Below are 53,713 nucleotides of genomic sequence, written 5' to 3'. Positions count from 1 at the left end.
CTGTGATAGGAGCGAGGCTTGAGTCCGCCGGGGAGCGGACCCGGGTGGGCGGGAGTACTGCCGGTCTGGGAGCACTCCCCGCCCTCCTTTGTGGGGATGACCCCGGGGGGGGAGGGCCCCGAGCACCGTCCGGCAGTGCGCAGGTGCGGCCGCCACACACCTGGAACTTGAAGGCGTCCTGGGCACCAGGTCCGGCTGCCCCGCGTACGCAGGCGCAGCCTGGTCACCTAGACCCCAGTCCACCGCCTCGCTGGCCGGTTCTGGGACCACTACCGCCGCGTCCTCCAGACCCCTTACACTCGGCCCCACTGCTCCTCACGCCGGGCTGCCGCCGTTGGTCACCGGGGCAGGCGGACCATCACACGGTTTAGGGATGGAGAGAGGGAGGACCCCGCAGGGGTTGAAGATGGAGGACCTAGAGCTCTGGATCCCCCGGAGGCTCCCTCTCCCTCAGGTCCCAGAAACAGTTTGCCCCTTCCCAGACGTTGTCCAGAACGCATGCCTCCCGGGTGAGCCGGGTGAACCCCCCTCTGCGGGGCCCCGACGGCTGCCGAGCTAGCTGGCTGCGGGGCTCGGGCGCCGGTTGGGGGCTTCCTGGCGAGGCCGAGGCTCGCGTGGGGTGGCGGGCTGGAGGTGGGTAAACGGGCGGGAGGCCCGATGGCTGTCAGCGCTTCTCGTTTCCGGACGGCTCCCAGGGCTCCTGGGCTCTGGGCCCTAACAGGTAACCTGTGGCCTGGCGGCCCGGGAGCTGAGGGGTGGGACCACAGGGTCTCAGCCCCCCGGTCGCGGAAGTGGGGGCGGGCACTCGCGGAGGAGGGCGGGCTGGGGGCGTGGCCAAGGCGGTGCGCGGGCTGGACAGCCAGCACCCACCAGCCCCGCGGAACCTGCCGTGCAGGCTAAGGGTGTGAGGAAGTGGCTCGGGTAAGAGGCAAGGGGGAAGGCTCTCTGAGTGGCGCCAGGAGCTACCCAGCAGCCAAGGCCTGGAAGGAGGGAGGGAAGGAGTGCTGTGTCCAGTAACTGCGTGGAGGACGGGCACCAAGAGGAGGGGAGACCAGGGCAGGGGCTGCACCAGACCCAGTGAGCAGAGGAAAGGGACGCAAGTCCCAGTGCCAGCCCTTCGGGAATGGTGGTTTGCAGCCCACCTGAGCTCCCCACAACAGCTCCAAGAGTTTGGGGAATTCCTCTTTGGCATCAGGGTTGGAGGAAGAACATCCGTAAGATGTAGCATTCAAAAGACAGGTATCTGATGAAATGTATCCTTCCACTGTCCATTCCACTCTCCAGCATCTCTCTGTTTCCAGTTTATTATATATTATATACATTTCCACAGTTATTCTGTAACATACAAGCATACTGAAATACCTCTGTACATATCCTTTCTAAATGTTTTCTCTACACCAAGGTAGCATGGATTACTTACTGTTCCGCACCTCGCTTTATTTCCCCAATCTGTTTTCAAGATTTTCGTGAATCCGTGTATGGAGGTTTTATTCTTTTTCACCAATCTATAGTACTCTATGATATGGCTGAACCACCCACTCATTCAACAGTCCACTAGTGATGGACATGTAGGTCCTTTCCAAGGTGGTCAGATGCATTAAAATGAACTGCTCCAAGTGGAATCGTCAGATCAAAGGCTCTGGGCATTTGCAATTTTGAGAAGTGTTGCCAAATTGCCCTCTGTAGGGAATACCTTAATTTACACTTTTGCCAGCGACAGATAAGAAAATATTTATAACATTTGTACAAATGCTCTGAAGACACCCTTTGTGGCTGAACAATGTTCCTTCATGTGGCTGAGGGAGCTTAAACTAGCACATTTGTCTTTGAGGGTGTGGAGGTTGTTGCTAATCTTCTGATGAGAGAAAACTCTCGGGTCTAAGGGCCCACCTTCCAGCCCTCCACTGACTCTGGCCCAGTCTTCACCCCAGGTGTCTCCTGACTTCCTGGTCCATCTGCCTTATTCCAGTCCATTACCAGTCCTAGTTGCTGGTATGGTGACAAAACACCCTGTGATGAAAATCTCTCAACCAACTCCTCTTTGGGCCCGTAACATACCTCTGTGCTATACCCCTGCCCAGAACTCAGCACTCACATCAGACTGGACTGGCCCATTCTGAATTCCGTGGAATTTGCCATCTCACCTCCTTGCCTTTGCTTGGACATTAATTCTGCCTGGATGCCCTTCTTCCCTCTGGTGAACTCCTCAGGGCCTCTCTGTCCTCAGTCCTTGCCACCTCCTAGGAAAGTCCTTCTGAACTTCCTTCCCTCTGTGAAGACTGGAATTAGGACTGGTTACCCCACAACCTGGGAACAGGTCAGTGTAGCAAGATAGGGGCTGAAGAAGTCAGTAGGCAACTGGAGCTGACCACAGAGACAGAGAACCCAGAAGGTTCTGAGAACACAGGGTTCAGACACGGTTTGTGTAGACCAAATCGGGCTGGGGGAGGCTGGGCTGCAGTAGCCAGAGCAAGTCAGGAATGAGGCTAGGGTGCGAGGTTTGGCCCAGGTTCCCCAACCTAGGGATCCTCCAACTTCTGCTTCCATATGGTTGAATCACTGTGCAGCTGTGGGCACAGCTGTCCTCAGCTTTGGTGTCGGCTGTGCTGTATCCACCCCCCCCCCCAATATTTCCTGGGAATCAGTTAAACTCAGGTCTCAGGATCTGAAAATCTATTTAAATCTGGCAGGGAAGAGGGCTCTACTGTCTCAGCCGCTGCCCTCAGAATCCCAAAGCTCCCAGAGGCCCTGCTGGCCTTCATACTGGCCTCCAGGGGGCGCCAGTGTCAATCCCAATGTTAAGCGTTGAGCCTGTGTCACGTTCATCATCGCACACACCCTGCCATCCAGGCCCTAGGCTGAGGGGGAATGGGGAACAGGGGGAACTGACAGAAGGGGGCAGAAGAAAGGAGAACAGAGACAGGCTTGAGCAGGGATCTCTCCCTCTCTCTGTTACACACGCACACACACACACACACACACACCTGTGTCTCAAACCTTGGCGACCCCCTTCCTTGCCTTTGGGGTGTCTGTTGGGTCTAGGGGTCTCTCAGCCACCCCAGGTCACTTCACTACATCTCAACCTGGGGCTCGATTTCCCTCTTCACTATCAGCCCTGTGGGTATTCTCCAGATCAGATGTTTTTGTCTTGTCAGAATCATCCTTGGGGCAAGATCAGGACCTCAGACTGTCCAAGGCTCAGAGGCCTCCTGAATCTCCGTAAGTCCTCTTGTTCATATGCATCATCCCCAAATTTGAGGGCCTCTATGAGGCAGCACTCCTTTTTTTTTCTTTAATTTTTAAAATCTTTTTTTAACTTTTAAGAAAAGTTATTTATTTGAGAGAGAGAGAGAGAGCGCACAAGCAGGGGGAACAGCAGGCAGAGGGAGAAGCAGGCTCCCTGCTGAGCAAGGAGTCCCATGCAGGACTCAATCCCAGGACCCTAGGATCATGACCTGAGCTGAAGGCAGCCACTTAACCCGCTGAGCCACCCAGGGGTCCCCAAGGCAGCACTCCTCGCCTACCTTAGGTATTAGCATTTGCTCCCTGATGATCTTGCAGTTTCTGCCCCACCACAGGGCAGCTAGAGTCTTGAGCCCAATCTCTCAGGCCAAGTGTGCCACAGTGGGCTTGCCCCATGTCAGGGCAGCACTCGCCTCATGTCAGGGCATATCCCCAGCTTGTTGGCTTTTGCACAGCCTCCACATTGACCTGTTCCCCAATCTCATCTCTGGCACCCCACACTTAGCGGCCCCTACCCCATATCCTGAGCGCCCTCTATTTCCTATGGTTCTGCATGGTGACCTGGCAACCTCCTCGGGATGACACTGTAGTCACCCCCATATTTTCTGGGGAACCTGGGCACAGGGGTTCACTGATGCAGATGGGTCCCTGAGCAGGACTTGAACTCTGCCCTGGAGACTATGGGGCCTTGGCCAGGCCCGGCAGGCCTCTCCCCTCCCACTGCTACCCCTCCACAGGTAAGCCCAGCATAGCCTAGACAGCCTGTCAGGATTCAAGTCTCTGTTTTGCCACTCACCAGCTGGTAGCCTCTCAAAACCTCAGTTTTCCCAACTGTCAAATGGAGACAATGCACAGAGAAACTTCCTCCTCAAGCAGTTGTGAAGAAAAGAAATAAATGTGTGTGAAGCCAGAGCCATGGCACTATCTGCCTGGCTAGGGGGGCTGGAGCTGCAAGGTCAGCAAGTGTGTGGAATGGGGCCTGGTTTTGGAGGCCAAGGGCATCAGGCCCCATACACCATCTGCCCACTGATGGGGCCTCTCCTGTGGCAGTGACCACAGTCACACTGTGGAAACCACACATGTGGCCACAGAGGGATGGTCTGAGCAGAACCACTCGTCCCCTTCAAAGTCTGGGCCCCACACCCGCCAGCAGAGGAGTGACCCATGCAGACCCTGGTCCTGCCCCTGGGTGAGACTCTGCCTTCTGAAGTTGTACACCTGTAAGATGAGGGGGAGTTGTGCTTGTCCCTCTGGGCAGGGTGGGTCATAAGATCCACCAGGCTGGATCTGCCTGGTGCAGGTGACTGTCACTGCTGTCTTTTTTGTCATTCTTACAGGAGAGCAAGGCCCAGAAAGGGGAGAAGTGGCCAAAAACAGAAGCCAACAGGAGCCACCAAAGGAGCACTAATAGGACAGAGTTGGTGGGCCCTGATGTGTTTGTTTAATGATAGATGTGACACGGCTTCCCTGGAAAGTGTCTTTCATTCATTTCCTACGTAGTCACTGAGTCCTGGTTTGCCGCAGGTACAAGCTCTACCTGAACACAGCACAAAGATCAGGACAATCAGGACAGTGATACTAGAGGTAACTAGGATCCAGAATTTCTCTGCCTGATCACCTCTGAGTCAAGGAAGACTGGTCAGGGAGGGCTTCCTGGAGGAGGGGACACAACACCAGGGTGCATCATGATTTAGAGGAACCCAGGAAGTTCTCCTGATATAATGACAGGTGGGAAAAAGAAAATATCATAAAATATAATTTAAGATACATCTTATGAAGTGTGGGGAGAGGGGAGGGAGATAGGAGACAGAGGAGACTGAGCCCCCCAAAGGCAGTCAAGCTACCTATGGGGCAGTCGCGAGTGATTGGGATTCTCCTTCTTGGGGAGGTTACTCTGGGTGATTCAATTCCCACCCCAAAAGTCACTCCGCCGCCCAGGATTCGAAGACTTAGGAAAGAAAAAAACAGAAACAAGAATCAGACCCGGTGCGCAGCCCAACTTGGCACCCCTCTAGGGTCCAGAGAATCCCCGGGAACCCAGACCCCGCTGGGGGCGTCCACGGCCAGAAGGGCCACCCAATACCTCCCCACACCCCACGAACCGCATGCGGATTCCGAGGCCACCGGCCGGACCCCTGACCCGGGACCGACCCCTTTCTACCAGCAGGGACCTGGCGGGGCGGTGCTGGGCGCCGCGGGCTCCATGGCCGCAGTGTCGCCGCAGCGCCGGCCCCGCCCCCGCCCGCTCCACCCCCCCCCCCCCCGCGGCCGCGGCCCCGAGCGGCTCCACAGCGGAGGCCCACGCCGAGCCCAGGTGAGCGCCCGCCCCAGGGACCCCAGCCCCCAGGATCACGGACCCCGACCCCGCCACCCCGGCTCGGCTGCCGGATCCCGGCCCCGCTGCCTCCGCGCGGGCGCGCTCGCAGGTCTCGGACCCCGGGCCGGCGCGGTGGGGACTGGGGCAGACAGCGGGAGAGGGAGAGAGACAAGCTGGGGCCGTAGCGCCTCTCTTCCTTCTCTCCTCCCCGGCCCGGGGCCCTTCCCCGCTACCCCCGGCGTCCCACTGTGTGCCCGTCCCCCTTCCGGGGGCCCCCGGTGTGGTGAGGACATCTGGACGGGCTGGAAGGCGACTAGAAAGGTCTTCCCAGATAGAGGGGACTGCACGTGCAAAGGCAGGGAGAGTTCGCGGGAGGCTTGCGTCCGGGCCCTGCCGGGGAGCAGGTGAGGGCCGGTACCCCTCAAACTTGATTGCTATCCTGAAGAAGGCTGAAAGCCACTGAGGGTCCCAACTTACCCCCCTCCCTTTTCTGCCCAGCCTGAACTGGCCTGGGGGGACTGTGTCCCGGTGAATGAGGACACATGCTCCTGGTGGGAAAGTTAGAACTTTTCAGCACTGGGTTAATTTGTGGGAAAGGGACAGCACTCCACAAAATCTTGGGGATGCCTCCTGCTGCTCCACAAGCAAGAACCTTTGCCTTTGAGGTAGCAAGGCTCCCAGCCTGCCTGCACACAGTAGGCCTGGAGAAGGTTCGATCCCCAGCAAATCTCTTTCCAGGCCTAAGGCCCTGGAGGGTCTAGGACCCCCAGGCACCCCAGGGAGGGAGAAACCGCCCAGACAGGGACTGGACAGCAAGTGGAGGTCCCACCTTCTCAGACATCTGTGGCCCAGCAGGTGAAGCCTGAGGCCAGGCAGGAAGGAGGTGGGCCCGGCTGAGCCCGAGGAGAAGCCAGGATCTGGGGAGGCCCCCCTTGTGCCCAGGGAGGGGCCAGGCAGGGCAGGTGGTAGCCCAGTCTTACTGATCTGCCTTGGTGATGAGTGGGGGACCAAGTACCAGTATGCCCCATGTGGCCAGTGACCTTTGGCTGCCACCGCCTCCCGAACTATAAGTTCTCGCCTCTAGGGCTGGTAAGATCAGATGCGAGGCCGTAGATGGCCCTTCCCAACTTTTCCTCCTTGGCCCCCTTGCTCTCAGGCACCCACTCAAAGCCTTTGCTGGGATCTGGGCAAGACCAGGTAGGCCTCAGCCCCACCTCAAGTTAGACTTCAGGAAGAACTTCCAGGGGAAACAGGGGGGATGACAGTGGGATGGACTGGGGGGAGGTCATTTGTAAACAGGGCTGCTACACCTTTGTCCCAGGGCTTCCAAAGTCCGGTCTGTAAGCTGCATCTTCCAGGAGGCCGACCCTGTGGCCTTGAGGACTCTGATCTGGTGACCTCTCGCCCCGCCCTGAGGCTTGCAGGGAGATATGGGGGCTTCCTGGGTCCCCGCCCATCTTGAAACTAACCAAGGCAGGGGGGAGGTGGGAGGTCACCTGGATGCCCCTTCCTGCTGCTTGACCTTGGCAAGCCCTTGGCCTCTCAGTTTCTCCAACTGCTGTTGGATGTCATCTCAGCACCACAGGCCTGGAGAGCATTTGCGAAGTGGAGGGCCTGTGTACAGGGTGGGAGCTCATGGCTGCTGGGCATGGGCTGTGTGCCTGGGCTCCCTTTCCCCCAACCCCATCAGGCCTGGGCTAGCCGCCTACTTCTGTTCACCATGGAGCTGGGTTTCCCTGGGGACCAGCAGACTGGCCCAGCCCAACCCGCCCCCCATACCCTCCAGTGTCTCCTGGCCTCACTCCCCCTGGGAGGAGCGGTAGAGGCTGGAGGCTGGGCCACCTCTTGGACCCCTGCCCCCTTTGCCCTGCCTTCCAGGCCTGGAAAGCCTCCATCCACTGCTGGGCCAGGAGGAAGAACCAGGGGTTGCCTGGAGGAGGTGGGTATCCATGACCTGCCAGCCAGAGTGGGGGCCAGGGCCCAGGAGAACGAAATGTCACCACCGTTGTAGGAAGGAGAAACTACAGAATCAGGAGGGCTCTGATCTGCCTGAGAGGACCTGGGTTTGGACCCCAGGCATGGTGGGAGCTCCCTGAAGAATGGAGGGTCCCAGGGCTCCCAGGCTGCTGGCTTTCCAGTGGGCTGCAGAAATCAGGTTTTACCAGACAAGGCAGCTGTGGGGCTGGACCAAAAAGGCTGAGATCAGAGCAGAGGGCCCCCTAGGCTGTAGGCACAGCCCACAGGCAAAAATGGGAGGGGAGAGTGAGAGTAGGGAGGCTGGAGGGCCTCAAAAGGGAGGTGCCTTCCAGGGTCCCCTATAGGAAGTGGATCCCAACTCAAATGTGCGCATCTTCCTGAACCTCCCCCTCCCCCGCTGCCCCCATCTATCTCTATCTCTCTGCGCCTCTCTCCACAACCCCCATCAAAGCCCTGGTCCCTACAGATGCCCCTTGTCTCCCCTGCAGGTCCTGGAGGCAGCTCAAGCCCTGGATGGCAGCTCCAGCATCTCTAAGGGCCATGGAGAGTCCAGCCCCACCTCCGGGGGCACCCTAGGCCTCCCACAGCCTACCATCTGTGTACCTGCCCCCCCCCCCATTCAGCTGTGGGCCACTCGCCATGGGTGGGTGCTTCTCCAAACCCAAGCCAGGTACCTCCTCTCTTCTGGCCTCATCCTCCCCCATCCCTCTCCCCACCCTCCCCCATCCCTCTCCCCACCCTCCACCCTGCCTCTCCTTACCCTCCTCCCTCCCCTTTCCCTCTCCCTCCCTCCCTCCCTCCTCCAGCCACCTTCCTCCTCCCCCTCCCCCCTCTGCCTCCGAAGTAGGTCAGGCTGGGCGGCAGGCTGCTCAGAATGTTAATTCCCTGTAGGCAGGAGGGGGTGGGGGGCCTGGAGCCTTCTCTTGGCCCCCCTCCAATGGGTCCCCTTCTTTATCTGGGGCTTTGGGTGCTTCTGGGGGAAATAGCAGCTGAACCTCTCTCAGGAAGTAGAAGTTAGGGTTCCTCCTGCTCCAGGATAGGGCAGGGGGGCCTTCCCCTTAGGGCTGGGGAGAGGGACTCCAAGGACACCCATAGCTGCTGTGTGACCCAGGGCATGCAAGTTACCTCTCTGAGCCTCAGTTTCCCTCTCTATAAAATAAGCCTGACCCATCGAAGTTGCCATGAGGGTGGGGTGGACAGATCACAGCGCTCTTCTGATGCGCTGTGTGACCTTGAACTGAGTTGCCCCAATTGTGCAGGAAATCCTGCCCTGCCTGACCAGAGGGGCTCCGGCCTGAGGTGGGGGCTTCCGGGTGCTAAGGGAGGCCTGGATGTGCTCTCCACGGAGACTTCTGCCTGTTGGGCTCTCTCTCCAGCCCCTATTTTCCCTCTCTCTTCACAACACTCAGTAAGGCAAAAGAATGGAGACCTGTCACAGATGAAGACATGGAGGCCCAGAGAGGCCTCTCTCATGCCCAGTCAGTGCCCCGCCCACCTGCCACCCAGGCCACCCTGCCCTGGCCAGCACCCCTTATACCTGATACCCATCGGCTCCATTACCTTGGAACACATGAGCCTTTTCTCCTTTTTCCTGTGTCTGAGGGAGAACTTAGGGGCAAGAGGAGACCTTTAATGCCCTGCCAGGCAGAGGGGACTCCCCCTCCCCTGCACCTGTCTCAGGGGCCAGCTGTCCCTCCCCCCATGCCCATCCTGTGGGTACCTGGGCCCGATCCTGCCACCCTTCCTGGCTCCACGTATGACTTGGGTGAATGATGGTCATTGTCTTGACCTCAGCCTTCCCCCCATGAGAAGTGGGCAGGAAAATGCTAGCTGGTCTGGCAGGAGGCCAAGAGCAGAGGATGCCACCTGCAGCTTCCTTTAAAGGACTTCAACAGGCTGGCCTGCCTGAGACCCCTGGCCCCCAGCTCCCAGGTCAGGAGCTGACAGCTCTCACTGCCCCAGAGGCAGTGGTGAGAACTTATGTTCTTAAGCCCAAATCCAGCCCTGCCGCTTCCTGGCTGTGTAACCTTGGGCAGGTAACTTCATCTCTCTGAGCCTCTGCGTTCTTATGTATAAGTGGGGCTAACAATTTTGCCCCCTCCCCTGGCCCCGCCCCATGCACACTGTCTTGCTTAGCACAGGGCCTGGCACACAGGAAAGGGTATGTGTAGAACATTATTACCCCTCTTTTTGGAGGTAGGCTCCCTGCTTTTAGGACTCCCCTGTGGGGCTATGGCTTTTAGGTTGGAGCTTAGACCCCTAGGCACCTACACTGGGCAGGTCAAGGGTGAGGATCAGGGAATGTCAGCGTGTGTGAGTGGGAGCATTTGGGCCATAAAAGTTCAGCTGGGATCAAGAGGGGCTACAGGGAGACCAGAGCAAACCAAAGGTCTTTGTGCAAACTCTTTACCTTCTATCTTGCTTGACTCTGGATTGGAGCACATCAGCACACATTTCCTGAGCTCACTCTGTACTCCCCATGTTCCACTGGCTCTGGGTCCGTGATAAGAAGTGTTCCATGCCAGACCCTTGCCAAGCTCAGAACTAGGAAGAAGCACAGCTCTCTTGGCATCTAGTTGCTTGCCTTTTCTGAGGCCACAAGTGCCACTTAAAGGCTCTCCCTTTTTGCCATGGCTGCCAGGAGGCTCAGAGCTAACAATACAATGCTATTCCCCAACTTCATCTGTTGAGTTTCTACTCTGAGTTACATATATTAAATCCTTCAGCATTCCCTATCACTAAAGAGGTAGGCACTGTTCTCTCTGTTTTATAATGAAGGCATCTGAGGTCCAAAGGGGTAAGACAAGGGCGCATGGTCACATGGGCTCCCGGGAATCATGAGGCTAGGGTTGATCTGGCTCTGTGGGTGGGCAGAGACCCCCCTCTTCATCCACCTTTCCACTACTGCCTCTGACTTAATGGATTCCCGTTAGACTGCATTGGCGAGCCCCTTGGAGCCTTCTGGAAGGATGTGGAGGATAAAAACAATCTGGCTTGGCTGTTATCTGGGCCCCTGCCAGGCTGTTCCTGTGAGCTTCCTCTCTACAGTTCACATAGCTGGTGTCAGCTGAGTTGGGAGTATTTTCCTTTTTAATTCTTTTCAAAACATTCTAACACTATTACATAAAGTATGGAAAATGGAGGCAAAGAACCCACCCCACCCTCAGTCTCCCTCTCCCCTACCACCTGACCCAACAGCTTCAGCATGGTGGTGGGCTCTAGGTCCCTTCCTGCCCAGCTGGAATCATGGAGCAGACCTTCACCCCTGCCCCCTGCTGTGCCTGGGCCAGGCTAAGAGCTGGGACTTGAGTATAAGGGGTGTGGGCCTGCCTTCCCCAGCTCCGGGCCAGGCCAGGGTGGGAGATTAGCATAGTGTGAGATGAGGAATGGGCAGCCGGAGGACGCAGCACCTGAACTGTCCAGGTGGATGGGCAGAGGTGAGCCAGGGCCAGGAAGGATGACAACCCAGGCCAAAGGAATTGCATAGGCAAAGGCCCAGAGGCGTGACTCCGTGTTCTCTGTTTCTGGAGTGCCAGGTCTGGGGTGGAGGGGACAAGAGGTAAAATGGGGAGAGGCCTGGAGGCTCTGGTGACTTGGGAGTTGGGAGAAGCCCCTCCTGCTTCCTCATGGGCCCATGCTGGGCCAGGGGCTTAGCTTCCATCACTCGGCCCAGGAGGCCGGATTATCGCTGCTAAAAATTCTGTTTATTGTTCCCTTCTAATTAGAAAAACACCCCAGGCACATTGTAGGGAATTTAGAAAATGCAGAGAAATATAAAGACAAAAACCAGCTAACTGCCTGCTAGAACGGGTCCCATGGGCACTCTGGGGAAGTGTCTTCTGCGTGGAAGCTTCGAGAGGTGGGCCCTCGAAAGGCCTCTGCACCTACCCTTTTCGGGTGGGGTTCACACCCAAGGCCCCAGACCCCTGCACATGAAACATGGAAAACCCAGGGCTTGGCAAATGATGGGTTCGTACATTGGTGAGCATAACTATTTTAAGAAGTTGAAAATAAATTGTGTACTTTTTTTTTTTAATTAAAAAAAAAAACCTCAAACCTATGGGAAAGTTGCAAACAGACCAACAGACCTTCTGTTTGCCGTCACCCAGATTCACTGGCCAGGAAATGAGCCGCACCCAGATTTGGACATCCTGCTCTCACTTGGGTCTGACTCTACACGTGACCTGACCCTTTAGGGACGTCCTCTGCCATCAGGGACCATGCCATTGGAGTCTGAGCAGGGCTCAGGGCACCAGGGTTCTTTCCTCCCACATAGATTCTTGGACAAAAGGCAATGTCAGGGTCAAAGGAGCCCCTTTGTGCCCCGCCCCCACTCATTTGTTACTGAAAAAGAAAACATGCAGAGATGAACTCAAGACAACCCAGTTTACCCTCCTTCTGCCTCTGTTCTCCTTCTCACCTGTTTTAAGGCTCTCTGAAGCTGGTGCAGGGAGCTTTCTGGAAAGGTGGAGGCACGGGAGGGAACTCACTCAAAGGAGCCAGCCCTGGAGCTGGTGGGGTGGGGAAGGGGGTGGGCCGGGCTGGGGGCTCACTGTGCTGCTCTGCCCACCCACAGTGGAGCTCAAGATCGAGGTGGTGCTGCCGGAGAAGGAGCGGGGCAAGGAGGAGCTGTCAGCCAGCGGGAAGGGCAGCCCCCGGGCCTACCAAGGCAATGGCACAGCCCGCCACTTCCATGCTGAGGAGCGCCTGACCGCCCCTCACCCCTATCCTGGCCCTCAGGACTGTGTGGAGGCTGCTGTCTGCCATGTCAAGGACCTCGAGAATGGCCAGTGGGTGCTGGGCCTGTGGGGGGGGGGCTTCCAGGGGCCCAAGATGGGAAGGCAAGATGCAGGCCATGGAGGGGGTGGGCTGGGAGGCCTGGAAGGGGCCTTCACAGGCGCCTGCACCAGCTCCCACCATCATGGCCTCTCCTAGTCTGGGCCTGCTCCCCAGAAAGTTGGATTCTGGGAAGAGGTGTCCACCCGAAGTGGGGCCTGGTGTGTAGCCTGTGGTCTGAGCGCAGCCCCTCCCCAGGATGCGGGAAGTGGAGCTGGGCTGGGGGAAGGTGCTGCTGGTGAAGGACAACGGGGAATTCCACGCTCTGGGCCACAAGTGTCCGCATTATGGTGCACCCCTGGTGAAAGGTGAGTTGTCCCAGGATACACAGGTGGTGGAGCGGGACCTCCCTGAAGGGTGCTCAGGTCCTCCTTGGACCCTCAGGGTCTCATCTATCAGTGGGGTCACCTGGGCTGTGGGGAAGAGCCAGCGGCTGCTGGGACACAGGGGAGAGGGACTGTTGCTGGTGGCCCCAGCCTGGCACCGCTCTCCCCCAGGTGTGCTGTCCCGCGGCCGGGTGCGCTGCCCTTGGCATGGTGCCTGCTTCAACATCAGCACTGGTGACCTGGAGGACTTCCCTGGCCTAGACAGTCTGCACAAATTCCAGGTGGGGCTAGGTGGGCGGTGGGGTGGGAGACTGGGAGTGCAGGACAGGGGTTGGAGCACCCCAAAACCTGGTCCTGAGCAATACAGCCCTTGCAGGTGAAGATTGAGAAGGAGAAGGTGTACGTCCGGGCCAGCAAGCAGGTGAGAGTGTGGCTTGGGGCTCAGGCAAAAGGGAGAAGTGAGGATAGCACCTTGACCCAGGGATCAGCATGTGAAAAGGCCCTGTGGCTGGGGAACAGAGTAAAAGGCTACCTAGTGGGGATGAGGCTGGACTGCAGCAGCAGGACCTGGCCTGCTGGGATGATGGCACAGGGAGGATGTCCACAACTCCAGCTCCCAGCTGCCTTCTGCTCTCCGGCTATCCCTAGGCCTTGCAGCTCCAGCGAAGAACTAAGGTGATGGCCAAGTGTATCTCTACAAGTGCTGGCCACAGCAGCAGCACCAACGTGCTCATTGTAGGCGCAGGTTGGTGGTGGGATTATGAGGGGAGGAGGGGTTTGGGTGGGAGGGGGTCCCTGACCCACAGCACCCTCCTCTCAGGTGCGGCTGGCTTAGTGTGCGCAGAGACCCTGCGGCAAGAGGGGTTCTCGGACAGGATCGTCTTGTGCACCCTGGACCGGCACCTCCCCTATGACCGACCTAAGCTCAGCAAGGTGGGAGGAGGGGCAAATGGGGCCCAGGAAGGGCCCAGACCCCCAGCCCCCTGGGCACAGTCAGGCCCTCTCAGTGCCCATTGGGCGTCTGGCTGGCTGTCCTCTCTGCTCACAACAGTCCTATCTGTGGTACCTCCAAAAAGATGCGGGTTTGTCGAATTCTATCCACAGCCCCTTTGTGAATGGAGCCCAGTCCCACCCTCCCCAGGCCTTAGGTCCTCTGTTGCAAAATGGAACAATGGCCACCTGGCTTTATCTCAAGATAGCTATCTCCTGCAGTCCCTGGACGCCCAGCCGGAGCAGCTGGCCCTGAGGCCCAAGGAATTTTTCCGAGCCTATGGTATCGAGGTGCTCACTGAGGCCCAGGTATGGGGCCAAGGCTAGGAAATCTGGGGAAGGCTTAGTGGGAATCACCAATGACGTGAGGCCATGAGGGCCCCTGGAAGCTTGTAGGGGGAGTGTCCTGCCATCTTGGCCCTGCTGTCCAGGTACCCTGGCGCACTCCAGGCCTGGAAAACAGCCCTGAATCTCCTTTCCGGCAGGCTTAGGGGCACATGCAGAGATCTGCTCAGGGCTGGGACAGGAGAGCGTAAGAATGGCTTTGAGGGGAAGGTGGTGTCTGAAATGTAAAGAGGAGAAGCCAGGAGGAAGGACGACCCAGGTGTCAGGAATGGCCCCGGAGGAACCTTCCCGTTGAGAGGGTCTGGCAGGGGCTGGGAGGGGCAGCCTGGTTCAAGTCCACGCCCAGGCCCACCTTCTGCCCGGTGTGGGTTGCAGGTGGTCACAGTGGATGTGAGAAACAAGAAGGTTGTGTTCAAGGATGGCTTCAAGCTGGAGTACAGCAAGCTGCTGCTTGCGCCGGGGAGCAGGTGGGAAGGTGTCTCCCCCTTGTCCCCTCCGGATGCTTGGCAGGGCACCAGCCGGGATGGGAGGGCTCGGGGTGCCGGGAGCCCCTCACTGATGCTGGCCACGACTCAGCCCTAAGACGCTGAGCTGCAAAGGCAAAGAGGTAGAGAACGTGTTCACCATCCGGACGCCTGAAGATGCCAATCGTGTGGTGAGGCTGGCCCGGGGCCGCAACGCGGTGATCGTGGGAGCCGGCTTCCTGGGTGAGCAGCCAGGGCTGGTGGGGCGATGGTCTGTGACGGCTGGTCCCAGGGTGGTACTGGCCCTGGGAGGCGCAGGGTGCCAGCCTGCCGTCCACCACCCTGGCCCCAGGGATGGAAGTGGCCGCCTATCTGACCGAAAAAGCCCACTCGGTGTCTGTGGTGGAGCTGGAGGAGACACCCTTCAGGAGATTTTTGGGGGAACGTGTCGGTCGCGCCCTCATGAAGGTGAGCGCACCCTGGCCCCCAGCACCCAACCCCTTGGAACCCCAGGCACCCAGCCCAGCCCCGCCATGTTCTCATTCATGGCCTTGCCCACCTGCCCTGACAGATGTTTGAGAACAACCGGGTCAAGTTCTACATGCAGACAGAGGTGTCAGAGCTGCGGGCCCAGGAGGGAAAGGTGGGCCCTTCTTCCTGCTCCCCTCTCCCCCACTCACCCTTTCCCAGGAGCTGGGCCGCCCTGCTCACCCGCCCCCTCCCCACAGCTGAAGGAGGTCGTACTGAAGAGCAGCAAGGTTGTGCGGGCTGACGTCTGTGTTGTGGGCATCGGTGAGTGGGCGGGCAGGCAGGTGCCAGCAAGCACCTGCACATGCTCCAGAGTGACCCTGGGCCGTCCCTTCCCCTCCCTGAGCCTAGGTCTCCACATCCACAAAATGGCCACTTCGCAGGGCTGTGGGCGGGGGTGGACATTGCTCGTGTAGCCAGGGCTTGGTGACCAGTGGCCCAGTGACCACTGCCCACAGATACCTCCATGGCCTGCCCCACATGGCCTACAGGACACAAACAACCCTCTACCTGGGCCCTGCTGCCCTCCGGGTGCCAGCCTGGGGAGGGACAGAGCTGGGAGATGACAGGGTAGGAGCTGGGGAGGTACACCATGCCAACCATGGGGGGGGCGGGGGGGAGCTTCCTGGAGTCTCAGAGGAAGTGAGAGCCAGGGCAGTCTGGTGGGGGGGGGGTCCATGCAGAGGGGACAGGACACATTAAGGCCACTAGGTGGGCTGCTCCTTGGACTATTGGTCTGGGGCTGGATTTTGGTGAGGGAGGGTATGGGTCATGGCGGACAAATGAGGCGGGAGAAGGGAGGGACTGGGGAATGGACACGGTGGCCCTGTCCTGTCAGGCGCGGTGCCCGCCACAGGCTTCCTGAGGCAGAGCAGCGTCAATCTGGATTCCCGAGGCTTCATCCCTGTCAACAAGGTGGGGCCAGGCGGGGTGGGCAGGGTGCTCACTGGGGGTGGTGGCAGGATCAGGCCAAGGCCCCTGTCCCACCCATAGACCCCCAGCCCACTTCCCACAGATGATGCAGACCAACGTCCCAGGTGTGTTTGCCGCTGGCGATGCTGTCACTTTCCCCCTGGCCTGGAGGAACAACCGAAAAGTGAATATCCCACACTGGCAGATGGCTCACGCCCAGGGTATGAACCGCCCCGTGGCAGGATGGGGGGGGGTGGGAGGCTGTCCCAGGGGCTCAGCCTCCCCCAGCCCCCCCCCTCCAGTTGTTGGCCTTGGGTTCTGGTCTCTGCATTACCCTCTCAAGGCTCCGGGGTGACCTGTCTGAGCAGCCAGTTGACACAGCAAGCCCTGTGGCCATCCATAGATATCCTCTTCATACGGTGTGTCTGTTTCATTGTGTGCGCACCGGAAATGGTGGGCAATCCCCCAACCCCAGGAAGCGACCTTCCAGGTCTGGAGCACTTGGTTCAAATTCTCTAGAGAAGCGATCTGAGTGACTGGCTTTGAGCCAGGTGTCCCCTCTGTACCGATCAGCTGCAATCGGGGGTGGGCAGTGGGCTGAGCAATGATGCATTACTTGACCTCTGGGGAGGTGAGGAGGAAGAGAAGGAAGGGGAGTAGCCCCACATGTCAGAGGTCCCCGGAGAGCCCGGGCAGGCAGTGTAGGGGTGGTGAGGGCTAGGGTCGGGGGTCTCACGACCCTGGGTCCTACAGGGCGGGTGGCCGCGCAGAACATGCTGGCGCAGGAGGCGGAGATCAACACCGTACCCTACCTGTGGACAGCCATGTTTGGCAAGAGCCTGCGCTACGCTGGTAACGGAGGCGCTCCGGGCAGGGGCGGGGCCAAGAGCATTTAGGGGTGTGGCTAAGGTGTTAGCGGAGTGCGGAGGCGGAGCCTGGGGGTTAGGACGGGGCTATGAGCATCCTAGGGGCGTGAGCACGTCCGCCGTAAGAAGAGCGAAAACTGGTTGGGGGCGGCACTGAGGACCACCTACAAGGACAAAGGAGCTGGGCATGGTGGGGGGCTCCAGGGAGGACTTAGGAAGGTACAGGGCGCTGACCTGGGGGAGTCCCATCCCCTCCTGTTCGGCCTGCAGGGTACGGAGAAGGCTTCGACGACGTCATCATCCAGGGGGATCTGGAAGAGCTCAAGTTCGTGGCCTTTTACACCAAGTGAGAACAACGGGGTGGAAGGCGGCGCGAAGCAGCGGTCGGGAAGGTCGGGAAGGGGGAGCTCATCCCAGAGGAGCTCTGCTCCAGTGGAGGGACCTACCTGAAAGGTGGACCGAGGAGGCAGCTAGGCAGGAGACCCTCCAAGGCCAAGTGAGGAGGCCTGGTAGTATTAAGTCCAGCAGCCACGCCTTGAGGCAGGACATTTTATTTTCGGAACAGCCCTTTGAGTAGGGGTTGTGGACTCCCACTTTTACACTGAGGAGAGTCACACAACTAGAGAGTGGTGATCCCAGGACAGGTGCTCAGCCCTGAACTCCACTGAGGAGGAAGGCTAGAGCCTCCATGGGCCCTTGACAGGATCCCCAAGCCCACGTCGGGCCAAGCAAAGCAAGGAGGGCTGGGTGCTCAGGACAGTCCTGTTGCCCTGCATAAGATCCCTCCCTGGGCCCCAGCTGAAGAGGAGTGCATCAAGGTCTCCAAGAAGGAAGGTTATTTCTGGGCAGTCCTCAGGCTCAGTTACTCTGTCCCCGCAGAGGCGATGAGGTGATTGCTGTGGCCAGCATGAATTACGATCCCATCGTGTCCAAGGTGGCTGAGGTGCTAGCCTCCGGCCGTGCCATCCGAAAGCGGGAGGTGGAGTGAGTGTGGGCTTCAGAGGTTTGGTGGGGGGAGGGAGAGGTCCCCCAAGGGACTGGCCCTTGGTAGCCATCCACTTCTGTAGCCCTACAGACCCCTTCCCCTGTTCTTGGTCCACATCAGTCTACCGGGCATCAGGTCTATGGGGTGGCGTGGGACAAGGGTTGTGGTTTACGAATGGGCTGGTTATTTGTGCTCTTGGGGTGATAGAAGGAGGGAAAGAGGCTGTGTCCCAGGGCAGAGCCAGTGCTATGGGGGGGGGGTGTCAAAGCCCTTGGTCAAAGCCACTCTTTGGGCAGTCATCTGGCCTGGGACACCCCACTGGATTTGGTTGTGTTGAGACTGGCAGAAGCTAGGGGTGGGGGGGACAGGCAGCTAGTGATGTTGGGTGGTTGGTTGGTGTCTGGGGGACACTGGATGTCAGTCATTACCCTCACCCCAGGATGGTGGCAATGGGAGTCACCCTGTAGGCTCAAAGCACCTACAGAGAGGCCCCTCTCGCCCTGCCCAGGGACTGGGGAAAGCATGGAGGCCACGGGACAGGAGTAGGCCTCGGGCTGGAAACAATAGAGAACCAAGAGCGAACATGCTGAATGACATACTCTCTCCCTCTCCCTGGCCTTCTCTCTCTCTCTCTCTCTCTCTCTCTTGCCTTCGAAAAGGCTGTTTGTGCTGCACAGCAAGTACGTGGTCCTCTGTCCCTCCTGTTGACCATTCTGAGCCTTTCCCACCTCAGCCCAGAGCCTGTACCCCACGGACTTCCCCTCTCTGCCTAAGTACCCATTCCTCCTGGGCACTGGGGCCTGGCACAGAGCAGGTCCCCCGCTGCCCTCAGGGATCACCTGTTCATGGTGCCAAGTGGGTAACCTGCTGTCTTCTACCCTGACTCCTCCTCCCCTCATTCCTGCAGGACCGGCGACATGTCCTGGCTCACAGGGAAAGGATCCTGAGCTCGCATGCAGCAGACTTGGGCAGGCACGCTTGGGCACCAGGGACAGAGGCCAAGCCCTGGGGGCAGGTGCCAACCTCCAATTTCCCAGGATCTCCCAGGGCAGAACCTGAGCCTTCCCAGTGCTTGCCTTCGATTGCCTGGCTCACCTCCAGAGAGGCTTCTGCTGCCTCCAGGAGATGCTTACCCGCCAAGGCCTCAGCTGCCACTGAGGGCTGGCCATGGAGGCAGGACAGGCCTATCCTCTTCTCCCTCTCTTGAGACTGGTCCCCTGCAGGACCCTGCAAAATATTAGATATGATCTTAAAATTAAAACGCACACATTTGCAGATCTGTGTGACTTCCATTGTAACTGGGCAGACCTTCATGAGGGAGAAAGCACAACCCCACAATGCTCAGTGCGACACGAGTTTGGCCTATGAACACTCAGGGCAGGTAGCAATTGATTCTGCCCCTGGGGTTAGGGAAAGCTTCTCCAACCAGTCTTGAATCTGGATTTTGAAAGAAGGGTGCTCCTGGTAGAAGGGATAGCACATGCCAAGGGTTTGAGATGGGAAGTGCTTCTTCAGAGGTCAGAGACAGCTGGCGCTTGGCGGTGTGGGGCATGTGCCTACGTAGGGCTGTAGGGGCCAGGTCCTGAGACAGATCCCATGCTTTTCAGGGTAGCCAGAACTCCCTGAATCCCCATTTTGCAGGTAAAGAAAATGAGACTCTGCTATTAAGTAAGAACGAGAATCTAGAGCCTCTCTACCACTCTGCCTCCCAGTCAAGAGGAATGCCGAGGGGGAGAAGCAGGGGGCCAGAAGTGGGGGCGCAGGCAGTAAGGGGATAGTCGGGCTCCCTCCCAGACCGCTGAAAGCCCGGAACCCTCCACCCAGGATCCCAAGAGCGGCGGACGGTCAAGGCCGATCCGGGCACACAGGGCATGCCGGGAAGTGTGGCCCATCTCCGGGCGGCGTGGGCCTGGCCGGTGACGGGGATGTCCAGTCCGGACGGGGCTGGAGCCTGGATGCCGTCTTCAGTGGAAGAGGGAATCTGGCGCGCGTACTTTGTGGGGAACGCTTCCCAGAGGGTTACTCACTCCACGCTTCCCCGAGGTTGCGCTGGCCCGCGGAGCCACGAGGGGCGCTAAGCTTGCCGGGAAATGCGGCGCAGGCCGGAAGTGCGGCGCGTTCGGCACAGGGCTCGCCGGGAAATGTAGTCCTTCGGGGCGGCCCGGGGCGGTGGCCGCACGTCCCGCGGACCCGGTGGCAGATCGGGCGTGGACCCGGGATGGCTGGGCCGGGGGGCTCGGGAGGCCCGATTGGGGCCGGGGCCCTGGCCGGCAGCGCAAGGTCCAAGGTAGCCCCGAGTGTGGACTTTGACCACAGCTGCTCGGACAGTGTTGAGTACCTGACACTCAACTTCGGGCCCTTCGAGACAGTGCATCGTTGGCGGCGCCTCCCGCCCTGCGACGAGTTCGTGGGGGCCCGGTACGGCGGCTTGGGGATGGGGGTGTGTGTGAGGAGGCCCCGGGGCGGGGTCCAGGGGCCGAGGCCGGGGCGTGGTGTCCAGGAGTGGGATCTGGTAATGGGGGATGGGGAGGGAGGAAGTGGTGATGTCCAGGATGATGTCGAGGCCGTAGGAGGGTGTTCTGAGGGAGTCTCGGAGCCGGGTGGCCTGGGGCAGGGTACTAGAGGTAACTAGTGGTGTTTGTGGGTCTGGAGCTGGGGTCCCAGGTGCTCTGCAGTGGGGCGAGGAGTCCACAGAGTCCCAGGGCAATGTCAAGGACCCGTATACAGGGTCCTGGGGTACTTGTGGAATTTGGGCATCTCTAGCGATCTTGGGCAGTTGAGAGGTGTTACCTGATTTCTGCAGCAGCCTGGGTGCTTAGTCTCATTTGTTGGCTGCTCCCAGGAGGGTCCCAGCCTCACTGCTAGCCACCCCTTCGTTCTTTTCCAGGCGCAGCAAGCACACAGTGGTGGCCTATAAAGACGCCATCTATGTATTTGGTGGAGACAATGGGTGAGTGAGCATGAGCGTCAGGGTGTTTGGACCAGGGAGGGAGAAACATGGTGGTTCAAACTGGGTTAGTTCTAACTGGGTTAGCTAAGTCCTCAGCCTTTGTTTCTCCACATGAAAGACCCTACCCTCAAGGCCCTCTGCACAGCATTCAGTGGGTAGCACATGCTTGGGACACACAAATGTGCCTCTTGTTCTGAGCGAGTGGACACGGCCTTTAAAGAAAGACATCCGCTCTGGCTGCCACCCTCCCCAGACACTTTCCCTTCTCTGCCCTTCTCTCTGGGCTTTATCAGCATGCCCCACATGGCAGCGTTTAGAGAACAGTTTTATTTATTTCCCCTATTTTGTACTTTTTGTAAAGGTTTTCCCACATTGCTAGAAATTCCTGGGAAACAGCTTTCCTGACAATGACCTGGTGTTGTGTTGGTGGGCACACCTCCATGCCATGAACTGTTCCCAGTTAGGTTGTGGCTGGTTTCCTTGGGTGAGAGAGAATGGCAGAGGCAAACCTTTGGTCTGTGCAACTGGTTCCCCCGGGTGGCATTCCCCTAAGACCCATTCCCAGAGGGAAAGAACTGTTTTAGCTCTTATCATGGGCTGGGCCCTGTTAAGTACTGGGTGTGGGCATAGCCTACGTGCTTGGAGAGGAGAAGGGGGCCTGGTCTGGGCTGGGAAGCTTTCCTGGAGGGGTTGATCACCTGAAAGATAAGTTGGAGTGAATCGGGTAAAAGAGGACGAGTGTTCTAAGCAGAGGGATCAGCATGGACAATGGCCCAGGGTTGGGGAATGCAGAATGGCACCAGGCCTGGAGTCTGGGCAGGGCTTCCCTCCCCCCATTCATTCTTTGATGTGGTCAGGAAAGGCGGGGGATGCCCACCAGGGCTCTAGGAGGCTCGGGAGCCTGCTAGATGTGGGGTTGAGGCTTGAACTTTGGTCTCCTGGATAGACCCGGCTCAGTTTAAGTCAGAGCTTTGTGACTTTGGGCTGGGGTAGGTGGCTTAACAGCATTAACTGCACCCTGGTCTCCTCCTCTGTATAAGGGGCGGCCATACGCCCTGCTTTTGCAGCGTGCTCCTGGGGGTCAGTGAGCACCAAGCTGGGAAGGGCTCAGGATGGAGGTTGTTCTTCGGGTATAGTGTTTGCACATGACCTGTTCTCCTCATGAGTCCATCCCTGCCCTTCAACTATAGGACTTGGTCTGAAGCCCAAAAGGGCTGGCCTCTGATTGGTTCTGCAGGCTTGGTTTTTCAGGACTCCCTGGGGGGCTGACTTGGCGCTGGTGGGGTTCACAGGACCCCAAGAGGACCTGCAGACCAGGCAGAATGGCCCTGGCTTCCAGCCTGTCTCCCCCACAGCCTCTTCCCCGTGAGCAGTCAGAGGGATCTGCAAATGCAAGTCTCATTGTGCTCCTCCTCAGCCCATAGCCCTGGGATGGCTCCCCTCCCTCTGACTAGGAGCCTGCACTGTCCTGGCTGTCAACAAGGCCTTATATACTTGTGCCTGCCCTGCTCTTCTGCCCTTGTTTTGCACGGCGCTGGGCCACACCACTGCCTCGCTGTGTTCTGAATGAACCAAGCATCTCCTGCTTGGACCCTTGTACTGGTGGTTCCCTCCTTCCCACCCTTCCCACCTCTCTTCAGAATATGCTGTGAGTGAGGCCTTCCCCACCGCCTGGGCCAGCTGTCGGCCCTCCCTCCCCTTCTGCACCTCTTGCTGGCTCCATGGTAAGAGCACAGATCGCACGGGATCATCTCAATGTTATCTCAGAGCACACAACTCTGTCCTCCACCAGGGCAGGACCTGTACCCAGTACACGGACAATTCAGTAAATGTGTGTCCCATGAAGGAATGAAAGAGGAAGAGGCATCTGCTCAGAGATGTTCACTGCAGGCTTAATGACAACCCCCAGACCGGAAAAGGTGGGGGGTCCAGCCCAGGGCAGTAGCGGGGAGTATCCCTAGGAGTGTTCTGTAGCAGGTAGCGTTGTCATGGCAACTGTGTAGCAGTGAGCAGAAAGACTTGCTACAATGTGGCACCAAGAAACAGGGTACAGGGACACCTGGGTGGCTCAGTGGGTTAAAGCCTCTGCCTTCGGCTCAGGTCATGATCCCAGGGTCCTGGGATCGAGTCCCGCATCGGGTCCTCCGCTCCGCAGGGAGCCTGCTTCCTCCTCTCTCTCTCTCTGCCTGCCCCTCTGCCTACTTGTGACCTCTGTGTGTCAGATAAATAAATAAAATCTTTAAAAAAAAAAAAAAGAAAGAAACAGGGTACAGATTTGTCTCACTCTGGGTGCAACTTTGCAAAAATGGACTGGGTACAAAGAAAGATGGCTTCCTGCAGTGTCTGAAAGGGGGAGGGGGGAGAAAGGGAGGGGGAGGAGGGGCAGATGGGAGAGGGGAGAAATTACAGTCACATCTCCCCTTCCTGGCTCCTGGCTTCCTGACTGTATGGCCTTAGACAGGCCCTTTATCTCCCAGGCCCCTTCCTCTTCCTTAAATGCAGGTGGGGAGCACAGCCCCCTGCTGCAGACTGAGGGAGGGGTGCAGGGGGGATCCTGCACAGGCTTGGCCTGCAAGGGGTGCCAGGTCCCTGTTAATTGACTCCCTTTTTCTTTCTTACTGACACGGGTGCGGTGGTAACATTGTAGGTCCTGGTATATGGCCAGTGGATTTGTTTCCTGTTTTATTGTATCTTGACTGTAGTTACATTGGCTTTGCAATAAAGAGGAGGAAGGAAGATCAGAGAGGAGCAAAAGGGCCTCCCCGGAGATGTGGGAAACTCTGCCTTGTGGCACAGCCTCAGAGAAGGGGTTGCTGAGACTTGGGAGTGAGAGTAGGGGGTCCTGGAGCCCGCTGTGAGGTGTGAGCCCTCAAGCAGTCAGGATCATGCTTTGGACCCGACCCCAGGCAGGCAGATCCCACGTGCGTCACCGCCCTGGTACCCGCACCAGTGGGGGGGCGCCCTTTGTGGTCACTCCCTGGTCCCTCAGGCATCAGCTGGTTGCCTGACCCTGGCTGAGTCCCCACGATGGCCCCACCCCCGCCACCCGGGCTGCAGTGTCCATCTCCTGGGTCCTGGAGAGCAGACCGGGACCAGCCCAGGACCAACCCCAACCTGTCCCTGGCTGTCTTTCAGGAAGACCATGCTCAACGACCTCCTGCGGTTCGATGTGAAGGACTGCTCCTGGTGCAGGTGGGTGGCCTTGGAGCCCCAGCCCCCCTTTCCTCCAGAACTCCGTAGCCCTGTGCTGGCCCCAACTACTAGCGGACTCATTCTGGGGAAAGCTAGAGACAAGCTTTGGGGAGGAGATAACAGTGGCCTTTAGTGTTGCCCTCTGTCTCCTGAGTTCCTTTCCCAGTCTGCAACTCAGATTGATTATTCTGAATCCTCTTAATTACGGGGATCTGTTGGATTGGTTCCTGGTCCTCTCATTGTGCCTCCAGAGAGCCCTTCAGTCACCGGGCCTTCTCCTGGGCGGGGAGCTGCTGTGGGATTTGACGCTGGGAGTGGGGGGAGGAGGCATCGGTTGTTGGGTCCTTCCAGGACCGACCCTGTGCTGCAGTGGGGTGCTGCCCAGGGGCTGGCAGTTGGCGAGGGGCTTCGTGGGGCCCCTTCTCTGCCTGGAGACCCCACATGGGTGGTGGGCCGAATGCAAGCCCTGGCCGCCTCCGCCAGACGGCCCTCCCAGCTGTGTGGCCTTGGGCAAGGCACTGCCCTCTCTGAGCACAGCAGATCTGTACCTGTCTGTTCCAGTCTCCAGCCCTGCCCAGGGGGCAGCTCTCAGCTGAGGGGGAGAAAGGGATCCCAGGATTCGGAGGTACAGGGCTGGCTGGGCACTCCTGCTCCTGAGCTCCACCATCGGCTTGTGCGGGAGGAGCACAGACCTCCGAGTCACTTGGGTGCCCCACTGTGGGCAGCTCTGTGTGCCTCCACCAGTCCCTCTGTGGCAGGGTCTCACCGCCCCCTTTGCACTTGATCTTAGCCAAAAGGCCGAGAAGCGATTCACCGCCCCCTTTGGATGGAGGAGGATGTCCAGGCCCAGGGTGGCATCACTGAGCCCTGGGATTGCTGTAGAAGTTTATGTCTTGTTCCTCTCACCCTGGCTTTCATAACATAGCCAATAGTTACAGATTAATTTTAAGAATCACCCTCAAGACTACAATCCTTCACTAATAACTGCTTAAGGATAACACTCTGAAAAGGAGCAGCCCCAGGAAAGAGGTAGAAATGGGGTTTTAGTTCAGTAAGGAACATGTGTGGTCAGCGGCTGCACCAAGGGCGCCCAGATGCAGCTGCGAGCCGAGTTACTCTCTGCTGTTGAGTCCAAAAAGCAGATGTTACAAAATACCCACCCCGTGACTCCATTGACAAAACCCCTCAGAGGCATTAACAAGCATAGAAAAGGGGTGTGTGTGTGTGTGTGTGTTGGGGGGTGGGAGGTGACTTTTTTTTTTTTTTAAGGATAGTATCAATTTTTTTAAAAAAAGATTTTATTTATTCATTTGACAGACAGATCACAAGTAGGCAGAGAAGCAGGCAGAGAGAGAGGGGGAAGCAGGCTCCCTGCTGAGCAGAGAGCTGGATGCGGGGCTTGATTCCAGGACCCTGAGATCATGACCTGAGCTGAAGGCAGAGGCTTTAACCCACTGAGCCACCCAGGTGCCCCGTGGGAGGTGACTTAAAGCTACAGATGGAGCTTTCTGGCAAGTCTTATCGCTGGTTCTGTGTTTCCTTCTTTATCAGCCATTTTTGTTCCAAGTTTCTATAATGAGGGGCATCTGGGTGGCTCAGTTGGTGGAACATCCGACTCTTGGTCTCAGCTCCTGTCTTGATCTCAGGGTCGGGAGTTCAAGCCCCATGTTGGACTCCATGCTGGTCCCTGTGGAGCCTGCTGAAAAAAATAAAAATAATATAAAGATTCTATAATGAGATAGGTATTGCTTATAAAATGCAAAAAAATGCGGCTTGGACTGCACAGCTGATCCCTGCTGACTCACCACCCCCCTCCCCTCCCCGCAACTTATCCCCCCCAACACCAGGGCCTTCACCACCGGCACCCCGCCGGCCCCCCGCTACCACCACTCAGCTGTTGTCTACGGAAGCAGCATGTTCGTCTTCGGTGAGCTGCCTCTTATCTCCGGGGCCCCGTGCCCTCTTTGGGGCTCGCAGCTCCCTTGTCCTGCCACCTGGCCCGGGGGCTCACTTGCAGTGCCCGGCCAGTCTCTCTCTGTCCACATGCTGTCTTTTTCCGCCGGAGTCACCTGGGTTCCTGCACTGGCCTAGGGGCCTCGCAAGGGCCCCTGTGGCCCTGTGGATCCCTTTCCCTCACTGTGCTGCTCTCCTGGGGTTGGAATGGTCCGCCTCTGTGACCGGGCGGGAGGGTGGTGGCTCTCTTCCCTCCTCTGTCACTCTGCCAGGGACAGAGGACAGGGTTCTGCTCATTTCTGGATCCCCAGAGCCCAGGGTGGGGTCAGGCAGGCTGTAGGTGCTCCCCAAGGTTGACAGAGGGAGTCCCACAACATGTCTAGAGAGGCCAGCTTTTGCCCCCGCCTCCTGGGGTTTGAAGCCTCTGAGAGGCTGTCTTTGGGTATGACTGTTTCTCCCTCTCTCTACCCAGGGGGCTACACTGGGGACATTTACTCCAATTCTAACTTGAAGAATAAAAATGACCTTTTTGAATATAAGTTTGCAACTGGCCAGTGGACGGAGTGGAAGATTGAAGGACGGTGAGAGACTTCGCTGAAACCTTCAAGGGGTGAGGGGTGTCCTAAAGGCTTCTGCACTGGGTCCTCTATAGCCTTACAGAAGAAGAGCCCGAGGCCCAGAGAGGCCTGAGTTGTGCTCACTCTCAGCTGTGCCTGTCTGAGGCCTCCTCCCTGCCCTTAGATTCTCTCCTTTCAAAGAGCAGAGGGGGCCCCAGTGGACTGCTGATGCGCCCTTCTCTGGTTCTGTTTGGTGAGGAACACCCCTCCCCCCGGCTTTGATATTTTGGTGTTGGCTGGGAGGGGGCTTTAACCCCATGGACATCTGAATTCCTCATCCCCCTGCCCCTGCCTCATGAGCTCAGCCTCATGACTCCCGGTTGGCATCCCCAGAGCCCTGGCGTCAGCAAATGTAGGTGTGGCAGCTCTGGGGGCCCGGCTGGCCCCACGGGGCTGTAAGGCTCGGGTCTGTGCTAGGTGGCCTCACTCCTCACCCCAAGCTTGCACTACAGGTTGCCAGTCGCCAGGTCCGCCCACGGCGCCACAGTGTACAGTGACAAGCTGTGGATCTTCGCTGGCTACGACGGCAATGCCAGGTAGGGGGTGCCTAGCCCCAGCCCCCCACCTCTGAGCAACCCTGCTGGTGTCCTGAGCCCCGGAGCGGGCCTTCCTGGCGGGGTCAGGCTCAGGCTGGCAGGGAGTCTCAGGAGGGTCGTGTGCACAGGAGTGAGGGGAAAAAGATGATGGGTGGGATGGGGGTAGAGGGCGTCTGAGGGGCACTCCCGCCCAGTCCCACCGAGGACGCCTCCTGGGGGCATCCAAGGGGGCAGCAGGCCAGGCCCACATTTGCACAGCCGTTTGCAGGCGTGCTGGTCTCTCCTGGCTGCACGTGTCGTAGCTGGGTGTTGTCGGAGCTGTGGGGTGGATGGTGGCCCCCTGAATTGCTAGGTGAAAATCCTCAGGCCCGCAGTGAGGAGGGACCCTGAGGGGCTTCTGTGAGCACGTGGTGGCAGAAGCAGGCCTCAGACCCAGCCCTGTGGATGACAACACAGCGTTCCTGCCTGTGTACCGGGCATTTCCCCCCTCATTTTAGACAGTCGGCTTTACTGTATTTTTCTGATTATATAAAAGTAGCATGTGCTCATTCCCCAAGATCTCAGCATCATAGAAACTCCAAGGGGTAGGGCGCCTGGCAGGCTCAGTCAAAAGAGCTTGATCTTGGGGTTGTGAGTTTGAGCCCCATGGTGGGTGTAGCAGTTACTAAAAAAAAATAATTAAAAAAGAAGAAGAAGGACCAGCTCCAAGCGGTGACAATGTTAGTGGTAGTTTCTTCTCTCTCTCTTTTTTTGAACAGATTTTATTTATTTGGGGCTCCTGGGTGACTTAGAGGGTCGAGCATCTGCCTTCAGCTCAGGTCATGATCCCAGGGTCCTGCATCGGGCTCCCTGCTCAGCCAGGAGCCTGCTGCTTCCCCTGCTCATCTTCAGTCTCTCTCTCTCTCTCTGATAAATAAATAAATGGAATCTTTAAAATTAAAAAAAAATTTTTTTATTTGACAGAGAGAGACACAGCGAGAGAGGGAACATAAGCAGTGGGAGTGGGAGAGGGAGAAACAGGCTTCCCACCAAGCAGGGAGCCCGATCCACTGCTCGACCCCAGGACCCTGAGACCATGACCCGAGCTGAAGGCAGATGCTTAACAACTGAGCCACCCAGGCGCCAGTTAGTGGTAGCTTCTGCGAGTGTTGCCTCTTTGAACTCCTCTTTTAGCCCCCAGGAGTCAGCCGAATGAGATCGACATTGCCACAGTGGCTAGACATTGTGCATGAGGCCACGTGTTCCTGTCCAGCAGGGTACATAGAGAAGGGATTCAGCCAGCCCTTCTGCCCTGAAGCCCCCACCTCATGGCTGCTCCCTAGGCCCCTGATCTGAGCCCTGCGTGATGTGTCCTTCCCTGGAGCCATCCCTCCTAGCTGGGCCCAGGCCCACCCTGCCTCCAGCCCCAGCTACGGAGATCCTGACTCCCCTGTCCTAATGCAGGTTGAATGACATGTGGACCATTGGCCTCCAGGACCGAGAGCTCACATGCTGGGAGGAGGTGAGGAGTTTGGGGGGCCAGGGTGGGGCAGGGGAGGCAGGGAGGTGAGGGTTTTGGGGGGCCAGGGTAGGGGCTGCTTTGTTCCTCTTGCCAAAGCCCAGCCTTGTCCTCAGCCGCCTCCTTGCCGACTTCCTACCCGATCTCTGCTGCCCTTACCTAGTGACTAAAGGCTCTGGGTTTTGCATCGAGTCATGTCCAGTGACCGGTGCGGCTTGGGTAGAACCCACCCCTACTTGAACACAGCGACTTCAGCCCGCTGGCGGGTGTACTGCTTGTTGGTCTTTCTGGGCGATCTGTCCAGCTGCTCCGTTTTCTCCCCCCTGGGTTATCTTTCACATGTAGTAATGATTTTTAGCCTCAACTGTTAGAAACTGGGCCCATTTTAGGTGGACGAGGTGGGACTATATTCCGTTCTACAGAAATTAGTCTAGGAACCCTGACTGATGGAAGAAGTTTCAAGAATGAAAGTCGTCCCAATTCAGCGGTGTCACCCGCACACCCGGTCCCATGAGGGCCCTGGCTGAGCTGCCTTCCCCACCCCAGGTGGCTCAGAGCGGCGAGATCCCGCCATCCTGCTGCAACTTCCCAGTGGCCGTGTGCCGGGACAAGATGTTCGTGTTCTCAGGGCAGAGTGGAGCCAAGATAACCAACAACCTCTTCCAGTTCGAATTCAAAGACAAGACGTGAGTGCCCTGGTGCTGGGACTGGTGGTGGGTACCCCTGACGGCCGCCTGCTTGGCATCATGCCTGCACCCTTTGCTCCCCAACCCTCGTCCCCACAGAGGTGGGAACAAACACACCCGGCCTGCTTGAGGCTGTGCAAGGGGGGCACATCCCGCCGTGTGGGCCTCACACAGGTACCATCTCCCGTGGAAACACACTGCTGGTGTGAGGTGCTTAGCACGGAGTCTCCTACAGAGCTCCTCCGCCCCACCCCCACCCCCCACATGGGCATTGAGGGCCCCTGCCACCCGGAGTTGGGCTTTGCCAGGGCAGATCTCCTGCCTGCTGAATGCCCCACCCCACAGCCCCCGCCCAGTGGCAGGGGCAGCAGGTGCGGGGGCGGTAGTGGGGAGCAGCATGGAGCCAGATGGCGTGGCGCGCCTGGCCAGGATCATTTGGGTTTCAAAGAGAGGATGTGCTGGAAGGTGTTGGGAAGTCCTGGGAGGGTGGTAGATGTAGGAGCAGCATCAGAACATGGAGTTCTGGGAGCCTCTGGGAGCAAGGACTTACTTGGCTGTGGGGATTGTCACACGTGTCTGAGTTGTGGACACGTCTCTGTTCCCCAGAGAGTGGGATTGCCTCACTGTACAGAGGCCACCCCTCCTGCCTGCTGCTGCTGCCTGCTTTATGGCTTGGGGGGGCCCATGGGGCCGCAGGCAGAGTGGCTGCTAGAGCAAAAGGGGATGAGGGGCACTGGGTGGATGCGCTTAGGCCCTGCTTTGAGCTGGCTGGGTGCCCCAGGTGGAGGACGTGGGGGAGCCAGAGCCTCCACTCCAGCACTGGGTTCCTCTTACATGCCCCCAGGTGGACGCGCATCCCCACCGAGCATCTGCTTCGTGGCTCCCCACCTCCACCGCAGCGGCGCTACGGGCACACCATGGTGGCCTTTGACCGCCACCTCTATGTGTTTGGGGGCGCGGCAGACAACACACTGCCTAATGAGCTGCACTGCTACGATGTGGACTTCCAGACTTGGGAGGTCGTCCAGCCCAGCTCCGACAGCGAGGCAAGTGCTGCCCGGAACAGTGGCCATGGCTGCGGGGGCGGGGCAGGGGGGTTGTGGCCCAAGGGGGCGGGGATCCTGACTTATCTGCCCCTGATGCCCCACAGCTTCCCACAGCCTCAGGGGGCTCCCCGGGGGGCTCCAGACAGCCAACCAGAGCAGAGAGCCAGGGTGATTGAGGCCCGAGGCCCTGGACACCTGTCTTGGCCCGACCTGAGGCCCTGGGCCCCTGTTCTCCATTCTTCCAGCCTGCAGGCTTTCAACATGGCACTTCTGGCCCTGTCCGCACGGTGCTGAGGGTGTCCTGCCAAAACACCCAGCTTGAGTGCTGCTGGTGTCCCATCTGAGCTGTGCCGCCAAGGCCCCTCAAGCCCGTGGCTCAGCCCCTCCCAGATGTGGCCCCAAGCGCTCTTGCTCTTGAGCAAGGTTGGCAGGAGGTTGGTGTCTGCTGCCCGGCCTGGCCCTGGCAGACTGGTCCCATGCTCACTTGTCCGTCCCCTCCAGGTCGGCGGGGCTGAGGTGCCAGAGCGAGCATCGTCTTCTGAGGAGGCGCCTGGCCTGGCCTCTGAGGACCGAGGTGGCTTCAAGAAGTCCCGCGATGTATTTGGCCTGGACTTTGGCACCACCACAGCCAAGCAGCCTGCCCCGCCAGCATCTGAGGTGAGGGTTGGCACCCTGACTATTGTCACTGCCACCACCCCCCGCCCCGTGCCAGTCCTGTGATCAGCCCCTTTCACAGATGGGCAGACTGAGGCTCAGAGAAGTACTGGTCGGGGTTACTTACCATCTCCCCACCCCTTTCCACCCAGCTGCCAAGCGGAAGGCTCTTCCACGCAGCCGCGGTGATCTCAGACGCCATGTACATCTTCGGTGGCACGGTGGACAACAACATCCGCAGCGGGGAGATGTACCGGTTCCAGGTGGGGCTGGCGGGCTGACGGCAAGGGGGCCGGCCAGGGTGGATGGGCTGGGGATGCATGGCCCAGAGGAGGGTAGGGGCTGGGCCAGTGGCCACACTGGGGTCTCCTTTGGCAGTTCTCCTGTTACCCCAAGTGCACACTGCATGAGGACTACGGGCGTCTGTGGGAGAGCCGCCAGTTCTGCGACGTGGAGTTTGTGCTGGGCGAGGTGGGTGCTCTCCCTGTGCCCAGCCTGCCTGCCACCCTGCAGGGTGAGGGCTATGCCCCAAGGCACGACTGGCCTCCCACTCGCGCCTGAAATCCCAGGCCCCCCCCACTGGGGCCGGTGGGGCCTCCATCCATGCCAGGAGGAGGGTCCCATGTTGCCCACCAAGGTGTCATTCTTGCTATAGAAAGAGGAGTGCGTGCAGGGCCATGTGGCCATCGTCACTGCTCGGAGCCGCTGGCTCCGCAGGAAGATCGTGCAGGCACGGGAACGGCTGGCCCAGGTGAGGTGTGGCCCTGCCCCTCTGGCCAGGGCAGCAGCAGCCCTGGGGCACCCCTGAGCTCCCCTTCCTCTCCCTGCAGAAACTGGAGGAGGAGGCAGCCCCAGCTCCCAGGGAGGTCCCTGGTGGAGCAGCGGGGGGAGCCCGGCCACCCCTGTTGCACGTGGCCATCCGTGAGGCTGAGGCCCGGCCCTTCGAAGTGCTCATGCAGTTCCTCTACACGGACAAGATCAAGTACCCGCGGAAAGGTGCGGTGGTGAGGGGGTGCAGGGAGCAGGGTGGGCAGGTGGACAGCCTGAGGCTCAGCGGCCATGACCACCCGCGACCACTCGTGTGGTGGAGTTGCTGTCCACTGTCCCGGATGTCCAGGGAAGGAGCCCCGGGCCCTGTCCTCCCTTCTGCACTGCCCTGTGCCTCCTCCCTCTCCGTGCGTCCCCGAGGCTCAGGGAGCTCTGGGCTGCAGGCCATGTAGAGGACGTGCTGCTTGTCATGGACGTGTACAAGCTGGCCCTGAGCTTCCAGCTCTGCCGCCTGGAGCAGCTGTGCCGACAGTACATCGAAGCCTCCGTGGACCTGCAGAATGTGCTGGTCGTGTGCGAGAGCGCTGCCAGGCTGCAGCTGGGCCAGTTAAAGGTGCGGCCCCCCGCCTACCGCCACCCACCGGCACTCTGGCAACCCTCCCTCCCCCATCCCCCTGCAAGCCATCCCATCCGGGCTGCTGCCCCATCAGGCAAGGCCTGACCCTGCCTGCCTGCTCCGGCTTGTGTGTCCCAGGAGCACTGCTTGAACTTCGTGGTGAAGGAGTCCCACTTCAACCAGGTGATCATGATGAAGGAGTTCGAGCGCCTCTCTTCGCCACTGATCGTGGAGATCGTGCGGCGGAAGCAGCAGCCGCCTCCCCGCACCCCCTCAGAGCAGCCCGTGGACATTGGTAGGGACCTAGGCCCCATCCCTGAGAGCAGCAGACAGGGATGGATGGCATTCATCTTGGGTAGAGACGGGAGCTGTGGAAGGACCTGCCTGGCCTTCTGGGTGGGGTCTGTGTGCAGGGGACCCAGAGTGCTTCTGGGTCTCAGGGGCACAGGCAGACAGCTCGGGCTCACTGGAAGGAAGACGCCCCGACCCACAGGGCATCCTGAGGGCGGGGATTCTCCTGAGTCCGTTTCTGAAGGTGGACACAGGCCCCTGTCTGGCAAGGGTGGCTGCCCAGACTAACATCAGGTGTGAGGGCTCCCATCCACGGTCACAATGATTAGTCCCTAAGCTACTCTTCTAGGTGTGCCCACCCTTTGGGGCCTAGTGAGGGGCAAGCATGGTCCGAACACTTCAGATGTTCTGGTGCCTCCCTTGGCCCCACCTAGCCCGGGAAGGGACAACACAGTCTCATTCATCCCCTGACTCCCCAGGGCCTGTGCTGCCTCTGGCCGTTGGCCCTGAGTGACATGTGTCAAGACACAGTACTTGCCAGGCCCAGAGGGAGCTTAATAAGCACAAGGGAAGGGAGGAGGGCTCACAGGGCTGAGTTGGGGAGATCAGACTCTGGGGGGCAGGCCAGAGTAGGGCTTTGGCCCCCAGGGGTGGTGTTTTCAGGGCAGCAAGATGGGCAAGAAGCAGTGTCCATGGAGCCCTGAGGCCCAAATGGCTCAGGGTCTGCTGGGGGAGCAAGAGGCCTCTGCTCAAGGTCCCCCCACACTACCCCTGGGGCTCCCCCCCCAGGCACATCTCTGATCCAGGACATGAAGGCGTACCTGGAGGGAGCAGGTGCGGAGTTCTGTGACATCACTCTGCTGCTGGACGGGCACCCAAGACCGGCCCACAAGGCCATCCTGGCCGCTCGCTCCAGGTGGGTGGAGGGGTGGTGTGTAGTGGTGGAGCCGGGCAGGCCCCCACCCCCGCCTGCATTTGCTGTGAGCCAGGACTCCCCCCCCCCCCGCCCCTGTCTGCAGCTACTTTGAGGCCATGTTCCGGTCCTTCATGCCAGAGGACGGCCAGGTGAACATCTCCATCGGAGAGATGGTGCCCAGCAGGCAGGCCTTCGAGTCCATGCTGCGCTACATCTACTACGGGGAGGTCAACATGCCGCCGGAGGACTCTCTGCATCCTCCCCGCCAGGGGGCGCTCCCAGGCTTTGGAAACCAGCAGGCTGGTCCCGGCTGCCCGCTCCGGGGATTCCCTGGTGCTCTCCCGGGGTTCCCTGAAGGGGTTGGTCGGCAGGCACAGAGGGTCTGCAGCCAAGAGGGGTGGGTGGGTTCTTGACCCTCATCACTGCCCAGAGGAAGGGGTCGGTCAACGTCCCATGTGACAGGTGAGTAGATCACCATGGTGGGATTCCTGGTCACCTCGCTTCTTAGGGGTCTGAACTGGGTGTGAGATGCGTTCCAGGGCGCTGAGGCCATGGTCAGTCCTGCAAATGGGAATGTGGGTGTTTTCTTGGGAGAGGCTTTCTGGGATTTCTTTGGGTCTGGACAAAGCCATGAGTACTTCAGAGTCTGTGTAGAGAGCAAGTTGGATGGGAGCCCTGGGCCAGGGCCTGGTGTTGGGGTGGGTTTCCTTGTTCTGAGCAGGCAGGAGGCAGCTCAGGTTTCCTCTGTCTCTGCTGGGCCTGGGGCTCCAGCTGCACCTTCCCCGGGGAGATGGGCAGGTGGCGGGAGGACAAGCTCCTTGGGCCGGCAGCTCCTTAACCAGCCCCCAGCTACCTGTTTGCTGCCCCCTACTATTACGGCTTCTACAACAACCGGCTGCAGGCGTACTGCAAGCAGAACTTGGAGATGAACGTGACTGTGCAGAATGTACTGCAGGTAGCTCACGGGTGCCCACGGGCCTCCTTGAAGCCCCGGTGTGTGTGTGGGGGGGGTGGCTGAGAGAGGGAGCAGCCCCTCAAGGAACCTGCCGTTCCAGATCCTGGAGGCGGCCGACAAGACGCAGGCGCTGGACATGAAGCGGCACTGCCTGCACATCATCGTGCACCAGTTCACCAAGGTCAGGGCCCTCCCAGCCCCGCGCTGGCCGCCCGGCCCTTGGCATTGGCCTTGGCTGGGTGCGGGGTGGAGCACATGGAAGCAGTTTCTGTCCTGCGGCGGTAGGCCCGGGGGCGGTGGGGGGGGGCACTCGGTCAGCCCATGTCCTGGCTCGCCAGAGCTCGGGTATGTGTGTGGGGGTGGACTCTGAAGGGCACCCTGGCCCTCACGGGAATCCGGTTCCATCCAGTGTGGGCCTTCCGATTGCTTCCCGCAGGTTTCCAAGCTGCCCACGCTGCGCTCGCTGAGCCAGCAGCTGCTGCTTGACATCATAGACTCCCTGGCCTCCCACATCTCTGACAAGCAGTGCGCGGAGCTGGGTGCTGACATATGAGGGCCCACGTGGTGCCGGCCCACTCAGGAATCACCGTGCTTGCTCCTGCCCTGCCCACTGCAGACTACTGGACCTGCCAGCCAAGGGGCCGGCTTCTCTGAGCCTTCAAAGGGAAAGGGAACACGGGGTCTCTGCCCCATTTCACTGCTGAGGACACAGGTCCCACAGGGAGTGGATGGTGAAACAGACGCCCTCCCCCCACAACCCCGGGCAGAACCCTCTCCTCGGATGGAGGTATGGGTGGGAAGCCAGGGCCCAGCAATGGGAGAGCCCACCAGGGAGCTGGTGTGGGGCCTCCCATCCAGCAGGGACTACATGGCTTGTGGATCTGGCTGCTGGGTCCTATTGCCGAGGCCCCTCTGACATGGGAGCTACACAGTACCCCCTCACCTTCATGGAGGCGGCTGTTAAGGGCCCCCACTGCCACCCAGAGTTTGTGAATGGGCACATGGAATTGGACTCCAGATGAATTTTGGGGTGTGAAGGGCCCCAAGTCAGCACCTAGCCTGAAGGGCCACTCTGGCCAGGGCCTGGCTTCCAGAGGAGTTGCAGGATCCCACCCCACTGTGTGCACATCAGGGGCCCCCAGCTACACCAGGGAGAAGTCAGTGGAGGTGCCCCCCCCCGGGTCCCCATGTATCCCTAATTATTTATTGTCATAGACATGCCATTAAGACCACAGTAGTGTTAATCTACTAGACACACCTCATGGGCATAAGCCCTCCCTGAGCTGGTGACAGATCATGTGTCCCAAGTGCTTGGGACACACCAGGACTCGGGGTTGGCAACTCCCTGCCCCATCTGAGGTGTCCCCGTTGTGGGGGTGGGGGAGGGCTGTGCTCTGGATTCTGAACCCTGGATTCCCAAGGCTGTCTTGCTCCCACACTGCACTAGAGGCTCCTGCCTAGGCTGGAAAGCTAAGGACTGGCCACCACATCCTTCCCATCTGTCAACAGAAGGCCCTGGGACTCCACGCTAATGCAGAAAGCAGTATTCTGCCTCCTTTCTGGCAGCAAGAACCCCAGGGACCCTCTTGCCCTAGCTATTAGGAAGCTACTTTGGGGGAAACAGTCCTTCACACCTTCCTTCCCATTGTGCCCCCATGCAAACATGGTACCTGCCATGCCTTGGCCCTTACTGAAGAGCCCCAGGTGCCTTATACAGACAGATGGGGAGCCCCAGTGACAGGTAGGCGCCCTCAGGCATGGGGAGTCCGTAAGGCCGCCAGCAAACCAGGAAACAGGCCAGCACGAGATGAGCCTCTCTGAGCCTGGAAACCCCAGGGAATGATGGACAGACCCCGCTCAGTGGTGGACCCTTATAACCAGTTGCTTGACCTTCTCTTCTAAACCTATGAATAAATGAACTTACACACCAAGGACCCTAGAAAGCCAATTTCAGAACATTGCGTGGCACTTTCCAGGACTAGGGAGATTTCAGCTATGCTCTTGGGCTATCGTGGCCGAAGCTCAGCAGGGAGATTACGTGTGCAGTTAAAACCACCCGGCACCCTGAGCCATTTGCCCATCACAGATGCGGGGAAGCCTACATTCCAGTTAACTTGAACAACAATGGGGACTCAGGTTGAGGCCAGGATTGCTATCTGCAAGGGTGCCTCTAAGCTTCCCCACCTCTTCCCAAACCTCTGGGGACCAGAAGTGTCAATCCTGGGCCCTTACTACTTGCCAAGGATATAGCACCAGGTCAGAAATTGCCATCTTTGTTGAGCAAAGATGAGCACTGAGCCCAGCACAGTGGTTAAGGGGGTAGGTAGCTGCAGGCTGGGGTTGAGGTGCTATGCTGGGCCAACCCTGACTGCTGGGCTGACCGGGCCGGTGGATGGAAGCCATGCAGGTGTCCTTACAAACTGAATCTGGCCTGGGTTTCATGAGTGTTTTTTTCAGAGAGGTGAGACTGCTTAAGTCTGGGTTGTTCAGGTACCAAGAAGAGGGTTCCTAGTGCTGCCCCTGGCCTCTGCTCACACCATCCTGTCCCTCAGAAAACCCTGGGGGGTGTGGACTTGCAGGAGGAGAGGCAGGAAAGAGTTGGACTTCTTGCTCTCCGTAGCTGAGAGCTCAGACTCCAGGGGTAGGGCCCCAGCCCCAGCTGAGCCAGATAGCAGGGCCTCCTAGAATCCACTTTATTACAGCATCTGGCAGGTCTGGTGGACACAGCTCGGACTGGGTCACTTTCCAGGCGGATTCCGAGGGAGGATGAGGCTGAAGCCCCACCAGGCAGCCCTTCATGGCAGCCCTGGGGCCAAAACCCCTTCACTCACGCCATGCTGCTGCTCAGCTGCATGGCAAAGTCCTGCACATGCTCCTTCAGAGTCTGGCGGGCATCTGCCTGTGCCCGCTTCTCCCGTGCCCGCTCCTGCTGCAGTTTGCTGAGCCGTAGCCGCAGGCGCTGCTCTCGCCGCTTGCAGGCCTGCAGCTGGCGCTGGGCCTTGTCCAGGGCATCAAGTGCAGCCTCAGCCCGCCGCTTCCAGAGCAGGGCGCTGCCCACCTGGTAGCTGTGCTCGTTCTGGATGTAGGCGCCGGCCGGGGGTGGGAGGCGCAGCATATAGGCCGAGGGTGAGACGGGCCGTGGCTCGAGTGGGGACGGCTGTCTCTCTGGTTCCCGCTCTGGTGAGGGCTGGGCGCTGCAGCCTGCTTCATCTGCCTGAGCACCCAGGGGCCCCAGGAGGTCTGAGAAAGGGCTGCTGAGGCCAGCCTCCAGCCTCCCAGTAGGGGAGGCAGGCAAAGCAGCAGGGGCCGAAGCCTCTTCCACAGGAAAGCAGGTGACATCAGCAGGGGGAGGTGGAGAAAATGGAGTCGTGGGCCCTCGGCCCTCAGAGCAGCTGAGAGGAGAGAGAGAGAGAGACTAATAGGCCAGGCCAAGGCCTTGCCAGACCCCACTTCACCAGCCCACTGAGCCCACTCTGCTGGCTCAGAACCCTGTCCAGCAAGATTGCTGGCAAACAAACTAAATAAACCCGTCTCTCAGGCTTGGGATGGGAGCAAGGCACCCTCCACCCACAGCACACATACCGCTTCCTGCATCGCCGGAGCCGGCTGACGTCGGGGGGGCCAGGTGGGTAACTGTGCCCCTTGGTCTTGGTTGTCCGGCGTAACTTGGAGAAAGACTCAAATATTGTGGGAACTGCCCCCTCCTTCAGCCTGTGATACCCGCTGTGGGGGAAAGCAGCCTGGATGAGATGGACAACACATCCTGCCACGCAGGGCAACCTGCAGGGCACAGAGCTAGCATGCCCCTAGCGCCCCAGATCAGGCTCTCCCACACTAGTGCTACAGGAGGTGGGGTAGGCATGTTGCAAGCACTTAATTTAGGGAAAACCAAGTTAGATAAGAGTTATACCATTCTCTTCCTCAAAGTTTCGGTGTGTAGAAAGGCTGCACCAGAACTAAGCTGACCAGCCAAAAGTGTAATTGTGGACTTGCTGGGAGGACTTGGGTCCTAAGGAACAACCTCTGAAAAAGCTAGTGTTTTTCTCCCTGTCACTGGCACAGTCATCCTGAGGGAATGGGTCTTACTGTCACTGAGGTACAAAACTGGAAAGATGCAGCCACACTGGGAACCAGGTCTGTCTGTCCCCCAGCGAGTGACTCCAGGATCCTCCTCTCCTGGCCCTAGAGCTGCCCCAATCGGCCAGCTACTCTGATGCTTCAAATCCTGCCCCAGCGATGCTTGCCAAGGAAGCTCACCTGATTCCCACCAGCTCAAAGCAGTTTTCCTCGAAGTGTTTGGAGCAGAAGTAGATGTACTCGGAAGCCGGGTCCCACAGGCCCTGGCCGCTGGGGTCCAGCCGCTGGCAGTTGGCCAGCCACAAGCCTCGCCGCGGGTTGTCCTTCTTGGGAAGTCTGTGGAGCCACAGACCAGTGAGCACCAGGGTGTCTGCAACCCTGGGCTCCAGCTGCCCAAGCTCTCCAGATGGCAAGGGCTGGTCCTGCACACGCCACCACCAGACCTCCCTTCAACTCTCCGGGTAAACACCGTCCTCCCAAGCCCAGATGAGGAAACTAAGGCCTCAAGGAGAGCAACTTCCTTAGTACCACCTAGCAGGTAAGAGTCACAGAACGTAAGGCCCCGGCTGGTGATCTCCCGTACTTCCTCTCCCACCTAGACTCAGTCGCACCGGCACCGCCCCTTTCACCCTTACCCATCTACAAGTACAAGCCTCGCGCCAAACAGAGGATAGCACATGCGCAATCGTGTCTCCACGAAGAGGGAAAAACGGGCGCATGCGCACGTTAACCTTCCCGCGCCAGCACGCACGCGCGCTGACCTGTGGAAAGAGATGCCGCGGTTGCGCGTCTCGCGCGTATCCCGTGTGCAGCAGCCGGCGGCGGAGCAGTGACGCGGCATCTGGGGAAAAGGCGGGAGCTTGGTCGTGGGCGGCTGTCCCGGCCCCAAGGGGCCTCGCGCCCCCAGCCGCCGCTCCGCTCCAGGCGGCCCTGGCCTGCCGGGTCTCCCCCGATCCGATCTCGCCCGAGCCCCGTCCCAGCCCGTTCTCCTGACTCCCGTCAGCGGCACTCACGATCTCGCCATTGCTGCGCCGCCGAAGTCTCGCGAGGAGTGGCGCGCGGTGGAAGTTGGTACCATAGAGACTCGGAAGAGCGGGGCGTTGGCCCGAGGGGCGGGGCGGGCCCCGGAAGCGGCGGGAACGTAAGATCGCCGCCGGATTTGCGCTGTCCCAGCCTACCTGAACGCGTGCGCCGTCACACACAGGGGCTTCTCTTTGTTTTTCCGGCTAGCTCTTGGCTCTTAGCACCTGGGCGCCGAAGGAGCGGTCTCGCTTGGCGGCGCAGAGTCCCGGCCTACAGCTCTGGTGGCGGGGCAGCGGGAATCCGGCAGGGTCCTGGGACTCACGCTGGCTCCCGGGAAAGACTAGACTGCAAGAAAGTTAACTCCAGCGAGAACAGAAAGGGGCCACGATGCGTGATCCAAAGAACCTAACAAAGTCGTGTTCATAGCTTACTCCGGGAAAGGTGCCTATAAATTGGATGGGTGTGCGGTGGGCACTGGTCACGTTTTGGGAAAATGTAAATGGGCAGAAGGTTTTCTTGTTCCTTCTGGCAGGGAGGCAGCTGAGTTAGGGATAAAAACAAAGGCTGGGCGCCTGGGTGGCTCAGTTGGTTAAGCGACTGCCTTCATCTCAGGTCATGGTCCCAGAGTCCTGGGATCGGTTCCCGCATCAGGCTCCCTACTCCATGGGGAGTCTCCTTCTCCCTCCGACCTTTTTACCTCTCATGCTGTCTCTCAAATAAATATAATTTTTTAAAACAAAAACAAAGGCCTTAGGGGCGCCTGGGTGGCCCAGTCAGTTGAGCATTCTGTCCTTGGTTTGGCTTAGGTCATGGTCTCAGGGTCCTGGGATGGAGCCCCACCTCGGGCTTTGCGCTCAGCGCAGAGTTGGCTTGGGATTCTCCCTCCCCCTTCCTCTGCCCCTCCTGCTTGGAGTTTGTTTTTTTCTAAAGTGAAGATGTATAAGTCTTTCAAACAAACAAACAAACAGGGGCGCCTGGGTGACTCAGTTAAGCATCTGCCTTCAGCTCAGGGCCTGATCTTTGGGCTTCCTGCTCAGTAGGGAGCCTGCTTTTCCCTCTCCGCACCCACCCCCTCCTTACCCCTGCTGGTGCTCACTTCCTCGCTCTCAAATAGATAATATTAAAAGAAAAAAAAAGTTGTAAAACAAACCAATTATCCCCCTCCCTGCCCCCCAAAAGACCTTGCTGGAAACAGCCTCAGTAAATGGGTTTGCGCTAGGGCGGAGCTGCCTCCTTGGTCCCTCCCACAGGACTGGGTGAAAGTAGGCGCTCCACATTTAGGGAAGAAAAAAACATTACTATTTCATTCTCCAAAGGAACACCAAGAATAAGTGAAAGATTTAAGAATAACCAAAGCATTTTTCCTAATTCCCTCAGCCATGCCTTTTGAAGCCTTCCTTCTAGGGGTAAAGTAACTAAACATACGAACATGCTTAATTTTTTTGAGAGGAAACATGTTTTTTCCCCTGGAAATGCACTTTGAAAAGGCAAGTATCTGGATCGGGCATTCTGTCAAGGTGCAGCACAAGGGACACGATGCTTCAATACAGAAACTTTAATAGGTAAACATATCTTGTAATGTTACAGTGGGGGCAATACAAAGGGGTGGTAGCCAGATGCACTCCCATTCAGTATTCTTCCCCTTCTTCTGCCTCTGCTTCCACGGAATCCACACCCACCTCTTCATAATCTTTCTCCAGAGCTGCCAGGTCCTCCCGGGCCTCAGAGAACTCCCCTTCCTCCATGCCTTCCCCCACGTACCAGTGCACAAAGGCTCGCTTTGCGTACATGAGGTCAAACTTATGGTCCAGGCGGGCCCAGGCCTCGGCAATGGCGGTTGTGTTGCTCAGCATGCACACAGCCCGCTGCACCTTGGCCAGGTCACCCCCGGGGACGACAGTGGGGGGCTGGTAGTTGATGCCCACCTGCGAGAGAAAGGGAACATATGGTGATTATAACATGGCCTCAGAAAAGGTAGCTTTTTTTTTTTTTTTCTTAAGATTTTATTTATCTGACAGAGCGCTCAGGTAGGGGGAGCAGCAGGCAGAAGAAGCAGACTCCCTGACGACCAGGGAGCCCAATGTGGGGCTCCGTCCCAGGACCCTGGGACCATGACCTGGGCCAAAGGCAGATGCTTAACCAACTAAGCCACCCAGACACTCCAGTAGCTTGCTTTTAAAAATGAGCTGTGGACCCAGTTTAAATGATGCCCTATATAAACTGGTACTTTATTTTTTGACAGTACTGATAAGAATTTAACATCCTTTGACTGTATGCTTTCAGTTCTTAGATTTACCCACACAAAGCTACATGTATGAACATGTATGTATGTATGAACATTTTTATGTATTTAAAGTACTAATGGCGGGTGCCTGGGTGGCTCAGTGGGTTAAGCCTCTGCCTTTGGCTCAGGTCATGATCTCAGGGTCCTGGGATCAAGGCCCGCATCCAGCTCTGCTCAGTGGGGAGCCTGCTTCCCCCTCTCTCTCTGCCTGCCTCTCTGCCTACTTGTGATCTCTATCTCTGTCAAATAAATAAATAAAATCTTTAAAGTACTAATGGCAAAACTGGAAACAAATGTCCATCATGGCAAACTAAATTTTTATAGACCCATTTAGTGAAACACTGTGGTCATGAAAATGATCAAGGTATATATATATATATATTTTTTTAAAGATTTTTATTTATTTATTTGACAGAGCAAAACACAGGGAGAGAGGGAACACAGCAGAGGGAGTGGGAGAGAGAGAAGCAGGCTCCCCGTGGAACAGGGAGCCTGATGCGGAGAGCTCGATCCCCAGGACCCTGGCATCATGACCTTAGCCAAAGGCACACACTTAACAACTGAGCCACCCAGGCACCCCTCAAGGTATATTATATACTTGGCAAAAAGAAAAGTAAGTTGGTTACTATGTGAGTATTTATGCTTAGAAATAACCCTAGGTATTTTTACTCTGGGGTAACAAAACAGGCTAGAGCCATTGATGGCTAAGGGAACATCATTGTGCAGGAGGATAAACACCTGGGAGTGTGCTGAAGCAGTGTCTTGGTGAGCACATAGCAGTTAGCAGCAGCTAGGGACACAGCCAGTCTCCAGAATTGTTATGGGGAGAGACATGGGCCCAGACCTTGACCAGGGGGTACGGGTGCCCTCCCACAACTCTTAAGGCCAGGCCAGCTAGTCCCACCCAAGTGGGAGCGCCACCAATTCCCTGCTTTCTTTGACTTGTGTGTACTGAGTCAACCCTGTCACTGACAAGAACTTGCGTCCTTTTCCCCTATTGCTGGCCTCTCGACATCACCCAGAACAAAAAGTATAAATTCCCTTGAAAATGCACAGAATGAAAAACAAAGCAAGCTCCAGGGAAGGGGAAGAGGACTTAAGCTTTTCAGCCTTCTACAGTGTTTTAATATTTTGCCACATATATGCATTCTTAAAAATATTTTATTTATTTATTTGACAGACAGAGATCACAAGCAGGCAGAGAGGCAGGCAGAGAGAGAGGAGGAAGCAGGCTCCATGCTGAGCAGAGAGCCCAATGCGGGGCTTGATCCCAGGACCCTGAGATCATGACCTGAGCTGAAAGCAGAGGCTTTAACCCACTGAGCCACCCAGGTGCCCCCATATATGCATTTTTATAATAAAAAACTAAACACATTTAAGCAGAGAATATTGTGTACCCGAGTAAATGGTTACAGAACACAGAATGTAACCACACTCCAGCTGACAAAGAGCTTAGAGCAATGAGAATGCAATACAGTCCCTCTGAGGCTGGCCTGTCTTCTCTAGGAACAGTAAAAGCTATGGCTTTTACTGAGCTTTACCCAGTAAAGATATGGCTTTACTGAGCCTGGGTGGCTAGATGCACAGAATAGATTTAAACTTTGACCTCTAACCTCTAAGGTCTACCAACTTCCCATGTAAGATTTGTGGCTATTTCCAGACTGGTGAAACCTATCATAAAGTTTACCCTTTCCAGTGAGTCACTTTAAATCCATCATTTTTATGCCATCAGAGATGATCTGTATCAAGCTATCTGACACAGACAAAAGTGGGGGCTGACAGGGCCAGACAGATTCAACTTCTGTGCAGGTACAGGTAAGCTACAGCCATTCCAAAGGGGACCAGATGACACACATTTCTTCTGCTTCTCATTTTCAATCTGAAATGACTGGAATGTACAGCTCTCCAAACACCTTTGGAAATCATCAGGACGTACAAATAGGAGGGTCCACAGCTTTGTCAAGTGCAGAAACCCAAGGGTGAACAACTACTTTTAACTACGAAGGGCACAGAGTTCTCAAACCCAGGCATAGTGAGGCACTTAGCTGCATAATCATAATAGGTCTAGAGCCTGATAATCTGTTATTTGGCTTCCAAGACGTGTTCCCTTTTTCTTGGCAGACATTTCACTGTGACACTAAACAGAGTTGAAGGAGCCACCTATTTATTATCAATGTGATATTACGTACGACCCAGCATTCCCAGTGTGGTTTGGAGAAACAAGAGTGAACTCGTCAGCCCCTACAGTAAACACTGTGTAACCAATTTAAAATTCTGCTTACAGACCTGTAAGTTTTGCCTAAACTGCAGTGAATAGAGATGTCTGAAGTTATGTAAAGTCTAAAAAACACTATTTCTAATAACACCACAGACCTAACAAACTCAGGTAAGCAAAAGAGAAATGTGGAGAGACCAGACATACAGTCAGACTGTCTCTGAATGTGCTCTGCATCACTTGCTGCCCATGGGGCCTTTAAGATACTAACAGCTATTTCAGCTCAGTCTTTACACTATAAGATGTAATACTACCCTGGGAAACTTTATAGGGTGGTTCTAAGAAATAAGGATACATGAAGTAGTTGATAATGCCCTTAGCAAATTCCTAAACTTGTTTTCCTTGCAGCCTAGCTGCCATGGAACGGGGGTATTCTCCACAAAGGGCATGCTGTGCTGGGTCTGCTGCTGCTGACAGGTAAAAACCACTCTGCATCAGCCAGTCCTACCTTAAATCCAGTCGGGCACCAATCCACAAATTGGATGGTGCGCTTGGTCTTGATGGTGGCGATGGCTGCGTTGACATCTTTCGGGACCACGTCCCCCCTGTACAACATGCAGCAGGCCATGTACTTGCCGTGCCGAGGGTCACACTTGACCATCTGGTTGGCCGGCTCGAAGCAGGCATTGGTGATCTCAGCCACGGACAGCTGCTCGTGGTAGGCCTTCTCGGCAGAGATGACCGGGGCGTACGTGGCCAGGGGAAAGTGGATGCGGGGGTACGGGACCAGGTTGGTCTGGAATTCCGTCAAGTCCACGTTCAGGGCCCCATCGAATCGCAGGGAGGCCGTGATGGAGGACACGATCTGCCCGATCAGACGATTGAGGTTGGTGTACGTGGGCCGCTCGATATCCAGGTTGCGCCGACATATGTCGTAGATGGCTTCGTTGTCCACCATGAAGGCACAGTCGGAATGCTCCAGGGTCGTGTGGGTGGTCAGGATGGAGTTGTAGGGCTCCACCACGGCCGTGGACACCTGGGGAGCTGGGTAAATGGCAAATTCCAGCTTGGACTTCTTGCCGTAGTCCACCGACAGCCGCTCCATGAGCAGAGACGCGAACCCAGAGCCGGTGCCACCCCCGAAACTGTGGAAGATGAGGAAGCCCTGCAGCCCCGTGCACAGATCCGCCTGAGAGAAATCACAGACCGTGGGTCAGCGCCTGCAGAAGCCACACCGCCGACTCCAACGAGCCACGGTCACTCCTCTTTTCCTCTGCAGGACGCTACGCGTTCAAATCGTCTACAGCGCACACGCGGGACACTCAGAAGCAAAGCAAGGCAGACGTTAAGATGGATGGATGATGGATGCATGAAGCCACCCGTGAAGGAAGACGGGGACTCAAGATTCTGGCCTGGAGTCTGGCCAGAGTGGCCTCGCGGTCCCCATCCCCACCCGCCCTCCCGTCCAGGGCAACGTCCACAGGACGCCCTCTTACCAGTTTTCGGATCCGGTCTAGGACCAGGTCGACGATCTCCTTGCCGATGGTATAATGGCCTCTGGCGTAATTATTGGCTGCATCCTCCTTCCCGGTGATCAGCTGCTCCGGGTGGAAGAGCTGCCTGTAGGTCCCCGTGCGCACTTCATCTGCAAAGAGGATGCGTGGGCCGCGTGTCCTTAAGGCCTGTTGTTAACTCACCAAGAGGGAGGGATTCGGGGACCCGTTGCATCTACCATGCACATGCTGGCCCTTGGGGGTCAGCAGTGTCAGTGTCTCAACGGAAATGTCTCTCTGTGACATGCAGACCACAGCTGTGATCTGTGGCCCTAGCAGGGAAAGTCAACTGGAGGTACAAAGTCCAATCTGACCGGTTCCCAAAGAAGGGAAAAAGCTCACACCCGTACACACGCGATTATTTCTTCCCAGTTGTAGCTACATCAAACAGTGTGCCTAAGAAGCCCTTACATATTAGATAAGTCACCAGGTCAGCGTGACTTCTGCCAGGCAGTCCCGACAGGGCACCCTAGGTGGCCTGCGGCTCACAGACTTCAGGCTGACATTCTGTCTCCTCCTGGGTCGCCACTGAAAGGTGCGTCTCTTTGCAGCTCTCCCTGGCCACCACCTAGGCTTCTCAGCTGGTGGATCCCAAGGAATGTTCTCTATTCACCTTCTGTGTCTAAGATGCAGGTCAAGACTCTTGTGCACCACCAACACCTTGTGGGCAGCGTTAACGAAGGACCCGTGACCGGGCACCCTGCACCCTGGCCTACACAACCACCTGCCTGGGTCTGAGAGGGCCGCGAGTGAATCTATTACCAGCCTCTCTTTCCTGGATATTAGGTTCTCCTGCATTAGGAGCCTCGGTGCCAAAGACACTTTAAGCACTCACCCTGTAGTTTCTCACCTAACACAGCCACGGGCATATTCTCGCGCATCCCATCCTTTCTGTGGAAGGATTCAAAGGAGCACAGGGGACGTGGGTGGGGCTTTAGGGAGACTCTCTCACTGTCCCAGGAAAGCTGCCCAAGCGCCCCAGTACCTACCGACCACGGTGGGTTCCAGGTCCACAAACACCGCTCTGGGCACATGCTTGCCAGCCCCAGTCTCGCTGAAGAACGTGTTGAAGGAGTCATCCCCACCGCCGATGGTTTTGTCACTTGGCATCTGACCGTCAGGCTGAATCCCATGTTCAAGGCAGTACAGTTCCCAGCAGGCATTGCCGATCTGGACACCTGCCTGCCCCACGTGGATAGAGATGCACTCGCGCTGGGAACCAGAACACAAACCTTGAGACCTCCTTGTTTTTAAGGCAATCGACACTATATGGCATGCAAAACATAATAACATATATATGTTTCATCATCTAAATCATTTACAAGCCTTTCCCAGAAGGCTTATGTGACCCTTTTGTCACTGTGAAAACTAAGGTGCTCTAAACCACCCTAGCTACTAAGTGCCAGACTTAGCCCCTATACAAAAGTGTTTGCGACTGTATGTGTCCTGTCAATAATAAGCTCTGCATTGTCACTAGTCATACTTAGTCTCTAAAGAACATTAGTTCTTGATGGTGTCCTGTCCAAAGACCGGGTAACAGGTAATATAGACTCAGGGAAGGACAAGTGGACTAGCACACACGTTACCACAGCTCAGGTGCCACTGGTCACCGTATGTGTGTCTTCTATCTACCCGTCTACATATATCCTTTATTTTTCTCCATCTAGGTTTGTGTTCAGGGAGGCTGACCCATGTGGACTACATTAAAAGGGCTGCTTTGCCCTGGCTTCTGGTTGCTTTAGCCAATGGCAGGCATCAGCAGGAGACAGGGAGCTTAGAGGACAGTGTGGTCAGGGTGCTCACTTCCTGGCTCCCTCCTGCCATACTTCCATGGGTTCCTTGAGTGTTTATCAAGGCCAGGAACTTCTAGCAGACAGTGCTTTTCATAAAGCTACCTTCTTAACTTCCAGTAACCACTCCCTCACTTCACCTTCAAAGCTAGGAGCTAAAGGGTACCAGACATCACAAGTGCTACAACATTGCACCATCTTTTGGTGGTTTCCTTAGACCCTGCCCATAGCTTTATAGATAGTACCTTTTTAAAGATTTTCTTCAAAGTACATATTTTGACTGCATCATACCTTTCCTGACAGGAACCTAACTGCACAGTCATTAATCATTTGTTCTATTTTAGACACATTATCCTTACAAATACACAGAGGAAATCAAATTAAATTCAAAGTGTCCTATCTACCCTAAATCCTAATGTACAATACACCAAGAACTTGAAGTCCTGTTTTCTATTACACGAGCATCGTATCTCAAATTAGGGGCACAGAGATTCACACTATGCTGCAATCTCCCAAGAATCTATCCCAGAAGGAAGCATTCAATTCCAGAAAGAACTCCAATGACAACTCATTTCTTCAGAGAAGGAAGTCAACAACACTCTGGCAAGTCTTGGACTCCACCCAATCACACCATTTGCAAATCCGTATTGTTCACTTTGCCTTACTTAAATCCAAGCAGCCTATACTTCACAGAATGCCTGACTTTGGTTTTTCTACTCACTCAGCCCCGCTATGATTGCAGTAAGCTCTGTACCCTGAGAAAATCCCTCAATTTCTTCTTTTATGAAATGAGGCTGACACGGGATACCTAGGTGACTAAGTCAGTTAAGTGGCTGCCTTTGGCTCAGGTCATGATCCCAGGGTCCTGGGATAGAGTCCTGCATCAGGCTCCTTGCTTGGCAGAGAGCCTGCTTCTCCCTCTGCCTGCCACTCCCCCTGCTTGTGCTCATCCATTCACTCTGACAAATACATTTTAAAAATCTTTAAAAAAGGGGGGGGGGCAACCAATGTGCTAGGTGATCTCCCAGGCCACCTTCACCTGATTATCTAACCAATGAAACAAATCAAAAGCAGTCAGGAAAATCATTCCTAGCTTTCTTTCTTTTCTTTTTTTTTTTTTTTTAAAGATTTTATTTATTTGACAGAGATCACAAGTAGGCAGAAAGGCAGGCAGAGAGAGAGGAGGGGAAACAGGCTCCCTACTGAGCAGAGCGCCTGACGTGGGGCTCGATCCCAGGACCCTGGGATCATGACCCAAGCTGAAGGCAGAGGCTTTAACCCACTGAGCCACCCAGGCACCCCCTTCCTAGCTTTCAACAGAAAGCCATTATAAATTCATTGCCAACCTCAGCTGGATCATTAAAATCTTACATTTCTTTTTTTTTTTTTTTAAGATTTTTATTTATTTATTTGACAGAGAGAGAGATCACAAGTAGGCAGAGAGGCAGGCAGAGAGGGGGGGAAGCAGGATCCCTGCTGAGCAGAGAGCCCAATGCGGGGCTTGATCCCAGGACCCTGGGATCATTGCCTGAGCCGAAGGCAGAGGCTTTAACCCACTGAGCCACCCAGGTGCCCCAAAATCTTACACTTCTTTAGTCAGCTTTATCTCCTCACTGAAAAAAATTTGAAACTTCCTGTGTTCTTTTCAAGCTCCAGCCCAACTGTTCTCTTCATATTCTTACCAGATAACCTCGTTCCCTACTTACCCAGAAGTTTCAACTTCCAGCCAGCAAATGTGCAGAAGCTCTCCTCATTCCTTCACTTTACAATAAAACTATGTTTCCTCCTATCAATGATCTATTGTTTCTACTGATCCCCTACCCAACAACAGTCCTCAAAGTTATCTGGAGTTGCCAGGCCACTGGAGATCCATACACCTGTTCAGAATACATGGAAATTAAAGCAATACCGTAGTCGGGACTGCTGAGGTGACCAGTCCTTCTCACTGTGTTCACAACTGCATTGATGGTGCATAATTGGAGGTGGGTAAAACTGCTGGTGCTTGAGCACAAATCAAGGTAGTGGCACCAAACTGTACCAGTGTTCATTAGATTCCTCACATTTATGTACTCACAGTAAAAAGACAAAAAAAAAAAAAAGTTCAATTGGCCAATTTCATTTAAGAATGTTCGTAATGAAGCAAAAATGATTATTGATTTTATAAAATCTCCAACCTCGGGGCGCCTGGGTGGCTCAGTCAGTTAAGCATCTCTTTTTATTTTTTAAGCAGATTTTTAAATTTTTCTTTATTTTTTACTTTTATATTTTTAAAAGATTTTATTTATTTGACAGAGAGAGACACAGTAAGAGAGGGAACACAAGCAGAGTGGGAGAGGGAGAAGCACACTTCCCGCGGAGCAGGGAGCCCAATGCAGGGCTCAATCCCAGGACCCTGGGATCATGACTGAGCCCAAGACCGACGCTTGACAATTGAGCCACCCATGGGCCCCTATTTCATTTATTTTAAAAGATTTACTTATTTTTCAGAGAGAGAGCACACGCACAAGCAGGGGGAGCAGTAGGCAGAGCAGGCAGAGGGAGAAGCAGGGAGACGGATGTAGGGCTCAGTCCCTAGACCTTGGGATCATGACCTGACCCAAAGGCAGCAACTTAACCGACTGAGACACCCAGGTGACCCAAGCATCTGACTCTTTCTTTTTTTTTAAGATTTTATTTATTTGAGAGAGAGAGATCACAAGTAGGCAGAGAGGCAGGCAGAGAGAGGGGTTAGCAGGCTCCCTGCTAAGCAGAGCGCCTGATGTGGGGTTCAATCCCAGGACCCTGAGACCATGACCTGAGCTGAAGGCAGAGGCTTAGCCCTCTGAGTCACCCAGGCGAACCCCTCCCCCACCCCCGCAAGAGTCTGACTCTTGATTTCAATTCAGGTAATGATCTCAGGGTCCTGGGATCCAGTCCTGTGTTCATCAGGGAGTCTGCTTGAGGAGTCTCTCTCTCCCTCTCTCCCCCCCACATGCTATCTCTCTCTAAAGTTAAATATATCTTAAAAAAAAAAATCTCTATCCTCAAGAACTGTGACGAAATGGAAAATATTCATAAAGTACTTTTGTACCTACTAAAATACAGCTGTCTTTGAGAAACGGCACTTGTGTGTTTTGAGTTGTCAATGGAACTAGCTGCTTTTCCCATGTAATGTTATTTTCCCACAAAGAGTTGACAAACTATGGCTATTCTGACTTGGATATTTGTAATTTATGTTAACATGTGTTGCCTCAAGTGAACAAATTAGTTTCTCGTTTTAAATTTTTCTTTTTTTTTTTTTTTAAGATTTTATTTATTTGGGGCGCCTGGGTGGCTCAGTGGGTTAAGCCTCTGCCTTCGGCTCGGGTCATGATCCCGGGGTCCTGGGATCAAGCCCCACATCGGGCTCTCTGCTCAGCGGGGAGCCTGCTTCTCCCTTCCTATCTGCCTGCCTCTCTGCCTACTTGTGGTTTCTCTGTCAAATAAAAAAATAAATAATCTTTAAAAAAAAAAAAAAGATTTTATTTGCCAGAGAGAGAGAGAGAGTACACACAAGCCGAGAGGCAGGCAGAAGCAGCGAGAGAAGCAGGCTCCCCGACGAGCAAGGAACCCGATGCGGGACTCGATCCCAGGACTCCGAGATCATGACCTGAGCCGAAGGCAGCGGCCCAACCAACTGAGCCACCCAGGCGTCCCTCTCGTTTTAAATTTCTAACACGACAAATGCTTATCGATGTAACCCACATAAAACAAAAGCTCCTTGGAGTCCTGGATCGTTTGTAATACCGTAGGGATGTCCTGGGACCCGAAAATTTGAGAACCACCCTCCAGTCTTCAGAAGCCCAACACTATGGCTGGTCTTCTCAGAGGCTGATTCAAGGCCACCCCAAAAACCCAGCTGCCAGCCTGGCTCCTTCACGGCACAATTTCTGAGGCGCCACCTGCACCTGCCGACCCTCACCCCCCCGCAACATCAGACAATCCGATGATGCAGGTCGCCGCTGCCCTTGAGGCCCACACACCCAGAAGACAAGCGAGAGGATGACGATCTGTTCCTCCCCTCAGCCCCGGACCTTCCGTGCGCACCCCAGCCCCTTCTTCAGCCGACGCCTGCCCCCCGCCATGGAACCCCGGTCCGGCGTCCGTCCTAGTCTTGCCCCTCCCTGTCGCCTCACGTGGCGGGCTTCGCCCACAGAGCAAGAGTGGCCGGGGTCCTGCCAATGCAGGCCAGGCCCTGGGGTCTTACCATGGTGAGCTCAGCCGCTGCCCAACGCCGCTACTCGCCCTCAACTGCCGCCACAAACGCCACGCGCCCAACTGCCGCCACCGGACTGTGCACGCTGCTGGGGATTGGCCCGCTGCTGCGCAGGCGCCAATTGGTCGTCAGCGCCTGGGGCGGACCGAAGCCTGGAATCCCGCTTCCGATTGGCCATTGCTTGACTCGCGGAGTATGGCGCCTTCAGATTGGATGCGGCTGTGGCGGGAAGGCTGCCGCCTAGCCAAAGGCGGAGAGTTCTTGTGCCTCCTCGGCCTTTAGGTTGGAGTGGCCGTGGTTTTCCCTGCGTCGGGCACTGGACATTTTCATGCGTTTAAGTCCCCAGTGTGCGAATGGCTTCAAGTCAAGATTGTGTCTCCTTCTCACTTGGAGCCTCAGGCCCATTCATCTGCCTGTTCCTGATTCAGGTCTTTGCAAACATGACCACCCTCTTGGAGGTCTGCCCATCATCTGCCTGTAACCAATCCAAAGGACAGTTGCTTCACCCTGCCCAGCTAGCCAGTAAAGGACTGGCACCGAGCTTTCGCCGTGAAGATAGACTATTTATTGGTGGGGTGCCACCCAGGAGAATGGGAAACCAATGCTCAAAGTCCCGAACTTCCTGATGCCTTATAAGGAGGATTTTTAAGGGCAAAATTTGGGTCAGGGGTCTCCTGAGAAGGTGGACGCTGTTGATCGGAGGCCCATGAAATCATGTTCACAGACGTTACTTTGTTACTTGAGGTGGCTTCCTCCCATCCACGGAAGTGTGCTCTATCTCGGGGGACTTGGAATCTGAAAAACCTATTTCTTAGGTTAGAGGTTTCATTAGGAGCACCTGGTGATTGTGTGTTTGGGATAGTGCTGATCAGCTGCATCTAAATGCCTAACTGTTCTGTGAGTTAGCTAGTGGGGTCATGATCCTTTGAATAAGTGAACATTCCTGTCTCTAGGGCCTACTCCATTCCCTAGCAGGTCGAGTCGTGCTTGGGGAGGGTTTAACCTCTAGTGTTCATTCTTTCATCTGAACTATCAAGATAGATGCCAGCTTTTTACCTAAAGTCTGCACCCTCTTTCTTGTCCACCCCATTTCTGGTGTAGAAAGGCCTTTGCCATCCAACACCCGGGAACCAGTTGGGATTTGGTTCCTTCTTTAATATGAACTGGGTTTCTAGAAACAAGGGAGTGGAAGGGTATACTCCAGCCTCCCCCGCACCCCCAAGAGCTGGGTTGTAGCTCAGTGTCCATTTTGGGGGACTTTGGAACAATTACCTGGTTCTTTCATTCCGTAAAGATTGACTCAACTTTCTTTAGGATCCAATGTGTATTTATTTCTGAGAAGAGCAGAGTAAGAGGAATTCTGGCCTACCCTCGGTTTAGCACCCAAATGCCACACCCTTCCTGGCGATTCCCCAGAGTGTGTTGGAGCAGACCCTTATCTTCTTCATAGAGAAGGACGGAGAACTCAACCCCTGCAGTGGGACACACCAGACAGAGGAGCTGGAATTTATCTGTAGGCCTTGGGAACATGTAAATAGTATGATTAGGTCTGCCCTTTGAAAGGCAACTTTGGCAACAGGAAGGAGGGAGATGGAGGGAGGTCAGGGGAGAGTCACAGAAATCAGGAGCAATCTTCCCTGCTTCTCCCCAGGAGAGTGAATCCTTTTGTCTTAGCTCGCCTGCCATAGCAAAACACCATAGACTGGTTAGTTTAAGCACAGAGGTTTATTTTTTCACAGTTTTGGAGGCTAGAAGTGCAATGTCAAGTTCTGGAAGTGTTGGTCTCAAGCAAGGTCTGTCTTCCTGACTTGCTAAAGGCTGTCTTCTTGCTGTATCTGCCTACAGGGGTGGAGGAGAGAGCAAGCTCTCTGGTGTTTCTTTTTTAAGGACACTTATCTTAACAGATTAGGGCCCTACTCTTTTTTTTTAAAAGATTTTATTTATTTATATGGCAGACAGAGATCACAAGCAGGCAGAGAGGCAGGCAGAAAGAGAGGAGGAAGCAAGCTCCCCGCCGAGCAGAGAGCCCAATGCGGGGCTCGATCCCAGGATGCTGGAATCATGACCTGG

The 53,713-nt window shown here is 56.5% G+C and overlaps 4 protein-coding genes across 5 annotated transcripts; 2 read left to right on the top strand and 2 right to left on the bottom strand.

Moving 5' to 3' along the window:
* Nucleotides 1–3,923: 3,923 nt before the first annotated feature.
* On the top strand, nucleotides 3,924–19,065 carry AIFM3 (AIF family member 3; the record flags this gene model as incomplete). The annotated part of the gene is made up of 21 exons (XM_080821615.1): nucleotides 3,924–3,980; nucleotides 5,411–5,557; nucleotides 7,439–7,499; nucleotides 12,114–12,327; nucleotides 12,572–12,681; nucleotides 12,871–12,980; nucleotides 13,076–13,120; nucleotides 13,348–13,444; nucleotides 13,520–13,632; nucleotides 13,912–13,998; nucleotides 14,410–14,501; nucleotides 14,611–14,741; nucleotides 14,851–14,966; nucleotides 15,070–15,141; nucleotides 15,227–15,290; nucleotides 15,865–15,941; nucleotides 16,042–16,159; nucleotides 16,692–16,790; nucleotides 17,075–17,150; nucleotides 17,684–17,788; nucleotides 18,697–19,065. The coding sequence occupies 21 exons, from the start codon at nucleotides 3,924–3,926 to the stop codon at nucleotides 18,734–18,736; spliced, it is 2,031 nt and encodes a 676-aa protein (XP_080677741.1). The 3' UTR covers nucleotides 18,737–19,065.
* Nucleotides 19,066–19,941: 876 nt separating this feature from the next.
* LZTR1 (leucine zipper like post translational regulator 1) lies at nucleotides 19,942–36,404 on the top strand. Of its 2 annotated transcripts, XM_080821694.1 has the most exons (21): nucleotides 19,942–20,207; nucleotides 20,677–20,739; nucleotides 23,875–23,931; nucleotides 25,779–25,858; nucleotides 26,357–26,465; nucleotides 26,954–27,037; nucleotides 28,481–28,538; nucleotides 29,082–29,221; nucleotides 30,066–30,267; nucleotides 30,769–30,924; nucleotides 31,074–31,184; nucleotides 31,300–31,392; nucleotides 31,577–31,672; nucleotides 31,752–31,917; nucleotides 32,133–32,302; nucleotides 32,444–32,600; nucleotides 33,386–33,512; nucleotides 33,616–33,765; nucleotides 34,362–34,467; nucleotides 34,568–34,648; nucleotides 34,904–36,404. In XM_080821694.1, the coding sequence occupies exons 1-21, from the start codon at nucleotides 20,008–20,010 to the stop codon at nucleotides 35,018–35,020; spliced, it is 2,523 nt and encodes an 840-aa protein (XP_080677820.1). In that variant the 5' UTR covers nucleotides 19,942–20,007; the 3' UTR covers nucleotides 35,021–36,404. The 2 variants fall into 2 exon arrangements, with proteins under 2 accessions (XP_080677820.1, XP_080677821.1); XM_080821695.1 differs by lacking the exon at nucleotides 26,954–27,037 and having other exon boundaries at nucleotides 19,951–20,207.
* A 741-nt stretch (nucleotides 36,405–37,145) lies between these two features.
* Nucleotides 37,146–39,647, bottom strand: THAP7 (THAP domain containing 7). Its single transcript, XM_080821431.1, has 5 exons — nucleotides 39,558–39,647; nucleotides 39,306–39,385; nucleotides 38,725–38,880; nucleotides 38,050–38,190; nucleotides 37,146–37,859 (listed from the first exon to the last, which is right to left on the bottom strand). Exons 2-5 carry the CDS (start codon nucleotides 39,383–39,385, stop codon nucleotides 37,295–37,297), a joined length of 942 nt encoding a protein of 313 aa, XP_080677557.1. The 5' UTR covers nucleotides 39,558–39,647; the 3' UTR covers nucleotides 37,146–37,294.
* Nucleotides 39,648–41,109: 1,462 nt separating this feature from the next.
* Nucleotides 41,110–46,843, bottom strand: LOC308354622 (tubulin alpha-3 chain). Its single transcript, XM_080822193.1, has 4 exons — nucleotides 46,609–46,843; nucleotides 45,563–45,711; nucleotides 44,575–45,255; nucleotides 41,110–41,492 (listed from the first exon to the last, which is right to left on the bottom strand). The coding sequence occupies exons 1-4, from the start codon at nucleotides 46,727–46,729 to the stop codon at nucleotides 41,196–41,198; spliced, it is 1,248 nt and encodes a 415-aa protein (XP_080678319.1). The 5' UTR covers nucleotides 46,730–46,843; the 3' UTR covers nucleotides 41,110–41,195.
* Between the last annotated feature and the right edge of the window lie 6,870 nt (nucleotides 46,844–53,713).

The sequence above is a fragment of the Martes martes genome (genome assembly GCF_963455335.1).
Source record: "Martes martes genome assembly, chromosome: 13".
Lineage (NCBI taxonomy): Eukaryota > Metazoa > Chordata > Mammalia > Carnivora > Mustelidae > Martes > Martes martes.
Note: the sequence above shows the minus strand (reverse complement) of the source record. Positions and strands in the feature narration are given on the sequence as shown.

Coding starts and splice junctions, on each gene's coding strand:
- LOC308354622 (XM_080822193.1), bottom strand. CDS start 46,729: ATGCCAAGTGACAAAACCATCGGCGGTGGGGATGACTCCTTCAACACG. Junction 45,712..46,608: donor CCTGGAACCCACCGTGGTCG/GTAGGTACTGGG, acceptor TCCTCTTTGCAG/ATGAAGTGCGCACGGGGACC. Junction 45,256..45,562: donor TAGACCGGATCCGAAAACTG/GTAAGAGGGCGT, acceptor GATTTCTCTCAG/GCGGATCTGTGCACGGGGCT.
- THAP7 (XM_080821431.1), bottom strand. CDS start 39,385: ATGCCGCGTCACTGCTCCGCCGCCGGCTGCTGCACACGGGATACGCGC. Junction 38,881..39,305: donor CGCGGCATCTCTTTCCACAG/GTCAGCGCGCGT, acceptor GTGGCTCCACAG/ACTTCCCAAGAAGGACAACC. Junction 38,191..38,724: donor TTTGAGCTGGTGGGAATCAG/GTGAGCTTCCTT, acceptor TTTCCCCCACAG/CGGGTATCACAGGCTGAAGG.
- LZTR1 (XM_080821694.1), top strand. CDS start 20,008: ATGGCTGGGCCGGGGGGCTCGGGAGGCCCGATTGGGGCCGGGGCCCTG. Junction 27,038..28,480: donor GGCTACGACGGCAATGCCAG/GTAGGGGGTGCC, acceptor GTCCTAATGCAG/GTTGAATGACATGTGGACCA. Junction 31,185..31,299: donor GGGAGATGTACCGGTTCCAG/GTGGGGCTGGCG, acceptor CTCCTTTGGCAG/TTCTCCTGTTACCCCAAGTG.